Source organism: Babylonia areolata, chromosome 5 (assembly GCF_041734735.1).
Source record: "Babylonia areolata isolate BAREFJ2019XMU chromosome 5, ASM4173473v1, whole genome shotgun sequence".
Classification (NCBI taxonomy): Eukaryota; Metazoa; Mollusca; class Gastropoda; order Neogastropoda; family Buccinidae; genus Babylonia; species Babylonia areolata.
Genome location: NC_134880.1, coordinates 55,727,906 through 55,791,760, shown reverse-complemented (window position 1 = coordinate 55,791,760; position 63,855 = coordinate 55,727,906). Strand labels below are relative to the sequence as shown.

The following is a 63,855-nucleotide window of genomic DNA, read 5'->3' as shown; positions in this document are numbered from 1 at the left end:
TTTTAGGCCCAGTGCTCTTCACACTGTACACTGCTCCTCTCGCTGAAATTATCAACCGCCATAATGTCAGTCATCAGTCTTATGCTGATGACACTCAACTCCAGATGAGTGATACACCTGAAAAACTGTTGTCGCTCTTGCAAGAAACATCTAACTGCTTCCTGGATATTCAAAATTGGTTACAATTGAACGTGGACAAAACTGAAGCAATGATCATAGGAACTAAACAAAAACCCTCTTCCATTACAACTAATACAATCAAACTTGGCAGTACATCCATCCCTCTGTCCAGTTCAGTCAGGAACCTCGGCGTTGTCCTTGACAACACACTGTCCATGCAAACATTTATCAATCAGACATGTCAATCCTGCTACTGTCAACTGCGGCGCATCAGTTCCATCCGGAAATATCTGTCTATTGACGCAACATCTAGACTTGTCGTTTCTCTCATTCTCTCTCGCCTTGACTACTGTAACTCTCTATTGTCTGGTTTACCTGCTTCATCCATTCAGTCCCTTCAGCGCATACAAAATTCTGCTGCCCGACTCGTCCTCAGAAAGAAAAGATCTGAGCACACCACTCCTCTTTTGCAACATCTCCACTGGCTCCCTGTCTCACACCAAATAAAGTACAAGATCAGCACTCTATGCTACAAATGTATTCACAAATCAGCCCCTTCCTATCTCTGTGGCTGCCTTCACCTCTACACTCCATCTCGCTCAGTACGATCAGCTTTGGATCCACTCCACTTACGCATACCCAGATTCAAACTCTCGACTGTTGGCCGCCGTTCTTTCTCTGTCTCTGGACCTTGCAATTGGAATGAACTTCCTCTTTCGCTTCGTCAAGTCTCCACACTCAGCTCTTTCAAGTCTGGCCTTAAAACCCACCTCTTCCCAAAATAGCCTCCCTTCCCTGCCTCTTCCTTGTCTTTAATTTCTCCAGTTTTAGAGTTATGCGTGCGTGGGAATGACTGGTGCGAAAGCGCTTAGATTTGTTTATGCAAAAGATTCAGCGCTATATAAGTACCATTATTATTATTATTTCAAGATACCCGGACACTCAGCACACAACTTTCATTGTTAAACACTAGTGCATTACTGTGTACTGCGCGTGTGTGTATCTTCAGCACTGAGCTCTTTCTGACGAACAGTATTTGGGAGCGACTTGCACGTGCATACGAACCTGACGTGTGTATCACATGTTCAGTACAGTACTGTGTGTGTGTGTGTGTGTGTGTGTGTGTGTGTGCTGTTCATCTGATGGCTTGGTTTTCTTGGGGTGGAATAGGGTGGGGTGGGGAGTGGTTTTCGCTGTGAACGAAGCAAAGGGGTATCCAAACACTGACAGAGAAGTGAATACACGCCCGCATTGGAGTGGATCCTGGGTGGAGGGTGGGGAGAGTGATTTTAGTCCTTTGCCAAAACTTTCTTTCCTCCTTCTAACACACATATCCAGGACAGTTAGTGACTTTGTCTGGTGTCTTTTTTTCCTCTCTATTTCTCATTTTAAATCTTTATCTATATTTGTTTCTTTATTCTTATCCTATCTTATTTCTAGATTTATTCACTTATTCATTCTAATTCATCTGTTCTTTTCTGGTCAGGTATCTGCTTTGCAGATGTGGTGTAGCATTTATGGATTTGTCCGAATGCTGTGACACCTCCTTGAGTAACTGAACTGAATTTTCTCTCTCTCTCCCCTCTCTGTCAGACTCTCTCTCATTTTCTGTCTCTCTCTCATGTATGTATGTATGTATGTATGAATGTATGTTTGTATTGTACATACAAATTTGTTTGTGCATATATATATGTTTATAGGGTATGACTGTGAGTTGAGGACTGAGTGTGTTTCATATGCATGTCTGCGTGGATTGTAAAGCGCTTTGTGCAATGAGGAAGCGCTGATAAATGTCTAGTTATTATTATTATTACTATTATTATTATTATCATTATTATTAATATATTATCATTATTATCATAATTATCATGACAAATATAAAGCAATCTGAGTGAGTAAGGAAACATAAAAAATGAGAGGGTTGACTGTTCCTTAACTGCTTAATTGTTATAATTATCATGACAAATATAAATTATCTTAAACTGATTTATTCAGCAACTAATATCATTTACTTGTATTTCAGTAAATTTTTCAATAAATCAAGGAACCAAGCAGTTATATCAAGAGGACTGTAAAATGTTAAAGTTGAATATCATCTCTCTCTCACTCTCTCTTTATATATATATATATATATATATATATATATATATATATAAGGGGGGGGGGGGGGGGGGGTCTGAGGGGGGAGGGGAGAGATATGTGAAAAACTTAGTGCTATGAAAGTTTGTTTCTGGAGTGTGTGTGAGAGTTGAGGGGTTGGGTGTGAAAGGTACTTCTAGGTTTCTACACAAGTGTTGTCCAGCTTATAGATGCCAGTGTATGTGAGTTTATGCACGTTTGTGAGTGGATGAGAGAGCGAGTGTGTGTGCGAGTGTGAGCGTGTGTGTGTGCTGTGTGTGTGTGTGTGTGTGTGTGCGTTGATTAGTCAGCTAACTTTGGTCCATATACATGTGTATTTGACAGCCTGATGAAGCCCCCAAATACAGGGCGATAGCTTGAGAGAAAGAATCAAACTCTGTGGGAGCACGACCTGACTTATTGTACTAAAAAAAACGAAAAAAAAAAAAAAAAAACAAAAAAAAACACCACCCTCTCTCTCTCTCTCTCTATGTATATATATATATATATATATATATATAGTGTGTGTGTGTGTGTGTGTGTGTGTGTGTGTGTGTGTGTAACTATTCATATATATAAATGCTGAGAATATGCTTGAAACCCATGGATTTTTCATAAGCCACACACATTGGAACATCTTTCTCTTTTTAAGGGGAGATTAGTAATGACCCACTTAATTGCAGTCTAATCATCTTTTCTTTTTATTGCACAAGGCCCTAACACTATAACAGGGCTGAAATATTTCCTGTTCGAAACAACAAGCTCTGGCAGCTATCATGACAAATGCCTAACAGACCTTAAGAATTAATCCTGCAAAAGAAAAATTGGCAAGTACAAATTACTCTTGCATGAAATGGTTAAAACATGTTCTTCACGTACCTGAACCCAGGACATGCCTCTTTGTTTCTCACCATAACAGATTTATGGCATATTACATATATGCAGACATTCATAACAAAAAACCGCCCATTCACAGACAGCCTAAATTCTTCCTGATCTCTGATAAAGGTACAAGTATGAAATAAAGTACCAATTCAGGGACCTAAATAAAGTTTTAAAGAAAAAAATACAAGTGAATGGAGTGGAACAGAATAAAAGACAAATGGAGTGACCACAGAATTGATCGAAAGGAATTAAAAGGCAGAAGCTAAGAAAACAAAAGAAAAGAGGAAACTTCCAGCACACAAGGTGGGAGATGCAGGTGAAAGAACCCTGTGGAGAGGATTAAGGACTGGGTGGGGGATGCATGCAGTCTGCAATGTATACAGTGCCTCTTCTTTGCTGTTCTGACCAAGAGTTGGACGGGCAGCGCTCACAAATCAGAGACTCATTTCCCCAACCAGTTGAAGTGACAGTCTGTGTAGGGCCACATATCTGTCATCACAGGTGATGAACAGACATTGAATGTCAGCAAGCATTAAAATGATGGAATTTTCTCATACAGAAGCTTAATTTCTGCTTATCAAGCTAATTCTGAGGGAAAAAAATGATGAGTTTCTTATCCATATAAAAGATCAGATTAGGAAAGAAAGAAATGCAGGTGAATAAGCCTGCCAGTATAATAATGAGTGTACAAAACCAATACAATATTCAAGAAATGGAGGGTTGGAGGTTCTAATCATTAACTTAAAAAAATAAATAAATAAAAAAATAAATAAAAAATTACATGTCCAACAGCCTATCCCCATTCATTCAAAATATTTCAGTCTTGCCACTCCTTTAATACCCATCCATATCAAAGTTTATGTCATACATCAGCTTATGTATATGAACTTTGTCTTGGCAAAATGATGATAAAACATTTCAAATGTCGAACATTTTCCAGTGTCTTTTTCATTTCATCTCGACCAGATTTCGGTGGTCGTAGACGGCCATGCGAGCAGTGGTGTACTTTTTTGCCATGCGTCAGTTGATTATCTTGCTTCTGAACTGTTTAAAACACAATAAAATATATAGTATGGTAGGGGTGAAATCATCACATCGTGCTGGAAATCTCTATTAAAACTAAAGAAAACTTCAGGTTATTTCGACTCGAAAGTTCAGTCGGGTTTATTTGTCAGGCTCTCGCTTTTCCGTTGGACACTCATTACTCTTTACAACTTGCGCGCTATCGTAGTCGTCTCCCTTCCACAGAAATAGCCATCAACAAAGGTGTGGTTTTTCATACTTTCCCTCAATGATTGTTCTCTTTTTCATTGCCATTATTCTAGATTAAATACGGATCACCATAAAATGTGTTTGATTATGCAACATTTTATTTGTTTTTTAAAAGTCGAAAGTTGCTGTCTTTACTCCCTGGGATCCTGGGAAGATTTGCTTCATAGGGATATTCATACGCCACCATGCAAAAAGTTGTCAGCAGCATGCAGTACTTGTGATGTTTATCATTTGCCTTTTTATTAATTTCAGGTACATTTACAAGAAGTTTACATTGTTTCCAAAGATGTATCATGCACCAACATATGAACAAACTGGTACAATAGTGAAAACAAGCACATGTTAGTAGCAGAGAAATGCACATTTCAGTAGCAGCTGAGCAGTTTTTCAGTGTTAATTTGGGTTTGCAGACAAAAGCTTATAATCCCAGTTATCAACAGTGTACATTTTTGTGCAAGTATGCCACTTATAATTGTGTGTATGTCTCAGTGTACATGAACAAGTACATGTATGCTTATGCATGCCTGTGCATGGATGTGGAATGATAACTTTTTCTTGCGACAAGAAAGGAACAATAAATAGTACATTGCAGTTTGCATTGATAGATTGTTATAATTATTTTGATACTGTATGTATGGCTCCTGATCCTGTCATTCAGAAAGAATCATGTAAACTTACAGAATTTTCTTTACTTTTCACAGTCTCATGTCTATTAGAGACAGAGGTAGCCTTCGATAACAAACTGAGCCGGCTCTTTCAGGCACGGATTCTCCATCTTCATTTATCATTTGAGATTTCCACATTAAAGTTATTGAGGTTGTATATCTATACAAGTCCATGTCAGGAAAGCGAAAGACCAAGACAAATGACAATAAAAGTCAATTGCAGGGTAGAGCTATACTAAACATGTGTGTGTTTTTTTGTTGGTTTTTTGTTGTTGTTTGTTTGTTTGTTTTGTTTTCGCTGGAAGGTTGGGTGATCCCAGGATGTTCTAATTCCCAACATGCAAGTTCTGCATTTTGTGTTTGTATGCATGTGTGTGTAAAAATGTTTTTAGTGAATCAAAGACAGTTCATGAATATAATATATAAAATCAGATAATATGGTTAATAGAAAAAAAGATATTCGGTTTTGGTTGTGAAATATTTTAAAACCTGCAGCTGGTTTGTGAGAAGAAAATGATATTTAAAAAAAAGTGACATTAGAAGTAACAAAGAGTGTGTGTAATGTGCTACAAACTCTTGAATCAGTCACAATATTCACACTGACTCAGTACAAAAAATGAAATTGCATAGTTCATGAATTATGTTTGTTTTGTCAGGACCCATGCATGTTAAAACTTGTGATGATATATTGTTTGTTGCTTTACATATACTATGATGTATTGAACAATTGGAAGTTTTCTGCGAGGTTACAGGCCTGGAAACAAATAGTGATTGTCACGTGCAGTGAAACAGAGAGGTCAAACTATTGAAATCTTGGTATTCAGTATGTTTGTATGTGTGTGGGTTGGAGAGTGGGCATGGGGGTGTATACATTGTGTGTGTGTGTGTGTGTGTGTGTGTGTGTGTGTGTGTGTTCTTTAACTTCTTGTGTGCTTTGTGTCTGACATGTTTTTGTAAAGCGTTTCAAGAGGTTTGAAAGCACTATTTGAATATTCTTAATGTATCTCACTGATTGAAAGCTCAGGAATAAACTGTTAAATGGCATACATTGATGTTACATTATTACATGCCTCACATACTATTCGGGGACATAATTATGTATTGCATTTGTTTTCTGTCTTTTGCTCTGTTTACTACTTTTCTAGACTGCTAAGTGCTATGCAGTTTCACATTTCTTTACAAATGAAGCTCAGATTCATCACACTGATCAGTTCCAGTTTTTTTCTTTCTTTTTTTTTTCTCAGGTATGATCAAAGTGTTATTTGGGAAAGGATGCAATCTTTTTCTGTTTTACTACTAATTAACTATTAAGGAGTGCCAGGTAAGTGAAATATTCAGGTGATGCAGCTATATTGTGTTTAAGGAAGCAAGCATTGGCATTTTTAAATATGTGGACTATTACTGGAGTTTGTGGGACTGAATCCACTCTTCCAAAATATGTGGACTATTACTGGAGTTTGTGGGACTGAATCCACTCTTCCAAAATATGTGGACTGTTACTGGAGTTTGTGGGACTGAACCCACTCTTCCAAAATATGTGGACTATTCCTGGAGTTTGTGGGACTGAATCCACTCTTCCAAAATATGTGTACTATTCCTGGAGTTTGTGGGACTGAATCCACTCTTCCAAAATATGTGGACTATTCCTGGAGTTTGTGGGACTGAATCCACTCTTCCAAAATATGTGGACTGTTCCTGGAGTTTGTGGGACTGAATCCACTCTCCCAGAATATGTGGACTGTTCCTGGAGTTTGTGGGACTGAATCCACTCTCCCAGAATATGTGGACTGTTCCTGGAGTTTGTGGGACTGAATCCACTCTTCCAAAATATGTGGAGTATTCCTGGAGTTTGTGGGACTGAACCCACTCTTCCAAACACTCTCATAAGGTAATTGTCTACAAGTGTAAATAAATGTTGCATTGAAATAACTAATAAACACACTTTTCTATGCAGTTTCTAAGTTAATTATTGCAGCATGGCAAACTGATCATTAATTTTCGTGCGGGTTATACTAGGCACTGGTGAACCAAATAGTGATGTCATTGCTGTGAAACAGAGAGGTCCAAACATTGAAATCAATTGGTATTCAGTATGTTTGATGATAATGTCCAAGGAATGTTATACATCTGGTCTTTTGACTTGTTTGATGTTGTACGTGTTGTTCATTTCTACCTCTGTTGCTTTGTGTATCTGACCAGTTTTGTAACTTTCAAAGAAGCACATTTCGAATATTCTGTACATGTTGAAGTTCATTTGAAACTGCTTAAATGCCTAATTGACGTCACATTATCATGCCGATCACCATAGGACATTGTATGTCTCTGGTTCTCTCTAGATTGCTCTGCTAACTCTCTTTTGTGCACGGCTTGCTTCCAAATTCTGTTAAAATGAACTCAGAATTCAGTACCTGAATCATTTCCAGGCTTTTTTACTTTCTTTCTTTTCCCTCTCAGGTTGCAGTGTTTTGACGAAAGACTAATCTTATCTTCTGTCTGGAGTTTGTGGGACTGAATCCACTCTTCCAAAATATGTGGAGTATTCCTGGAGTTTGTGGGACTGAACCCACTCTTCCAAACACTCTCATAAGGTAATTGTCTACAAGTGTAAATAAATGTTGCATTGAAATAACTAATAAACACACTTTTCTATGCAGTTTCTAAGTTAATTATTGCAGCATGGCAAACTGATCATTTTGTTATTATCACTGCATTTACAGTGAACGCTTGCTTTTTCTTTTTCTTTTCAACTGCAGAGCCATGGACTGCTTCAGCGCTGAATCAGAGATGGAAACAGATGTGAGGGTCAGAACTCTGACTTCAGCAGCTGACATTTCCACAACCATTTCAGTTTCTTCTTCATTGAAAAACATTTCTCCTGTGAATGTTCATTCCGTAGAACATATGATTCCTTCGAGGATGACCACACCAGGTAGTGAACAGGATAGCAGGACTTCAGTCACAAAGTTGGTCACACAGAGTGAAAGTGAAACACCGGACAGCAGTGAAACACAGCAGCCCAGTCTGAAAGCCCCATCTTCTGCACATCTGGAGGGAACTGTTTGTGTGCAGACAGTTACAGGTGAAATTGAAGAGCAGACAGATGAGTCTGTTACCACAGACAATAGGATAGAAGCATCAGAATCAACTCTTGACCACATTCACATCCATTCTGTTGTGTCAGAACATTTTCAAAATGATCCTGCAAAGGAGAAATCTGCAACACTTCACAGTGAAGATGCAAACTCAGGAGCAGAGGGTACCATCTGCAGCAGTGAATGTGATAACATCGAGTCACAGGGAATGGCAATAGCATCTGAATCAAGGCCGTATGATACAGCTGTTTCTGCTCCAAAGGAAACAGACAATGATGCTGTTGTGACTGGTAACAGAGAAGCTGAGACCAGCTTCAATGATGATGATGATGATGATGATGGTGGTGAGGATGTCATTACCTTAGCAGAAGAAGACTTAATGCCAGATTTGGTTATTACTAATGTGTTCTCAGTGAAAGATGATGGTACTTTTTTCTGTGATAATATTAAACATGACAAAGGGGGTGAAACATCAGGAACACGGGAACAGTCAGAATATCAGTCTGTGTCTTCTGATGAAAGGTTCGTGGATAATTCTGTAACAGAACAACAAACAAGAGATGTGCTGTCAGCTTCCAAACCACCAGAATCTTCCAGTGAAGTAACTGTGTCTGAAAAGAGAACAGACACAGAAGCAGATGTGCTGCCATCACCACCTGTCGGTTCTCCATCCACACCTGTCAGTTCTCCATCCACACCTGTCCAGCAGTCCGCCAGCCCTGGTGCTGAGGAGAGAGGTGCAGGCTGTAGAACTCCCATTCTGCATGATGAAGAGAGAGCAAGTGCACTGTCAACAGGCACTTCAGAAGGAACTGCTGGCAGGAGTGAAGCGAATATAACAAGATCTGAGTTGTTAACAGAAACAACAGGAAAGCAAGAAGATCACAATGCTCGGCAGAAACGTGGCTCTTGTTCCTCCACGAGTCAACAGAAAAAGAATTGTGAAGGTTCAGGGTCACTGGTGGTGAAATTAGAGCCGGAAGACAGTGGTTCTGAAACCAGACCAATAGCAATCCCTTCACCAGCTGAGAATATGGACATTGATGATAATCCTGATTCTTGTCTTAATATGGCATCCAAAAGCTCCACAAGAAAAAGACCATACTCTGAACTGGAAACTGAAGAGGAGAGGCAAGGGGGAAAATCTGTACCATCAAAAAAGCAAGTTATTGAGGTAACATGTAATGACGCTTCCACCTTTGCGTCAAACATTTCATTTCAGGAAAACCGAAATTCAGCGGAAGTGCCCAGTACTACAACTCAGCTCAGAGCAGAGAGTCTGCCATCTCAGCCTTCATCCTCTACACTGTATAGCGCACTGTGTAAACCACTGATACTACCATCCAACTTAACTGCAAAGAAGGGCATCACTCAATCACAAAATATTGCAAGGAAAAATGTCTTTCTTACCATTCCACCTAAGCTAGTTGGAAACAGGATTCGTGGCACAGAGCTGACAACACACAGACCACACCCTGCAACATCACAAAGCATCAGTTCACTTGTGCAGACTTCAGGTACTGCAGAGTCCACCTGCAGTGTCAGCAGTAAAAACATCAAAGTGCACAAGGAGGCAGAGACACAGAAAACTAAAGTGAAACCTAAGCCAGGGTTGGTTTTCGGTCAGACTGGAGCTGTTTCCATGCCCTGTGGTTCTTCAGAACAGGTTGCTCATACCTTGGCTGGTAGTCCTGATATACAGGAAGCAGTTTCAACAACATCCATTTCAACAAGTAGTGGCAATGCAGAGTCATGTAAGCTCAGCTATTCCTCGTCTGCAGCGTCTTCAAGCCCCTCCATGCCAGTCACAGTCCAAAACATAATGCAAAGACATGGCGCAGGACAGAAGACAGGAACTTCTGCTCATGGAGGTACAACACAGGCCGGTCAGAGTCTTGGTGGACAGGTTTCTTCCATCCAGTCCGGCCACACAGCAGCAGTGTGTAAAGGATCAGTGGTTTCAGTGGCTCCAACACCTCAGCCAGTCACTTTGACTTCAGTCAGCTCTGGCAGCCTGCAGGCTAAATCCTTGCAGACTATTCCTCAAGCATCACCAACCAGCACACAGAAGTCTGCTTCTGCTATCGTAAGAATTAAGCCACCAGAACACACTAGTGTGGGCCAGGTGGTGGTTGTAACTTCTCGGGTTCCTTCAGTTCAGGTTGTCTCCAAGCCTGTTCCCTCCCCTGCAGGTGCGGGAATCACATCACACCATATACCTCACACCACCTCACCCAGTGCAGTGTCTGAAACTAGCACCTTGGGTTCAGGTCAGCACATTCGAGTTGACCAGGTAAGCACTGAGGCCAAGCTGTCAGCCGGTGACATGGCAGCCTTGATTCAAGGAAAAAGCTTAGTGTCTTCACTGGAACCCCGGCCCCGACCTGGGAGGTTGTCTTCTGTCAACAATGTGTATCGCTGCGTGGAGTGTGGGATAATGTGTTCCACACTGGTGGGATACACGGCCCATGTGAAGCGCATGTCCATGGTGATTCGCTATGCCTGCATGGTTTGCAAAGCCGCATTGGTGTTCTTCAACAAGTGCACTTTCCTGGCTCACCTTCGCAAGCACACCACCTCCACAGCCTCAGGGGGACAGGTGCTCAGCTTGAAGAGCTACACCATGTCTGTGTCTTCTCTCTCCATGGAGCTACTTCCCTCCACCAGTGAGTACTATGTTGTGTTGAACATCTTTTGATATAATATATAGATAATCCCTTGATTAATGAGTACTAAGTTATATGTTGAAAGTATTGATTGTTATTTGGACATCTTTTATGATTATATGATGGGCGCAATAGCCAAATGGTTAAAGCGTTGGACTTTCAATCTGAGGGTCCCGGGATCGAATCTCAGTGACAGGCGCCTAGTGGGTAAAGGGTGGAGATTTTTCTGATCTCCCAGGCCAGCATATGTGCAGACCTGCTAGTGCCTGAACCCCCTTTGTGTGTATATGCACGCAGATCCTGTAATCGTTGTCAGCATTCGGTGGGTTATGGAAACAAGAATATACCCAGCATTCATACCCCCGAAAACAGAGTATGGCTGCTTACATGGTGGGGCAAATAAACAAAACGGTCATACTTGTAAAATATTACATGCCTGTCTGATTGTGTATGTGTGCTGTGCCTGAAATCTGATCGAATGACACAGGAAACGAATGATGAGCGCCCAGTGGCAGCCGTCAGTCGGCTTAACCCAGGTAGGCAGCCTGTTGTGCAAATGACCCTGTGTTTGTAAAGCGCTTAGAGCTTGGTCTCCAACCGAGGATAGATGCTACATAAGTATCCATATCAATCAATCAATCAATCAATCAGTCAATCAATATCTATCTATCTATCTATCTATATATATATAGACAATCCTTCAGTTAGTGAGCACTGAGTTATACGTCCACCCATCTGTCCATCCAAACATACAAAAATACATAGAGACAGATACAGAAAACTAGCAGATGACAGAAAAGCAAGGTGGGAAAAAAGGTAAGAAACCCAGCAGAACAAAACACATTAACTGGTATTCTCACAGAAGGTCAGTACAGCTGGTCACTGCTTTCAGCTTCATACTGTTGTAGAAGTCATTGAAAAACGAAACAAAAAAAACCAACCTGATTCCCTGTCTTGACCATATGTAGATGATCAAATTATTCTGTAGTATCATACAACTTATATAGATTACAAATGAAAAAAGAGCCTGATGAAAAAAGTTCTGTTTTTGTTATAGATGTACAGTCCAGCTACCTGCGGAGGCAATATTGATATATAGTATATATCTATATATCTGTAAATATATGAATCGCATATCAGGGCAGCAATCTGTTAAGATATTCTCAAATGAAAATGAAAGAAAAAAGACACAGACGTACTAACTTTTATGAGTCATATTGAGTAATGTACTGTATTTGATATATTTATACAATGATATATATAATACATAAAGAGTAAACAAAATCTGGAACGAAAGTCGGTTTACTTTCTGTCTTCAGAGACTCAGTTCATGGATCCCCTGAACATGAACCGCAATCGTCCAGCGTCTTGCACCGAATGTCATGAGGCCTTTTCAGACGCGTCCAAGCTGGCCCACCACTTCAGTGCCATGGAATTCTGTGCATTTGAGCACATCTGCGAGCACTGCAGGATGCCGCTGCCCAGTGCCTGCGCACTGAGGGCTCACCTCCGTCTCCATGATGCAAAGTTCCACGTGTTTCGTGCTCATCCTCCCTATGTGTGCCCTGAGTGCGGTGAGTCAGTGTCTTGTAAAATTTTTAAATTATATATTTGTTGTGTGTATTAATTCTTTTATACCGTACGTGTTTTCTTTTAATGATGTGGTTTACACAGATGGGTGTAGATTTTTATTATAGTTCAAGGCTCCCTTGGCTTTAAAGGTAAAAGTGTGCGAAACAAGTAAAATGTTTTGAATAGTTATATGACAAGTGCGATGGTCAAATGGTTACAGCGCTGGATTCACACCTGACTTTCCTGAGTTCAGTCCCTGTTGCACCTGGTGAGTTAAGGGTGGAGATCTTTCCATTCTCACCTGAATTTCCTGAGTTCAGTCCCTGTTGCACCTGGTGAGTTAAGGGTGGAGATCTTTCCATTCTCACCTGAATTTCCTGAGTTCAGTCCCTGTTGCACCTGGTGAGTTAAGGGTGGAGATCTTTCCAGTCTCAGCTGAATTTCCTGAGTTCAGTCCCTGTTGCACCTGGTGAGTTAAGGGTGGAGATCTTTCCATTCTCACCTGACTTTCCTGAGTTCAGTCCCTGTTGCACCTGGTGAGTTAAGGGTGGAGATCTTTCCAGTCTCACCTGACTTTCCTGAGTTCAGTCCCTGTTGCACCTGGTGAGTTAAGGGTGGAGATCTTTCCATTCTCACCTGACTTTCCTGAGTTCAGTCCATGTTGCACCTGGTGAGTTAAGGGTGGAGATCTTTCCATTCTCACCTGACTTTCCTGAGTTCAGTCCCTGTTGCACCTGGTGAGTTAAGGGTGGAGATCTTTCCATTCTCACCTGACTTTCCTGAGTTCAGTCCATGTTGCACCTGGTGAGTTAAGGGTGGAGATCTTTCCATTCTCACCTGACTTTCCTGAGTTCAGTCCATGTTGCACCTGGTGAGTTAAGGGTGGAGATCTTTCCATTCTCACCTGACTTTCCTGAGTTCAGTCCATGTTGCACCTGGTGAGTTAAGGGTGGAGATCTTTCCATTCTCACCTGACTTTCCTGAGTTCAGTCCATGTTGCACCTGGTGAGTTAAGGGTGGAGATCTTTCCATTCTCACCTGAATTTCCTGAGTTCAGTCCATGTTGCACCTGGTGAGTTAAGGGTGGAGATCTTTCCAGTCTCACAGGTCAACAGCTGTGCAGACCTGTTGGTGCCTGAACCCTCTTCATGTGTATACGCATGCAGAAGATCAAACATGCATGTTAAAGATCCTGTAATCCAAGTCAGCATTTGGTGGGTTATAGAAGTAAAAAAAACAAGAACATACCCAGCAACCCACCCGAAATAGGAGAATGGTTGCCGACATGGCGAGGTAAATGAACAAAATGGTCATACACCACTTTAAAAAAAACCACCCAAACCTTCCATCAAAAAATCTGATGGAATCGATTGCCGTAGGAGAGTGTGCAGAAGATAATGTTGTTTAGATGCCCGCTTCGCTTGTGATGGCCAAGCTTGTGATGTGAATATTGACTTATTTCCCAGGTGATGTGGTCTCTCATGTTAATGCAGTACATGAAGGTTACTTGTGGCATTTCATGCTGTTCATCTCACACTGCTGTTTGTCACACTGATTAATATGATGTTATACAACTTGGATGCTGATGATTATTTATTATTATTTAGCATGTTTGGCATCTGCAGCAGGTCTGCAACTCGTTAACTAATATTCATTGTACCAGCAGCTGTACACAACTCATTTAGCATGTTTGGCATCTGTCACAGGTCTGCGGTTTGTTAACCAACAGTCATTGTACCAACACATGTATGCAACCTGCATGCACTTCAACCGCTGCGTCGCCCTGCGCTGTTTCCAATGTAATGAGTGGTTCCCAACTGTGGAAACACTAGAGGATCATATCTACCTGACACACCCAGGGAACAAACGCTTCCGGTGCTTGCAGTGCAAACAAGTGTGCAACACTAAGGCAGCACTTGACAATCACTTTCTCCAAGCACATAAGCCCAGACAACAACAGGTGAGTGTTTGCTAACCTAAATAAATTGTAGGTATTGACTGACACTTGCGAAAAATTCAGTGGTTGCTGGGATAATTCAAATTCAAATAATTTTGTTTATAGCCCAGTGGACAGTAAACGGACCTGTCAGGTCTTTAAAATAATTTAGAGAACCCAAAGTAATGTTTAAAAAAAGTCACTCAAAACAACATTTAAAAGATCAGTTTGCCAATGTCTGGCCAGGTCCACTTTGAATTTAAATCAAGTAAACAAGAGAGGCAAGGCCTTCAAGACTCACTTGTGATACACGCTTTATTCAGTACCAAAAAAAAAAAAAAAAAAAAAAAAAAAAAAAAAATTGTTCTGTACTTAATGATATAAAGCTTCCAGGAAAAAAAAAGAAATAAGAAGAGCATGATAGCAGGTTTGAACCAAGCACATTTGGCTTGAGAATAAGTTGACTTCATTACAGCGCAAAAGCACGTCTACCAATGATGTTCAAAAATTAATATCTAAATGTGGTTTTTGTTTTGCATCATAAATCAATTACAGTATTTGAGGTGACAATGTGGTTTAAATCATATTATTTTGGTATATTTCGATTACTTAAGAAATTCTTTAATGTTTGCAGTATAGGAGATGTTGCCATAGCCTCAGGCACACCACAATACATAGGCCTAGCCATTTTCTCCTGATCTGCATGTTTGACAGGCTGACAGAAACACAATACATAGGCCTAGCCATTTTCTCCTGATCTGCATGTTTGACAGGCTGACAGAAACACAATACATAGGCCTAGCCATTTTCTCCTGATCTGCATGTTTGACAGGCTGACAGAAACACAATACATAGGCCTAGCCATTTTCTCCTGATCTGCATGTTTGACAGGCTGACAGAAACACAATACATAGGCCTAGCCATTTTCTCCTGATCTGCATGTTTGACAGGCTGACAGAAACACAATACATAGGCCTAGCCATTTTCTCCTGATCTGCATGTTTGACAGGCTGACAGAAACACAATACATAGGCCTAGCCATTTTCTCCTGATCTGCATGTTTGACAGGCTGACAGAAACTGCAAAGCGATCCATTCATGTGGTCTTTCATGCTCATTTTAGTTAATTCAGTTTCCACTTTATAATATTCATATGCAGTAAACATGTTGATGGTGTCATAAGTGTCACTGTATGTGTTCTGTCCAGAATTTGTATTTCATTTCCTTTTATTGTGAACCAAAAAAACTAGGTGAGGCCATCTTTAAACCAAACCATAAATTGTGATTTTTTGGATATGGATGCTCAAGGAAATAAATCATAGATGATCTGGAGATGTAGCTTAATCTGGAAGATTTACAACATATTATTGGTATGACTGAAGATTTTTTTCTCACTATGTTTATTCCAAATTTGGTATTGGCAGACAAAGTATTTCCAGAGAAAATGACAATGTTAATGTTAAGCACGGACACACTCACACACACACACACACACACACACACACACACACAGAGCCGAACATTGGGTTATTACATAGATTGTTTACACAAGTGAGTCAATTTTTTTTTTTTGTTTACCCAAGTGAGTCAAAAACTGATTTCCTCCAGGAACTGAAAAAGTGTCTGACAGGACATCACGGAACAAGATCTTCATTGGGCTAGCTGTAAACTGTTTGTCATGCATGATCATTCATTTATTAGTTTGACACACGAGAGTTCTGTTTTTGTTTGTTTTTTTACATGTTTTCAAGTGATGTTGGTCAGATTTGTCAAAATATTTCCTTTAAAAAACAAAGTTTATGGCAAGGACAATATTAATTCTAAATTCCACGTGCCAGGTCTGATCTGTTATGTATATACATACATACATACATACATACATACATACATACAGACAGACAGACAGACAGACAGAGAGAGAAAGAGAGAGAGAGAGAGAGATGTATATCACAATGAAAACATGTACTGAGAGAAGATAAAGTCATTACCTCAAAGAGAAAGAAAGATTTTTGACAGGAGAACTGAATTGTGAAACTTTACACTTTATGCCCTGGCTTAGCTTCTCTTATCAGACACCTTTGGTAGATATTCACTGCCAGTATTTCCACAGCCCAGTCTTGCCAGGCACAACATATTGGTCATTTCTTCTCCTTCTTAGTTCTCATTGGTTCACTACAAGGTGGTCTAGGCAATGGTCATTTCCTGGAGAGCGGAATCATTAGATTTACAGCCTGGGAGATGGGTAGTCTCGCTCACGTTTCCTTTTACCTATACAGGCAGAGATTGTTTCGCTGTCTGGTGCAGAGGGCTGCATGGAAGAGGACCCGCCTGAAGGAAGGGTGAGTCAGGTGTAGTCTTCAGTTTAAAACAACAGAGGCAAGGCCTTCAAGACTCACTTGTGATACACTTAAAAAAAAAAATCCAAGCTTTTTATGTATTGAGTATAATTTCAAAATGTAATGTTTAAGATGAGAAAGATCAGTTTAAAGCAAATTAACTCCCCAAGCATTAATTACAGAGTAATTTCCCTTTTTTTCTATCTGCACCAAAACGTTTGCAAAATAAGTAAAACTTCCATGCTTAGCAAAAGAAGTTCCTGTTTGAGCAAAAAATGATAATAATGACTGCTCTAGCTGTTGGGTCAGAATATCAGATCAAAGTGCCAAGTTTAGAGAATACAAAAAATATAAATATAGCAGTAAATGCAGTTTGCATATAATTAGGCTTCATTCTTTATTTTTTTGTGCCCATCCCAGAGGTGCAATATTGTTTTAAACAAGATGACTGGAAAGAACTGAATTTTTCCTATTTTTATATCCAAATGTGGTGTCAACTGACAAAGTAGTTGCAGAGAAAATGTCAATGTTAAAGTTTACCACGGACACACAGACGCACAGACACACACACACACACACACACACACACACACACACACAGACAACCGAACACCGGGTTAAAACATAGACTCACTTTGTTTACACAAGTGAGTCAAAAAAGGAGGATTGATGATAGCATGTTTGTATGGTTTTTGTTGTATTGGTAGTGTTAATTTTTGTTTTGTTGTTTGTTTGTTTTTTCAAGAAAGAAAGGTATTGACTTGATGAACATCAATTCATTACAGTAGAAAAAATTCCTATTTCTTCAGTACCCCTGTCTCTGTATATAAAGAATAAATTAAGATTTTATGAGTGCATCTCATTTAAAGTGTAAAACCATGTACATCCAGAAAGTGCATGCATAGTTATCTTAATTCTATGAATGACCGTCTGTGTGTGAATGTGTGCATGTATGTGTGTGTGTGTGTGTGTGGTGTGTGTGTGTGTGTGTGTCTGTGTGTGTGTGTGTGTGTGTGCTGTGTGTGTGTGTGTGTGTGTTGTATGTGTGTGTGTGTGTGTGTGTGTGTTGTGTGTGTGTGTGTGTGTGTGTGTGTGTGTTGTGTGTGTGTGTGTGTGTTGTGTGTGTGTGTGTGTGTGTGTGTGTTGTGTGTGTGTGTGTGTGTGTGTGTGTGTGTGCAGGCACATGAGGAGAAGCATGTGCACAGTGCAAAGACCATGGCCCGGTTTGCTTTCGCCTGTCTGTTTTGTAAAGACTTCTTTTCAGTGTCGCTGTCAGACCTTCTTCGTCATCTGAACCAGAGGCATGCTGCGTACAAGTGAGCTTCTGGTGTGCCGTGTGTGTAGAATGGAATAGACTGGAATAGAATACTTGTTATTGTCATAAAACCTTAAAGTTTGGAATAGAATAGATTGAAATAGAATACTTGTTATTGTCATAAAACCTTAAAGTTTGGAATAGAATAGATTGGAATAGAATACTTGTTATTGTCACAAAACCTTAAAGTTTAAGACACAATGAAACATTAACATGAGCATATTAAGAAGAGAAACATTTGTGAACAAATTTCACCATCCTTGGCTCTAATTCTGTTGGAAGGATCAATTCACTGGGCTTTGCATTTGGACGCCATATATTGATTAGGAGTCTGTGTCTGTAAGTGTTGTACTTTACACAATTGTCTTAAAGGTGAATCTTATCTTCTAAACTGTTACAAGTATCGCACAGTCTTTGTTCTTTCAGTGTATTTTTATATCTTCCCTGTTAGATTTGTAAGTCATGGGCGCTGATTCGTAACATGGTCAGTGCTTTCCTGTGTTGTGTATTTGCTGTATTCTTTAAATACGGTTCACTTTTATAATTTGTCACAGTGCTCTTGTAAAATTCTAATTTAGATGAACTGTTATGTTTCTGTTTCCAAAATTTTACATGTGAGTGTGTGTGTGTGTGTGTGTGTGTGTGTGTCTGTCTGTCTGTCTGTCTGTCTGTCTGTCTGTCTGTCTGTCTGTCTGTCTCTGTCTCTGTCTGTCCGTCTGCCTGTGTTTGTTAGTTTTTGTAGGTGCATGTGTGTGTGTTTATTGGTGTGTTGTGAGCGTGTATGTATGTGTGTGTGTGTGTGTGTGTGTGTGTGTCTGTCTGTCTGTCCGTCTGTCTGTGTTTGTGAGTTTTTGTAGGTGCATGTGTGTGTGTGTATTGGTGTGTTTGTGAGCGTGTATGTATGCATGTGTGTGTGTGTGTGTGTGTGAAAGTGTGAATTTGATGGTTTTGTGTCAGTGGACACGGTGTGTTTTGATCCTTTTATATTATCAGTTTGATATTTCCACCGCTGTTCCTGCTGCATACAGTGTCTTCTCACAACAGACAGGTATTTACATCTAGGTGTTGGTCAAGGAGTTATGATTAAGGAATTCAGACTGGGGTAAGCTCACTCAGTCTGGTTCTGTGACAAAGCTGAAAGCGATTATTGTCATCAGTAGGGGGCTCAGTAGGTGTCCTGAATACGTTAAAGCAGAAGTCAGTGCTGAACATCACCAAAGTGACTCAGCAGCAGTGCAGGGTCTCCTCTGGTGTGTGGCCGCCTGGTGACCTACCATCAGTTGTTTACTGTGGACTGCTGATGCTGGGATTTTAACAGATGAATATGTGTGTGGCTGTGTATGTTGGACTTGGAATGAGTGGTGTGTGAGTAATGTCACTAAAACAGTGCAGATAATAGGGCAGCAAAAAAAACCAAAAACAAAAAAAAAACCCACCTACGAAAAAAAAAACCCCAAAACAAATGAACAGCTGTTGTCTTAGTCTTACATCTTCTGCTTGTTTGCAGTCCTGGCTAGGATGCTGTCCTTGCCCGTGTAATCATCATCCCCAGTTCTTCCTGCCCTATACCTCTCTGTGTCCACTTCCCCAGTCCTCACAGTTCATATTGTTTCTCCCCACTACCCACCCCAGTTCTGTTGTTCTCCACCTTCTTCTTCTGCGTTCACTCGTATGCACACAAGTGGGCTTTTACGTGTATGACCGTTTTTACCCCGCCATGTTGGCAGCCATACTCCGTTTTCGGGGGTGTGCATGCTGGGTTATGTACTTGTTTCCATAACCCACCGAACGCTGACATGGATTACAGGATCTTTAACGTGCGTATTTGATCTTCTGCTTGCATATACACACGAAGGGGGTTCAGGCACTAGCAGGTCTGCACATATGTTGACCTGGCAGATCGTAAAAATCTCCACCCTTTATCCACCAGGCTCCGTCACCGTGATTTGAACCCGGGACCCTCAGATTGACAGTCCAACGCTTTAACCACTCGGCTATTGCGCCCGTCTGTTGTTCTCCACCAACTGTTAGTGTCTTCTACACTATTCCTGTGTGCTTCTCTTTTTTCAGTATCTTTTTCATCATGATATCCAAGTTCTGAGGTTCTCCTTCTTTTCCCTTAACTCTGTGAAGAGTCTTTGGGGCGCTGCACAGAACTGTTCACCAGATTCCTTGTAGTCTGTTGGTCATATGTTCCAGCATGGGTCTCTGCAGATGGTTTTCCTGTTCATTCTGCAGTTTTGGAAGTTCATCAGGTTTTTTTTCTCTTCCCCTCGGCCTCCCTCCCTTAACAGTTCCTTGGAAGATTGTTTTAGCAGGGCCATTAGACCTTGTCAGTTGGTCATATCAGCATGGCTGTCTTTTCTTAACTGATGTCAGCAGATCTTCATATCATCCAGTTTGCCACTTGTTGTTTTTTTTTTTGTTTTTTTTTTTGCTGCCCCATCATCTGCTCTGTTTCAGTGGCATTACTCCCACGCCGCTCATTTAGATTCCCCCATACATGGCCACACCCGGGTTCGTCCATCGCAGTTCCAGCGTCGGCAGTCCAGAGGGAACCATCAATGTTAGGTCGCCAGGAGGCCATACACCAGAGGAGACCCTGCACTGCTGCTGAGTCACTTCGGTGGTGTTCAGTGGTGCATGTTCTGATTTAACGTACTTAGGACACCACCTACTAAGCCCCCTACTTATGACAATAATGGTTTAGTCGTGGAGCCAGACTGAGTGAGCGTCCCTCCCAGAGTGGAGACCGCCACCACGTCCCTCAAACAACAGCCCCCCATGAATCTGCTGACACTGATGACATTGACAGGACTCACCCCAAGCACGGAAGTGGAGGGGTATCAAAACTGAGGTCACCATGAGAGCAGGGCATGAAAGGCCACAGACTTTGAGACTGTTTTGTTTATATTGATGATGATGATGGAGGAGGAGGATGATAATGACTATGACGATGTTGCTATTGGCACACTTGTTCATTGGTGATATTATCTAAGGTTTAGTACCTTTTGATAACATATTGGTGATATTATCTAAGGTTTAGTACCTTTTGATAACATATTGGTGACATTATCTAAGGTTTAGTACCTTTTGATAACATATTGGTGACATTATCTAAGGTTTAGTACCTTCTGAACATATTGGTGACATTATCTAAGGTTTAGTACCTTCTGATAACATATTGGTGACATTATCTAAGGTTTAGTACCTTCTGATAACATATTGGTGATATTATCTAAGGTTTAGTACCTTTTGATAACATCTCATTTCTGTGACTTGAATTCTTCTCTTCAAATCTGCCTTCCATGTCTCACATGCATACAGGAAGATAAAGAGTCCCACATTTTTTTAGGGAAGGTGTTAATCTTTCTTTGGTTAAGCCTTTTGGTGGTGAGGCATTAAAAAAAAAAAAAACAAAAAAAAAAACGTATTGTGAAGTTGTGGAACAGGCATTGGGAAAAATTGTTTCCACAGACAAATATATCACCATCATTTAGATTGTGGAACAGGCATTGTGAAAAATTGTTTCCACAGACAAATATATCACCATCATTTAGATTGTGGAACAGATATTGGGAAAAATTGTTTCCACAGACAAATACATTATCATCATTTAGATTGTGGAACAGATATTGGGAAAAATTGTTTCCACAGACAAATATATCATCATCATTTAAATTGTGGAACAGATATTGGGAAAAATTGTTTCCACAGACAAATATATCATCATCATTTAAATTGTGGAACAGATATTGGGAAAAATTGTTTCCACAGACAAATACATCTTCATCATTTAAATTGTGGAACAGGCATTGTGAAAAATTGTTTCCACAGACAAATACATCATCATCATTTAAATTGTGGAACAGGCATTGGGAAAAATTGTTTCCACAGACAAATACATCTTCATGTTTTTTTCACACAGGTTCACATGTTCCATCTGTCAGCAAGGCTTTGTGAAGCTCTCCTTGTTGCGTATCCATGTGTTGTCCAACCATGGAGCCAGCAGCGGCAGTGATAGGGGCAGGAAGGCGTACGCCAAGTACCACTGTTTGATGTGCCCCTCATCTCTGCTGAATGCGGAGTCCGCTCTGCCGCACATCATGTGGCACGTGGTGAAGAAGGTGGTGGACGCTGTTGTAGACACACCAGAGAGGTTCACCCTGCTTGTCAACAAACAGTCCATGGACATCCAGGTGCCCGTCTTGGATGTGAGTGAATTACACAACTGCTGTGCTTTAAGCTTGGGGTGTTTGTGTAAGATTAAAAAACACAAACAATCTGTGGATGTGAGTGAATTACACAACTGCTGTGCTTTAAGCTTGGGGTGTTTGTGTAAGATTAACAAACACAAACAATCTGTGGATGTGAGTGAATTACACAACTGCTGTGCTTTAAGCTTGGGGTGTCTGTGAAAGATTAAAAAACACAAACAATCTGTTGTTTCTTCACTGAATGTACGCAGGTTTGTAAGCATCGATCTCTGCCTGCATTTTGTGTGTTGGTAATAGTCAGGTTGAGGACAATGTATGATTGTTTTCCTTCTTTTTTTTTTCTTCTTTTTTTTTCTTGTAAAGTCCCCCTCCCATCCTGTCTCCCTACCCTAAAAAAATACAACCACCACCAAATATTGAAATAATGCATCCCTCCCTATATAAATAGTAATAGTTATTTATCCATTTGCAAGAACGGTAAGCACTTTTTGTAGAACATCAAGTGATGCCTTATGGGCATGGAATGGGTTAATGTGAATAAACATTCATATTTGTATGTTTATGACATGTGTTGACCACGGCACAGTGGTGCTTTGAACGCGTATCACAATATGAGCTGATTTTTGCTGCGCAAGAAAATGATATCAAAAAACAAAATCTTGTCAAAGTGAAAACTTGTGTGTGTGCAGGCAAATCAGAAGGCCTATTTCTGTCGATCGTGCGGTCATGTGTTTCCCACGATTTTGGAACTGCAGCGTCACCTGTTGAAGAGCGATCACCAGGTGTGTGGAAAGTTCCGCACCTGTCCTTACTGCCAGCGCTTTGACTTCAGCAGCGTGGACAGGTTTACTGAGCACAAAGAGAGGTGTGTGACCGAGTGTGAGTCCTGTGAGCAGACTGCTGCAGGGGCAGGGAACCCACAGCCTGTAACAAGGTGAGGGATGTGGACGGGTGGGTCCTGCTGTCGGAGTTGTCTTTCCTTATTTGTTTATTTGTTTATTATCATTATTGTCTTTGTACTTTGTTTTATTTCTGTTATTTTAATTTAATTCAATTATCATTAAAAAAAAAAAATTCTCTTGTTTTTAGCTGTGGTTTTTTTTCTTATTTGTTTTTTATTCATTTGTTTATTTTTAAACTAATTTATTTGTTTATTTTTTCCTGCATTTTGTTTTATTTACTTATCTCTCAGCTTACTTTTATGTTTATTTATTCATTTATTTGGTTTAAAAAAAAAAAAATTATTCATTGATTTAATGATGTATCCCTTTATTTGTGTATGCACTTTTTTTTTTCTTTCTTTTTCTCCTCAAGGCTTGACTAAGGGTGTTGCGTTACGCTGCTGGTCGGGCTCTGCTTAGCAGATGTGGTGTTTCATACATGGATTTGCCCGAATGCAGTGTTGCCTTCTTAAGTAACTGAACTGAACTGAGTTCTCTTTTTCTGAACAGCCAGTCGATTGATTACCAAGAAAGAAGCTTTGTGTTGTTAACGTGTGGTTTGTGTATGTGTATTTGTGTGCTTTCATTTTGTTCTTAAATTAACGGTTTTTTGACAGTGTTTGTGTTTAGAGACACAGGTTATTATTTCTTGCAGTTTACTCAGAGTGGCGCTGGGGTCAGCAAGTGTTAATCCATTCCTGTTCTGGTTTTTTCCATCAGCTCCAGACCTGAGGATGTTGATGCAGTTGTGAACAGTGGCAAGGCTGGAACCGAATCTGGTGAACAGATGGAGTTGGAACCTGGCAAGAACTTGGTCCACCCTGCTGCTCTTGATCACAGCGTGCACCGGCTTGCTGAAAATCCAACACATGTCACTGCTTCTGGGAACATGGAACGGCTAGAAACTATGAAACCATCGTCTTCTGGTGTTGGTGCACTCCTGACTGATGAAGGAAGTCAGAAAGAGAATTGTTCCAATATTCCTGGACCGTTGATAAGTTGTGATCCTTGTGGATCCACATGTCCAACGGGGAATGAGAAATCAGTGTGCTCTGTTGTCTCTGGACAGGTGATTCAAGATACAGCGGAGAAATCGCCATGTTCTGTCAGCCCTGAAAAGAGAACTGAGAAACAATGTGACACACCCCGAAATGTTTCTCAACCAAACACCCTTGTTATTTTCACGAAAAAGGGCAAAATTGTTGGACATAAACAAATGGTAATGATTTTTTTCTTTGTCTTTTTTCTTTTGTGTGTGTGTGTGTGTGTGAGTCTGTGTGTGTGTCTGTGTCTGTGTCTGTGTGTGTGTGTGTGTTTAAAAAGCTTATAATGTATATGTTATGTGGTGTTTTTTTTTAGGAATTTGCAATAAAGAGTGTTTTCATCACAGGAAAATACATAGTCAGTATTTTCAGTGCAATACATCACAAAGCATTTCAAAGCAGTGTATTGCAGTGCTGTGCATAATTTGCTTTTCTTGTGCTTGTGGCACTTATAAATAAGGTACTCCCTCACATATAGTAACAAGTATGCAGTACTGCACAATGAATAAAATGCTGTATTATGCATTACGATTGTAAGTTGCCACAAAGTAGCACCTGTCGTGTGACATGAAGATGCCAGGAAAAGTGGATCTTATGCCTCACATTTTGCACAGGTGCCTGTGATGAGTCTAACTGTAGTCACTTTCATGTGCCGGTGATGTGACTGACCGTATAGTTTTCACATAGGTGGACAGTTAATTTCTGTTACTTTCATTCTGTGTCAGATTGTAATATTATGTAAATAAGGAAATTATTGTTATTGTTTTGCCTGTCAAAGCATAAGTAGCAAACATGGTCATGTGTACACGTACGCACGCCTGCACGCACACGCACGTGCACGCACACACACACACATACACACACACACACACACTTATTGATATTGTGTCAGCTTATGCTTTTTGAATTTCAGAATATTGTCGATACTTTTGTGGATGGAAAAAAAATCATATGTTTGGGTTGTTGTTTTTTTAATCTTTTTTTTTTTCATTTCAGAGTCTTTTGTCTGAGAGTGAAATGGGGAAGCAAGTGACATTCAAACACAAACTGGTCAACCCACAGTCTGACAGAACTGCATCCACAGGCCATTTTCCCAAATCAGCCGTGTCCAGTGCACCTCCGACACCAGGTTCTTCAGGGCCTGTTTCAAGTGGGAGAGAGGTTCAGAAGTCTCCAGGTCTGCCTTTGTCAGGGAACAGTTCCTCGGTCAGCCAGATAAAGGAGGAAGATGATTCTTCACACTCTGAAGATGCAGAGGTTAGTTTGTGTGTTTTTGATACCCAAACTGGCAAGCATTGTGACATGTTTTGATGTTAGTTTGTGATCATTCCGGCTTTGCAGGCATACTAACTTAATCTGTATACTTGGGGATATGTCTAGAATGTGACTAGATATCATAGAGCACTAATTTCAGTTTGCCGAAATATTAACTTGATTTACTGAGTGAAACAATATAGTGGGGATTTCAACCTTATGACCAATTACAATCAGCACTATTGAAAATTTTGAAATGTTTCCTGCTTGACTTTGTGCATTGTCACTCCAGCAATTCCAGCTGTAGTTTGTTCATTATTTGCCAAATCAGTTTCCTGAATTTTACTCCATTTGTTCAGTGTTGGGACCAAACTAGAATGTAGTTCAGAGGAAAAGGAGAGGTCAGATTTTCACATTTTAATGTATTTTCTGGATTTACTTTGCTGGTGAGAGTTTCCTTAAAAAGCAGGATTTTTCCTGTCATAGCACTGGGAAGTGGGGGAGCAGTGGCCTTGTGGTAATATGCTTGAGTAAGAAGCGTGTGTCTGTGGGTTTGATTCCCATATGAACCACGCTTTTTGCCCCCTCCTCCTACTGTGTGCTAGTCTTTCAGATGAGATGATAAATTGAGGTCCATGTGTTACTAAGTGTACAGGAAACAAAACCCTTAGCGGCAAAGAGGTAAATTGAGGTCCATGTGTTACTAAGTGTACAGGAAAAAAACCCTTAGCGGCAAAGAGGTAAATTGAGGTCCATGTGTTGCTAAGTGTACAGGGAAAAAACCCTTAGCGGCAAAGAGGTAAATTGAGGTCCATGTGTTGCTAAGTGTACAGGAAACAAAACCCTTAGCAGCAAAGAGGTAAATTGAGGTCCATGTGCTGCTAAGTGTACAGGAAAAAAACCCTTAGCGGCAAAGAGGTAAATTGAGGTCCATGTGCTGCTAAGTGTACAGGAAACAAAACCCTTAGCGGCAAAGAGGTAAATTGAGGTCCATGTGTTGCTAAGTGTACAGGAAACAAAACCCTTAGCGGCAAAGAGGTAGACAAATGTACTGTTTTGGTAAAATTGATACACTAGGAGACAGAAAAAATAAAATAGAAATAATGGTGGCACTGCACTGTGGTGAGGAACTCTCTGTGGGGAGAGCAAACTGATTTCCACACAGAAAAAAATGTTCTGACAAAAAAGTAATACAATTCAAAAGTAGTCCACTACACTACAATACAGTGCATTACAATACTGCGCAATGCAGCACAATGCTATACAATACAGCACAATACACCACAGAACAGTACAATGCAGCACAATGCTATACAATACAGTACAATACACCACAGAACAGTACAATGCAGCACAATGCTATACAATACAGTACAATACACCACAGAACAGTACAATGCAGCACAATGCTATACAATACAGTACAATACACCACAGAACAGTACAATGCAGCACAATGCTATACAATACAGTACAATACACCACAGAACAGTACAATGCAGCACAATGCTATACAATACAGCACAATACACCACAGAACAGTACAATGCAGCACAATGCTATACAATACAGTACAATACACCACAGAACAGTACAATGCAGCACAATGCTATACAATACAGCACAATACACCACAGAACAGTACAATGCAGCACAATGCTATACAATACAGCACAATACAGCACAGAACAGTACAATGCAGCACAATGCTATACAATACAGCACAATACAGCACAGAACAGTACAATGCAGCACAATGCTATACAATACAGTACAATACACCACAGAACAGTACAATGCAGCACAATGCTATACAATACAGCACAATACACCACAGAACAGTACAATGCAGCACAATGCTATACAATACAGTACAATACACCACAGAACAGTACAATGCAGCACAATGCTATACAATACAGTACAATACAGCACAGAACAGTACAATGCAGCACAATGCTATACAATACAGTACAATACACCACAGAACAGTACAATGCAGCACAATGCTATACAATACAGTACAATACACCACAGAACAGTACAATGCAGCACAATGCTATACAATACAGCACAATACACCACAGAACAGTACAATGCAGCACAATGCTATACAATACAGTACAATACACCACAGAACAGTACAATGCAGCACAATGCTATACAATACAGTACAATACACCACAGAACAGTACAATGCAGCACAATGCTATACAATACAGTACAATACACCACAGAACAGTACAATGCAGCACAATGCTATACAATACAGTACAATACACCACAGAACAGTACAATGCAGCACAATGCTATACAATACAGTACAATACACCACAGAACAGTACAATGCAGCACAATGCTATACAATACAGTACAATACACCACAGAACAGTACAATGCAGCACAATGCTATACAATACAGTACAATACACCACAGAACAGTACAATGCAGCACAATGCTATACAATACAGTACAATACACCACAGAACAGTACAATGCAGCACAATGCTATACAATACAGTACAATACACCACAGAACAGTACAATGCAGCACAATGCTATACAATACAGTACAATACACCACAGAACAGTACAATGCAGCACAATGCTATACAATACAGTACAATACACCACAGAACAGTACAATGCAGCACAATGCTATACAATACAGTACAATACACCACAGAACAGTACAATACAGCACAATACAACGTGATATAGTTCAATACAACGCAATACAGTGCAGTACAGTTCAACAGAACACAACACATCACAGCACCACACCATGCAACACAATACAGTTTGATATGATACGATACACCGGCCCGGTCAACAGGAGCTGGTGACGGCAACACCAGCCTTGGCCATGGCAGAACCGGACACACAGCTGTATCACACTTGTCACCTGTGTGGACTGACCTACACTTCAGCTGACCAGCTGGCTACTCACCGCTTCACTGAACACAGAGCACAGAAAACCGTTCTAGCCTGTCAGGTGATGAAAAAAAAATTTTTATTTTTATTTTAATCTATCATTGAAGATTGTCAGATTCTTCTGTTATCAAACTGCCTCTGTGGTGATATGGCTGGGATGATGATGATGAAATGTTGACTATTATGCAGTTTGCAATGTGTGTGTGTTTTATCTTCAGTTTAATGTCTGTTCACTATAAGTGTTTTTGGACATGTGTGTGTGTGTGTGTGTGTGTGTGTGTGTGTGTGTGTGTGCGTGCAGAGTGTGAAGTGTTGTCTGGTGATTTATTTTCATTTTTACATTGAATGAAGGGTACAGAAGGAAGTTCTGAAAGCAGACACAATTTTTAAAGCTGAGATGATTATTTGTTATGACTGCTGTTGTTGCTGTGTTTAGCTGATGCTGAGATCCAACAACCCAGGGTAAAAAACAGCAAAAGGTTTGTGGCGCAGTTTCACAGTGTCCTGCATATCCATGAATTTTGAAGTCGTCGTTCTACTGCTTGTGAATACGCATTCGTAGTATGTGGTGTGGAGGCCTTGTGGTAACATGTCTGCCTAGGAAGCGAGAGAATCTAAGCGCAGAGGATCGAACCCCACACTCAGTATTTTCTCCCCCTCTGCTAAACCTTGAGTGATGGTCTGAACACAAGTCAGTTGGATGAGATGATAAACCAAGGTCCCGTGTGTTACATGCACTGAGCTCACACATGGAAGAAACCACAGTTACAAAGGGTAGTCCATGGCAAAATTATGTAGAAAAATCCACTTTGATAGGAAAACAAAATACACCTGCAGACAGATAAAGGGGGTTCTGACAAAGGAGAAATACACTACGCTACACTGCACTATACACTACACTACACTACACTTACACTACACTACAAGGCAAGGCAAGGCAATGCAACGCAATGCAACAATACAATGCAAAACAATACAATGCAATACAATACAATACAATACAATACAATACAATACAGAAAGAGTTCAAGACTTCTTCTTCATTCATGGTTTGCAACTCCCATGTTCACTCTTATGTACACGAGTGTACATGTTTGACCATTTTTACTCCACCTTGTAGGCAGCCATACTCCGTTTTCTGGGTTGTGCATGCTGGGTATGTTCTTATGTTCTTGTTTCCATGACCCACCAAACGTTGACGTGGATCACAGGATCTTTAACGTGTGTATTTGATTTTCTACTTGCGTATACAAAAGAAGGGGGTTCAGGTACTAGCAGGTCTGTACATATATGACCTGGGAGATCAGAAAAATCTCCACCCTTTATGCACCAGGCGCCATTACTGGGTCGAACCCGGGACCCTCAGATTGAAAGTCTAACGCTTTAACCACTTGGCTATTACACCCGTCAGAGCTAAGACAAAACAGGAAGAATACTGCACAATGTACCGTTGTTGCTTTTTGTGTGGGTGTATGTCTGAATGTGTCTTCATGTTTTACATTTATTTGCTTATTTATCATCATTGTTGTCTTATTTATTTATTTATTTATTATTATTATTATTCTATTATTATTATTTTTATTACTATCTTTTTTATATTATAATTATTATTTATTTATTTATTTATTTATGTAAGCTTATCTATTATTTATTCACCTTTTAAAAAAAATTTTTTTTTTTATCAAGGCCTGACTAAGCGCGTTGGGTTAAGCATATATGGATTTGTCTGAACACAGTGACTACTGAAACTGAAACTGAAACTGTTGCTTTTGCAGCTGTGCCAGAAGAAAGGGAAGACAATGATGCTGTCCAGGCCCAACCTGAAAAAACACCTGGTGCGCAGACACAACCTGGCCAAACCTGTGGCAGACACCATGGTGTCGCAGAGTGAGGCGTTATCGTCCTCTGAGGTGATTGGACTTTGGAGTTAGGGAACACTGCGGAGCATGTTGCCCTTGATGTTTTCTCTGTGTGCTGTATGGAACACATGTTGCCCTTGATGTTTTCTCTGTGTGCTGTATGGAACGCAATTGTCCTTGATGTTTCTGTGTGCGTGTGCTGTATAGAACACATGTTGTCCTTGATGTTTCTGTGTGCGTGTGCTGTATAGAACACATGTTGTCCTTGATGTTTCTGTGTGCGTGTGCTGTATAGAACACATGTTGTCCATGATGTTTCTGTGTGCGTGTGCTGTATAGAACACATGTTGTCCTTGATGTTTCTGTGTGCGTGTGCTGTATAGAACACATGTTGTCCATGATGTTTCTGTGTGCGTGTGCTGTATAGAACACATGTTGTCCTTGATGTTTCTGTGTGCGTGTGCTGTATAGAACACATGTTGTCCTTGATGTTTCTGTGTGCGTGTGCTGTATAGAACACATGTTGTCCTTGATGTTTCTGTGTGCGTGTGCTGTATAGAACACATGTTGTCCATGATGTTTCTGTGTGCGTGTGCTGTATAGAACACATGTTGTCCATGTGTGGAGTGTTGGCCTGGTGGTAAAGTGTCCGCCAAGGAAGGGAGAGAATCTAAGCTCAATGGTTCAAATTCCACTGTCGCCATTACTTTCTCCCCTTCCACTAGACCTTCAGTAGTGGTCTGGATGCTAGACATTCGGATGAGACAATAAACTGAGGTGCTGCATGCAGCATGCATCTTGTGCACGCACTAAAAGAACCCACGGAAACAAAAGGGTTGTCCCTGGCAAAATGCTGCAGGAAAATCCTCTTCAATACAAAACAAATAAAATAGCAGACAGAAAAAGAAAAAAAAAGGGTGGTGCTCTCAGTGTAATGACATGCTCTCCCTTGGGAGAGCAGCCCAGTCTTCACTTGGTGAAATCTGTTGTGACAAAAGAGTAATACAATTCAATATGATGTTTTCTGTGTGTGTACTGTATGGAACACAAACTGTCCATGATGTTTTCTGTGTGTGTACTGTATGGAACACAAACTGTCCATGATGTTTTCTGTGTGTGTACTGTATGGAACACATACTGTCCATGATGTTTTCTGTGTGTGTACTGTGTGGAACACATACTGTCCATGATGTTTTCTCTGTGTGTGTGTGCTGTATGGAACACATACTGTCCATGATGTATTCTCTGTGTGTGCTGTGTGGAACACATGCTGTCCATGATGTTTTCTGTGTGTGTGTGCTGTGTGGAACACATACTGTCCATGATGTTTTCTGTGTGTGTGTGCTGTGTGGAACACATACTGTCCATGATGTCTTCTCTGTGTGTGCTGTATGGAACACTGTTGTGCACAATGTTTCTCTGGTTTTGTCTTTCACACAAGGCAAGTGAGGGGAATTTGGTTTGCAACTCCCACGTTCACTCTTGAATTTGGGTGAAACATATTATTTGTTGCACCAAAATGACGGATGTATTTATTTCACTATTCTGTTTTTCTCAAGATATCCTGAAGTATCCAACTTTATATCACCTCTCTAAAACTGTAGTCTTCAGAATCCAGGTCTCTTTCTTTCCCCGAGTGCCTGCATGTTGGGTTCACTTGATAATCATGACCCTAATGACACAGGATTTTAGTGTCTGTTTTGTCTTTAAGGTTCAGGATCCCACATCACCGACCTTCAGACGGCGATCAACCACCGACTCTGAGCAGTCCACGCCGTCCACCCACAGCACAGACTCTGTCAAGCGGCTCCGCGTTGCCGAGGACGACCAGCAAGAGTACGTGTGTGCCAAGTGCAAGTTCAGTTGTCCCAGCCGTGAGGATTTCCAGGGTCACATCGGAGAGCACAGCATGGAGGACTCTGTTCAGTGCCTGGAGTGTGGCCTGTGTTTCAGTGCCGTCTCCTCCCTCAGCAAGCACCTGTTCATGGTACACCGTGTCAAACAGCCCCACACCTACATCACACAACACAACATCATACTTGAGGCGCTCCCCACAGACCTCCCGGCTCGCATGGAATTGCCGCTACCTCCTGGTAAGCCAGAGGTGTTCCACGAGGGTCTTCTGCAACCATCACCGCTCAGCCAGGTCCCAGCCTACACAGAGGGAGAGGAGGTGGACAGCAGCAGGCTGGAGTGCAACGTCTGTTACAAGGAGTTTGAGCATGAGTGGGCCCTGAAGTCCCACATGAGGACGCACGGCATGGCGTTCATCCGCTCTCGCAGGGCCATGCTGCGACATGTGTGCAGTCAGAAAGGGGCTGAGGAGAAAAGGGAGAGAGATGAAGCAGAGGACCAGAGGCCTTTGCAGCAGCTGCAGAGTGAATCGTCAGATGTCACAGTGTGTGAAAAGATGTCCAGTGTCAGTAAGACAGCTGCAGAGTGAATCGTCAGATGTCACAGTGTGTGAAAAGATGTCCAGTGTCAGTACTACTACTGCAGAGTGAATCGTCTGATGTCACAGTGTGTGAAAAGATGTCCAGTGTCAGTACTGCAGAGTGAATCGTCAGATGTCACAGTGTGTGAAAAGATGTCCAGTGTCAGTACTGCAGAGTGAATCGTCAGATGTCACAGTGTGTGAAAAGATGTCCAGTGTCAGTACTGCAGAGTGAATCGTCAGATGTCACAGTGTGTGAAAAGATGTCCAGTGTTAGTAAGACTACTGCAGAGTGAATCGTCAGATGTCACAGTGTGTGAAAAGATGTCCAGTGTTAGTAAGACTACTGCAGAGTGAATCGTCAGATGTCACAGTGTGTGAAAAGATGTCCAGTGACAGTACTGCAGAGTGAATCGTCAGATGTCACAGTGTGTGAAAAGATGTCCAGTGTCAGTACTGCAGAGTGAATCGTCAGATGTCACAGTGTGTGAAAAGATGTCCAGTGACAGTACTGCAGAGTGAATCGTCAGATGTCACAGTGTGTGAAAAGATGTCCAGTGTCAGTACTGCAGAGTGAATCGTCAGATGTCACAGTGTGTGAAAAGATGTCCAGTGACAGTACTGCAGAGTGAATCGTCAGATGTCACAGTGTGTGAAAAGATGTCCAGTGACAGTACTGCAGAGTGAATCGTCAGATGTCACAGTGTGTGAAAAGATGTCCAGTGTCAGTACTGCAGAGTGAATCGTCAGATGTCACAGTGTGTGAAAAGATGTCCAGTGTCAGTACTGCAGAGTGAATCGTCAGATGTCACAGTGTGTGAAAAGATGTCCAGTGTCAGTACTGCAGAGTGAATCGTCAGATGTCACAGTGTGTGAAAAGATGTCCAGTGTCAGTACTGCAGAGTGAATCGTCAGATGTCACAGTGTGTGAAAAGATGTCCAGTGTCAGTACTGCAGAGTGAATCGTCAGATGTCACAGTGTGTGAAAAGATGTCCAGTGTCAGTACTGCAGAGTGAATCGTCAGATGTCACAGTGTGTGAAAAGATGTCCAGTGTTAGTAAGACTACTGCAGAGTGAATCGTCAGATGTCACAGTGTGTGAAAAGATGTCCAGTGACAGTACTGCAGAGTGAATCGTCAGATGTCACAGTGTGTGAAAAGATGTCCAGTGTCAGTACTGCAGAGTGAATCGTCAGATGTCACAGTGTGTGAAAAGATGTCCAGTGTCAGTACTGCAGAGTGAATCGTCAGATGTCACAGTGTGTGAAAAGATGTCCAGTGTCAGTACTACTACTGCAGAGTGAATCGTCAGATGTCACAGTGTGTGAAAAGATGTCCAGTGTCAGTACTGCAGAGTGAATCGTCAGATGTCACAGTGTGTGAAAAGAATTCCAGTGACAGTAAGACAACTGCAGAGTGAATCGTCAGATGTCACAGTGTGTGAAAAGATGTCCAGTGTCAGTACTATAGAGTGAATCGTCAGATGTCACAGTGTGTGAAAAGATGTCCAGTGTCAGTACTGCAGAGTGAATCGTCAGATGTCACAGTGTGTGAAAAGAATTCCAGTGTCAGTACTGCAGAGTGAATCGTCAGATGTCACAGTGTGTGAAAAGAATTCCAGTGTCAGTACTGCAGAGTGAATCGTCAGATGTCACAGTGTGTGAAAAGATGTCCAGTGTCAGTACTACTACTGCAGAGTGAATCGTCAGATGTCACATTGTGTGAAAAGATGTCCAGTGTCAGTACTGCAGAGTGAATCGTCAGATGTCACAGTGTGTGAAAAGATGTCCAGTGTCAGTACTACTACTGCAGAGTGAATCGTCAGATGTCACAGTGTGTGAAAAGATGTCCAGTGACAGTACTGCAGAGTGAATCGTCAGATGTCACAGTGTGTGAAAAGATGTCCAGTGTCAGTACTGCAGAGTGAATCGTCAGATGTCACAGTGTGTGAAAAGATGTCCAGTGTCAGTACTGCAGAGTGAATCGTCAGATGTCACAGTGTGTGAAAAGATGTCCAGTGTCAGTACTACTACTGCAGAGTGAATCGTCAGATGTCACAGTGTGTGAAAAGATGTCCAGTGACAGTACTGCAGAGTGAATCGTCAGATGTCACAGTGTGTGAAAAGATGTCCAGTGTCAGTACTGCAGAGTGAATCGTCAGATGTCACAGTGTGTGAAAAGATGTCCAGTGTCAGTACTGCTACTGCAGAGTGAATCGTCTGATGTCACAGTGTGTGAAAAGATGTCCAGTGTCAGTACTGCAGAGTGAATCGTCAGATGTCACAGTGTGTGAAAAGATGTCCAGTGTCAGTACTGCAGAGTGAATCGTCAGATGTCACAGTGTGTGAAAAGATGTCCAGTGTCAGTACTGCAGAGTGAATCGTCAGATGTCACAGTGTGTGAAAAGATGTCCAGTGTCAGTACTGCAGAGTGAATCGTCAGATGTCACAGTGTGTGAAAAGATGTCCAGTGTCAGTACTGCTACTGCAGAGTGAATCGTCAGATGTCACAGTGTGTGAAAAGATGTCCAGTGTCAGTACTACTACTGCAGAGTAAATCTTTGGAAGTCACATTGTTCAAGACATTCAGTAACGGTACTACAGCTGCAGAGTGAGGCGATAAATGATGTGAGAAATCACATTTGTAACAGTGTGGACACCAACCCTGCGGAATAACTGCCTTGTTTATTCAAAATGTCTATGATTGACAAACCATAATTTTCCGCCAACAGGCGTTGCAGCGCATAAGGTGCACCCCCTGAATTAAAAGAAGAAAGTTATTTTGAACATGTATGAGGCATGCACATCGGATAAGCTGCATCTACCGTAAAGTGAAAGTCTTTGGTTATGGCTCTGTTATCAGTGGATGTAGTTTTCTGAGCGGTGACTTCGGAAAACTGCATCAAAATCTGGACTAGATTTTGTCTGCTTGTTGACTTGGCTCTGTTACTCTGTTCGTCTACTTGGTTATCTGTTGTTTTTTAAACACCTTTTTTTTTTCTCACAGTTCAACTGCCTTCAGTTGACTGTACACTGTTGTAAAGCCCCAGTTCGTCAGCTTGTTCAATCAGAACCCAGTCTGCTACTCCTGCTTCCAGTCCCATCCACCTTTTTGCTTTGCATTCTGTTTTTGAATAACAATCAGTTCACTTCTGATATCTCTACTTTCACACCATAAATTTATCCCCAACTCAGACACTGCTCTTTTTTCATGGTCTAAGGGCGAACTACAATCACGTTCTGTTGAAATTTGGTGTAATATGCGATTTAATTTCAATTTAATACAATGATGAACATGAACCATGTTGAATTGAACAGCAGTAAAACTGAAGTGTTGCTGTTCAGTGTGATCATGAGCGTTTATTCTGATCAACTAGTTTAGTGTGATTGACAGCATTTGTTCTGATCAACGATGTTGTCATATACAGAGTTTGTTATGACAGGCGGCACAAGGTGGCAATCAGAATTTAGTTTTCACACAGGGCGCATACAGCTGATAAGATGCAGGGGTCAGATTTGAGTAAAAAAAAAAAGTAGCACCTTATACTGTTTTAGGCTCAAAAGTATGGTAATCATTGTTTCCAGTTTGTGCATGATACATAGTGGAGTGAGGAAAATATTAGTAAAGTGCCTTCCCCAAGGTCATTTACCGTGCTAAAATAGGGCCTTGAACTCTGATCATTGATCCCATTGTTGCTTTTGCTTTATTACGATTTTCTGTGAGGTCTGTCAATCTTTTCAGGTAAATCTGAAGACAATACAAAACAATGTTTCTTTGATATAATTCAAAGTGTTGGAGTTGGGAACACTGCCAGTGCAATGTTATATCAATCAGAAAAAAAGATCACGTTTGCTATTTCTCTTTGAACTTTATTGAGTTTTATCATTGTGCATGATGTAAAAATGTAAAATTCAAATGTTGGTGTAATTTAGGTGTAATATTATTCCTGAATGACGTTTCTATAGGGAAGGGGTGGTGGGCAAAGAGATAGTTACACATTGCTTTGGGAATAAAGGCCGTTATTTTATGGAGTGTATCTACCTGGTCACAGCTTTGTATAATATTGTGGGAAAAGTAAGAGGGAACAAATCAGGGACTCAAATTTCCCATCAATCACAAGATATTTTTTACTTCAATTTTTCACTATTTTGTCTTCAAAACCAAACTATTCAGCCTAAGTATGTGATTTTGTGAACTTTCAACCTGAAAAAGGGACTTTCTGTATCAGTGTATGTGTTTTAGACTTGCTGAAGTTCACATATACCTGAGGGAGTGGGAAATCTTTTCATTAGACAAAATAAGATGTATTAAGTATATAACTTCAACAACATAAATATGTATGAGTGCAGTAAACTACTTCAATTACAATGTCTTCAGTATAGTATACATACTATAAATGTGCTTAATTTCACTCTTGTGTTCAGTTCTGTGGTGTTGGTGGCCGTTTTTGTGTTGTTTGCCCCCTCTTCTTTTCAACCAAGCTTGCAAGTGTGGAGTGATTTGGTTCAGAGCTTTTGTCAGGTGCACATTCATGATTTTTACTTTCTGGTCAGTCATGGAGGATGTGATTTTATCAGGCCACTTTCATTGTGCAATTGATCTGATGTGTGCTAAAGCTAGATGTTTGAAAAAAAAATTTTGCATTATGACTTTTTTCCTGTTACCATCACTTATGTGCATGTTTTATATTTCCCATTTATTTTTTTTTTTTTTAGAGCAGAGGTTGCTCATAAGTAAAAGGGTAGTGTTGGTATGTTGGGAAGTCCACAGCGGTCTTGGAAACTGAACAGAAAAAAAAAAGTTTCTGACAACCGGTAATATAAGCATATGAATGGTATGCATGATTCAGTTTTTACTTTTCACACCTGCAACGAATGGAAATAATAAAGACAATGACACATTTTCTTTCGTCATTTATTGTTACTGAGTACATGATCACTGTACAAAATAAATTTAAGATTTGTTCTTTTTCATACATTAAAATACAAGAATACTAAAAGTCAACAACTTTAGTTGTATGGGCAGTTTTGCAGTATTTCGTAACAATGGTTGTTCAGTTGCAATATTTGTATCATGTATTTAAAAAAAAAAAAAAAAAAATCTGAACAAAATAAAAACTGACATCTTACTAATTGTTTTCCTGTGAAAATATTAAAAGTCCTTTTATGAGTGATTAAAGTGATAAAATTAACGACAAATGTGATTATTATAGAAATTGGCATCTACTCTCCATCAGAAAATGATCTGATTATTCACATTACCTGACAGAGGGCTGGGTCAATGGATTTATTGTGGGAACTGGTAAAACTGTCAGTCAACAGTGGATATATTGATTTAGCCATGCATTTATGAAAGTCATCAAAGTGCTTGCACTTCTGGCAAGCATGTGATGTTCACCACAATCTGACTGGGGAAAACATCTGAACAATAGTCCTTTGATAAAGCTATAATAGGTAGTTTTTGGATACTTTATTTCTTACTTTGTGACTTAGCTGTAGAAGCTGATATTGATGAAGATGTGGTTTGACTTTGAAGTGTGACAGGCCCTATCAAAGCAGCACACACAGAATAATGGTCAACTTTTACTGTGGAGCCTCTGTCACCAAATAGTGTGAAACTACCCATATCTGTACACAACAAAATTGCATCCAGGCTTTTTTATTTAATTTTCAAGTTCACTTAAACTTTCAATTCATCATTCACTGGGAAGTATTCCTGGGAAGCTGAACACTGTTTCCCGCCATGGGTGGTTTGGTTCAGTGACCACTTTTACTCTCACTGAGATAAACCCAACATTCCACCGTCTTGTTCAGGACTCAAATATTTGTTGAGACAACAAATGTGACCATTCGAATGAAGACAAAACATAAGAACTGGTAAAACCCAGCATTTTGGAAACTCAAAATGTCACATACAACAAAATCCCCAACTCTTTTCTCCTTCTTAAGTAAAAAAGAGTAGTTTTTAAAACAAAATAAATTATTATTTAGAAAAACAAAACCAACCAACCTCTTCAATGTTAGGTAAATGTTGTGGGGGAAAGTTGGGGTGGTGTGGGAAAGTGAGGGGGGTGGGGGAAGTCACACAGCTGGTTGGTCCACTTCAGTAGTACAGACTGCTGACATGCACTTTCTTTCCATGCACAGGTCACACACCAGGAGTGCAACACACACATAGAACCACAGCCTTCTCCCAGCTGGACACACACTGAGTCATTCTTCCCTTTGACAAAGGGAAAAAAACTGAAGATGTTCCTTCAGTGGAATGAAATGCCTTGCAAAATACAAAATGATCCTGCATCTGCAATGTAGGCAGAAAGAACCAGTTCAGGTGCATTAACACTAATGGGTCACAAACTTCATTCATGCATGAACATGTATCAAATATGTCCAATGCTATTTTGACAAGTAGCATGCAAGGACGATAGAAAAAAAAAAAGAAAAAAAAAGAAAAAAAAAAAAAAAAAATTCCCCTCTGGAGGTTCAGATATGACATGTACACTTACAACTACCGTATTCATGCAGAAGAAAAGGAAAACACATGATTAAAAAAATTTGTTTTTACTTCTCAGGCTGTGGCATACCTTGACCACCCCCCCCCCCCCCCCCCCGGCCCCACTTTTCTATCTTTGTCCTTGACTTCATTTCAACATCCCTGAGTGTACACAGTGAATTATATATACACACACACACACACACATATATATATATATGTATGTGTGTGTGTGTGTGTGTATGTAACACAGTGCACATTCTCTGTGCCTGTGTGTTGGTACGACTCCCTGAAGAACATGTCAAAACTCAAGGGAATTCTGACTACTCTGGATTCCTTCTGTCCACCAGTAACGACAACATGATACACAGTGGAGGAAAACAAGTGCAGGTAAACAATTCATTATTAATATCATGAAAAGGACTAAATTACAAGGCTGTATTAAAAAAGAAAATTACAAAGTTTTTACAACATATAAACACTGAGATGGAAGAGAATCCGAATCCTTCAAAGACAATAACAAGGGTCATTTGAAATCTAAGAGAAAGAGCCATTTGTTTATATATATATTTGTATTTCTCTTTTTCTCTGTGTGAAATTCGGGCTGCTCTCCCCAGGGAGAGCGTGACACTACACTACAGTGCCACCCATTTTTTGTTATTTTTTCCTGTGTGCAGTTTTATTTGTTTTTCCTATCAAAGTGTATTTTTCTACAGAATTTTGCCAGAAACAACCCTTTTGTTGCCGTGGGTTTTTTTTATGTGTGCTATGTGCATGCTGCACACGGGAACTCAGTTTATCGTCTTATCCGAATGACTAGCGTCCAGACCACCACTCAAGGTCTAGTGGAGGGGGAGAAAATACCGGCGGCTGAGCCGTGATTCGAACCAGCGCGCACAAATTCTCTTGCTTCCTAGGCGGACGCGTTACCTCTAGGTCATCACTCCACTTTATATATATATACACACACACACAACACACACACATATACACACATTGAGGGTATAAGTTTCATGTTGGTCATTGGTCATTGATGCATACAATTTTAAAATGACCCATCGATGTTTCATCCAGTCAGTCACTTGACACTATTTTGTTGTGAAATTGGTCATGCTAAAAGGGCTTTTGTAGATTTATTCTCCTGCAAAACAATCACGATTCCAGTTTCTGACTCCGAAAAATCTAAATTGATTTATTGCTGTTGTTTCTCTGCTGTTTGACATCTAGCAGACTGTTATTTTTTCTTGCCCATTAATGTTCAAAATGACCAACTGATTTTGTGGTAAATCTGTCAAATGACACATGGTGTCCAGAACCAAGCCTAAACTATATATATATATATATATTATATATATATATATATATATATATATACACACACACACACACACATTTAAGAAATAGAACCCCTACATTGGAGATGTGCTCTTTGCAATGTAAATTCTGGCATTTTTGGATCTGCTACTTTTTGGAATTCAAGGATGTGCCACATCGATAACAGCCCAATGAATGACACCTGCTATATTCTTCACATTCATAATCATAGAACTCACACACAGTGAAGGATTCTCACTTGGATTTCAGTTTAAAAGGTCATTTTTCACACACACACAGAGTAGAGAAAAATGAATGTTGAATGTAGATTGATACAAATGCTTTCATAGAAAAACAATGGGTTTGGATCATTCAACAAAATGGAATGTCCCAAAAAATAAGTCACCGCAAAAACTGGCATGTGGAACGTTTGCTGACTGGCTGAAACAGTGAAAGGAGAAAATACATATTTTCTACCTCAAAATAAAAAGACTGGAATTAGGACATGGACATTTAATTCTTAATGTTAAAATAGCGGATTCCAATGTTGTGAAGTTCTTCAGATAATATACACCCCAGTACATACATTGAAATAAGATGGGCAAGCAATACAACTTTCTAAGTATCACAAAAGCTGCAATTGGTTGAATTTCATTTTGACATGAAAAACAAAGTTCTGCATGTTAGTTATACGGCAGTTATCAGAATGGAAATATGGAGGAGAGGGGTGACAACGAACTGGAATCTTTTGACATACAGTTTCTGGACAATTTATTTGTTGACCATTGACACTGTTAACAAAGATAAAGAATATTAAAATCAACATCTTTATGTAACATTACAAAATGTAATCTTGGATTTGGATCACATTAAAATCAACATCTTAATGTAACATTACAAAATGTAATCTTGGATTTGGTTCCACTTATGTTAAATGTTCAAAATATTACTTGCACCAGCTGCTGAATATGGCATGGGCATTTTAAAAGCAAAGTTATAAGTGTTCATTCATAACATGGTGATATGTGTGTGCCCGTACACACCTGTGCATGCCTTTTGTGTGCAAACATTTGAAAAATAGTATAAAAGTCAACATCTGTGTTCTTTTGCCCATAAAAAATTCCAGAATTTCATCCAGAACAAGGTCATTTTTATACAAAACCACATAAATTCAACCAACCAAAGCAAATAATTTACTATTGTAGCGTCTTGAAAGACATGAGGAGACAAGCAGGAAAACAAGCATAACCACCGTGTCCTGAAGAGAGAAATTTCAATAAACCGTTAGACCTCTCATGAAGTATAACTCCATGTAAATTGTCTCCCTTGGATGAAAAAAAAAAGTAAAACTGGCTGCAACTCCGTTTAAATTCTCTACATTTTTATAATCAGAGGCATAACTGGGATTTTTCAGACCCATCAGAATAAAACCTCAGTGCTGGCTAAATTAACAGTCATCCAAGGATGGGTGGCACACCACAACTACGTGTGTGAAAAATACTGAAGAGCTATGATGGACGCATGCTGAAAAATGGTAACTCGTTGAACAATAGTGCAACAAAACAGCAGCACAAGGAACAATGTCTAACAGCAACAAGGACACAAAGCTGATTCATTGTTAACAGCTGCTTCAAGTGCTAGCTCCATATTTACTGTCAGTTCTTGTGATTACTACCATGGCATTAAGAGTTTCAAAAAATATACTAAACAATCAAGTATTAGAGTGCCACACACAAAAAAAAGCTGCCAAGTGAGCGCTGATGCTGACCTTTCAATACACAAGCTGCAGAAATACTATTGTTAGTGATGCAGATCACACTTCCACAAATCTTAATTTCCATCTAGCTCAGTGCGCGTTTTGAATGTTAACACCTGAAAGGCAAGTGTACAAACTATTCAAAATGTATGGTGGTGACAGTCCAGCTTTATTAAAACAAATGCAGATGCAAAACTTGACAGTTGCTCGCAAAAAAAATGTGCAGGAGATAAATATGGAACTGGTATTAAATGACTAATATATATATATTTTTTTTAATTCATGAAGTGCAGTTAGCACATGCAATTCATCATCAAATGGAACCCTGAATGCCCAGCATGGCTTCATCTGTGACATCTATGTCATCTTTTCTACGGTTTTGTGTATGAAAATGATGGAATAATGTGTATCTGTGTCAATATGAGGAAGCTGGGATAACTCTCAAGCACTGTGTACCTGGGTTAAATGACAACTCTGTATCCAAGCTGTCAAATGGACACTTCAGTACTGGTATCAAAGCTCAAACATCTCTCGTCTATCAACTTCCAGTGGAGATGAATTCACAAGAGATACCCTGCTTCTGAAATAACCTGATCAATGCAAGGCAGCAGAAAGATCTCTTCATTAGCAAAAAATGTAAAATAATCATGAACTTACACATTAAACAAAAAAATATCTGTAAATGTTTATTCCTGATCAGAATGGACCTGCAAGGCATTATCATGGTCAACTTCATTCGTTAAGAAAACAGACACAATGAATAATTAAAACCCAACCACAAATAACAATAATGATAACAATACAAAAATATGGAAAATAACATTTTCTTAAAACCAAAAGAAAATAAAACCGAAGATTCTCTGTCCCTTCATGATGATTCTGCTTTGTTGGTAAGCTGAGTGTCGCCTATTCAGTTTCCACAGCTGTGTGAGATCTTAGTTCAAGACTGGTGTTGCCAGTACAGTGAAGCAGCTACTGGAATACAATCTGTCAGAGGAAAATATGGATGGGAGAAACAATCTAAGTACTGTTATGGTTATAACCATTTTTGGTAACCATATCACCATCCTTTGTGACCTTACTGCCATCTCTGGTAACCATGTTACCATCTTTGGTGAGGTAACGATACTGCCATCTCTGGTAACCATGTTACCATCTTTGGTGAGGTAACGATACTGCCATCTCTGGTAACTGTATCACCATCCTTGGTTATTGGTAACTTTATCGTCATCTTTGGTAACCATATCGCCATTTTTGATAACTATATCGCCAGTTCTGGTATCCATATTGCCATCTTTAGTAAGGTAACCGTATCGTCATCTCTGGTAACAATATTGCCATCTTTGGTGAGGTAACTATATCACCGTCTCTGGTAACCATAAAATTATTGCCATCTTTGGTGAGGTAACCATACCGCCATCTCCGGTAACCATATTGCCATTTTTGGTGATGTAACCATACCACCATCTCTGGTAACAATATTGCCATCTCTGGTGAGGTAACCATACCACCATCTCTGGCAACAATATTGCCATCCTTGGTGAGGTAACCACACTGCCATCTCTGGTAACAATAGTGCCATCTCTGGTGAGGTAACCATATTGCCATCTCTGGTAACAATAGTGCCATCTCTGGTGAGGTAACCATATTGCCATCTCTGGTAACAATATTGCCATCCTTGGTGAGGTAACCATACCACCATCTCTGGTAACAATATTGCCATCCTTGGTGAGGTAACCATACCACCATCTCTGGCAACAATATTGCCATCTTTAGTAACCGTATCGCAATCTCTGGTAAGGTTTCGATATCGCCATCTTTGGTGACCATATTGCAATCTCTGGTAACCACACTGCCATATTTGGTCAGGTAACCATATTGCCATCTCTAGCTACAATATCACCATCTCTTGGCTTGTCTGCTTTCAGCCTGTCTCCATGTCAATGGGCGACACAAGTCACTTAGAAATCACCACCACACTTGTATCAAAGTGATATCAGTGCAACAGGAGCTTCTACGAAGTGACTTGCCCACAATGCTGGATCTCTTCTGGTAGGTGAGTGCTTTTCATAAGCTGGTTGCTCTCTGGCTTGAAGACAATGGATCTGATGTTGTGGCACAGGGCTGATGTTCTAAAGATGCGGGTAAGCTATACAATAAATATTCATAACAAAAAAAGATACATGTAAAAATACACCACACACACAAACTTTGTGTTCAGAAGATACTGATAAACTGACATTGATATTTTTAATAAAAACGGACACACAATAAAATACACCACATTTTCTGTTCAAAAGATACAGATAAACTATGAAATAAATACTTACAACAAAAACAAATGCACATAATAATACACCACACAAACACATTCTTTTTCTTTTTTTCTAAAGAAAAAAATTTGGACAGATTCTTAAAACTCAAACCATAAAAGCCCACATCGAAACATTCGTATCATCACCATTCTTCCTAACTTCCTTGCCCCAAGACACACAATAAAAACGTGATGCATAGTTAACTATAATAGCACCCTATTTTGCAGATTCCAGACACCTCATTGTGCTTGGACGTAACAAACTGGTGAGTGACAGAGAAACAGGAAGGCAGTGAACACAACAGACATGCTTTAACATCATCACTCCGTCCATTCCATCTGTACGGCAGTGGCTGTTATGTGTATCACAACATCATCAGAAATCCTTGTGCCATCAAATAACAACGATTACATACAAACAATTCCATTGTAAGCGTGTTCAAACATCAACAAAAATCTCATGGATTTCACCCACAAGTCATGCCCAAACCAAGCTGGGATCAGTTCATTTATTGTAACAGGGGCGTATTCTGCTGAAAGTAACTTTTAAGTCATCCAGTGTGAATAACACTGTTAGGATAGTCTTTCACAACTTTTCACAAGATTTTAATTTGTCAGAACAAACAAGTGTTTTGCACCTGTCTTTTCTAGACTTGCACTGAACCATAAACTCTCCCACCTGACATCTGTTACCCCTGTCAGTGTTGTACACATCCTGACAGGTGTTAGACATCACCCACACCACATCTAAACCATCACTGCTGTAAAACAGGTTAACCTCACAGGTGATAGCAACAGACATCACTCACACCACACATCTAAACCATCACTGTTGTAAAACAGGTTAACCTCACAGGTGATAGCAACAGACATCACCCACACCACACATCTAAACCATCACTGTTGTAAAACAACCCTACGCAAAGGTGAGACTGAGGGCTTTAGTTTGAGTCCAACACCATCTCTTACATCTGGGATCTACTGTTACATGTAAAACGTTTACTTCTTTCCAAATCATCAGTCCGATTTCAGACAATAGTCTGAAGAATATCAGTCCCTCATCGCCTCCTCCAAAGCTATACATCACACAAGTCACAGGTGTAGAAGTGAAAACAACAAAGGTAAGGAAAGAGAAGAATGCAGCAGCATGGCCACCTGAATGGTATTCCCAGCAACAGCAGCACAGCCACCTGAATGGTATTCCCACCAACAGCAGCACAGCCACCTGAATGGTATTCCCACCAACAGTAACAGCAGCACAGCCACCTGAATGGTATTCCCACCAACAGCAGCACAGCCACCTGAATGGTATTCCCACCAACAGCAGCAGCAGCACAGCCACCTGAATGGTATTCCCACCAACAGCAGCACAGCCACCTGAATGGTATTCCCAGCAACAGCAGCAGCAGCACAGCCACCTGAATGGTATTCCCACCAACAGTAACAGCAGCACAGCCACCTGAATGGTATTCCCACCAACAGTAACAGCAGCACAGCCACCTGAATGGTATTCCCACCAACAGCAGCACAGCCACCTGAATGGTATTCCCACCAACAGTAACAGCAGCACAGCCACCTGAATGGTATTCCCACCAACAGCAACAGCAGCACAGCCGGTCATCAGACTGCAGACAGGCCAGTACAGGCTTGGGGACATTCTGTCCACCTCAGTGCACACTGTGTTCACCTGACTCTACAGCCATGTACAGGAAGCACTCTTTTATGGCACTGCCAGCATAGTGTGGAGCACCTCTTGCAGCAGTTCCGGCACAACAACACAGCACACAGTTCCCATGTGACCAAACAACATTCCAGATTTTTCCAGACTAGACAGAAAATTTTCCAAGTAAAACACAAAGCCAACCTGAATAATAAAAAACAACAACATTGTCTGCTACATCGCTGCCGAAAGTGATTGGCGGATGTAATTTTTTTACCACCTTTTCTTTATTGTTTTTTGAGTGGATCTAACTTTTTGTTGAACAGTACTGGTCAAGGGTTTTATCAAAATTCCAAGACTTTACCAGAGCCTGAAGAACAGGGCATTTCTTCCCAAGACTTTACCAGAGCCTGAAGAACAGGGCATTTCTTCCCAAGACTTTATCAGAGCCTGAAGAACAGGGCATTTCCTCCCAAGACTTTACCAGAGCCTGAAGAACAGGGCATTTCTTCCCAAGACTTTATCAGAGCCTGAAGAACAGGGCATTTCCTCCCAAGACTTTACCAGAGCCTGAAGAACAGGGCATTTCTTCCCAAGACTTTTCCAGAGCCTGAAGAACAGGGCATTTCTTCCCAAGACTTTTCCAGAACCTGAAGAACAGGGCCTTTCTTCCCAAGACTTTTCCAGCCCCAGAAATGGTTCTCTCATTTTTCAACGACTTTACTGGACTTCCCTGACTCTGGATGAATCCTGAAGGCAGAAACTTAGCCTGCTGAAATCTAAAAGAAGGAAACTCTTCAGCCCACTAACAGTCTACATAGAACATTTGCCAAAATCCAGGAACATCCGCCCGATCAGTGATAAAGAAATCCAGACCCTAGCAATGCCTTAGAAGGATTCAACTCATGCAAGAATGTTCTCAGCTGTTGATTAAAGAAATACTGATTCTGTATCATGCAGCAACAATACTGTTCCAATCTGACAATAGGCAAATGTTAAAAACACATTACATACTCAGGGCAATGACTATTATCTTGAACACTAATATATCTTTTTTTTTGTACTATTATAGTTTCACTTTCAAGGAGGTGTCAAAGTGAGCCAGGCTGATCCATATATACACTACACCACATCTCCTTAAAAAAGAAAAGAGCAGATGCCTGACCTATGCATATACCCAATGCAATGGTCAGGCCTTGAGCGACTACCCTATGTTCAAACTGGACTACTTGTATGAAAAAATCCCTTAAACCAGATAAAAGAATACAATCTAATCATTTATGGACATCTTTCATAATGTCGTACACACTACTGTTCATGAATTATGCATACATATGTACCCACTTCCTACATTTACAATAAAATAGAAACAAGTGAATTAAAATATGTCAAAAATCTGACCAGATTAAAAACAATAATGCTTGTTCTTCTGCTCAAAAATATTTTTCACATAATAAAACACTTCTTCTCTTTAAAAACCTTTAATGTCAAACCAGTTATCATGTAAGTCTATTGTGGACTAAAAAAAAAAACAACCTAAAAAACCACTCACACACATAAAAAAAACCCTCAAAAATAAAAAAGCACATCCTCTAAAAGATGATTGTTTACAGCAAACACACATGAACAGATGAAACAGACAGCTGCTGACTGATCGTGTCCCAATAACGCTGACCCATACATCCAGGCACAGCTACACACAACTATCAACACATTTAAACAGCTGCTGACTGATCGTGTCCCAATAATGCTGACCCATACATCCAGGCACAGCCGCACACAACTATCAACACATTCAAACAGCTGCTGACTGATCGTGTCCCAATAACGCTGACCCATGCATCCAGGCACAGCTGCTCACAACCATCAACACATTCAAACAGCTGCTGACTGATCGTGTCCCAATAACGCTGACCCATACATCCAGGCACAGCTACACACAACTATCAACACATTCAAACAGCTGCTGACTGATCGTGTCCCAATAACGCTGACCCATGCATCCAGGCACAGCTGCTCACAACCATCAACACATTCAAACAGCTGCTGACTGATCGTGTCCCAATAATGCTGACCCATACATCCAGGCACAGCTGCTCACAACCATCAACACATTCAAACAGCTGCTGACTGATCGTGTCCCAATAACGCTGACCCATACATCCAGGCACAGCTGCTCACAACCATCAACACATTCAAACAGCTGCTGGGCAAACACCTCACACCAAACACCGCCCACTTATTTCAAACCTCTTTCCTTTTTCACTCAATACAGTTTCACATGACTGCAGCTGCTTTTGTGTCTTGCTTTCTTCACAACATGAAATAAAACACAAAGGAATCAGCAGCAGTTCAACAGGCTTTGCAAGTATCACTGTAGTCAGGTAGAATAATACGCCTCACAAAAGATGACAAGGATCTGTATTCTTCAGTGCAAAACATGTCCTTCAGTGCAATGTCTCTTCCTGTAGTGTGATTTTAGACAAGCAGCTACAAATGTAAATGCGTATTTTTTTTATACATTTAGCAAATTCTGTCCCTCCTCTGTTTCGCTAGTGTTGGGACTACTGTTGTAGGAGGGGGACTACTGAAAGATACTTTCTCCGCAAAAGTCAAAATATAAATACTAGATTACCTTTCAAAGAACGGAAAAAAAAATCAAAAAAAATCACAAGATCTGCTACCTCTCTTGTGTCCGTGGAATGCTGTAGTTTTATCCTCAAGTGTCCATCCCCACAGTCGCTACAGAAGTACTCACTTTCACACACCGGGCCAGCCTTCACCACAACTCCCATCAGACAAAACACACCTGTTGCACACCAAGCCGTCGCTATTCCACAAAGGCAGTTCCACCACACACCCAGCAGACCACAACTGCCGTCACAGTTCTGTACACAAGTCAGGGTTGTAACTGGAGGACTTCAGGAGCTGCCGCGCCTGCTCCGGAGTCAGACTGTTGCCCATGCTGCGATGCTCCGACCTCAAGGAGCCGACAGCACCCTGGGAGGGACGGGCTGACCTGTGGAAGTTACCTGCCCCTCGTGCTGACGCTTGACTGCTGCCACCTTCCGACTGTAAGCAGAAAAAAAAAAATGCATCACATTACCATTCAAAGCACATCAGTGTCATTCTGAGGGTGAGGACAACTGGATACACAATTTGGTTTTTACCATAAACTATCTCCCTGTTTAACAGCAGCAGAAAAAGAGAATCACCTGAATAATAATAATAGTGGTATTTATATGCGCTGAATCTTGTGCAGAGACAAATCAAAGTGCTTTCGCACCAGTCATTCACATGTATGCATAACTCTAAAACTGTAGAAACTAAAGACAAGGAAGGGCAGGCAAGGGAGGCTGTTTTGGGAAGAGGTGGGTTTTAAGGCCAGACTTGAAAGAGCTGAGAGTGGAGACTTGACGAAGCGAAAGAGGAAGTTCATTCCAATCGCAAGGTCCAGAGACAGAGAAAGAATGGTGACCAACAGTCGAGTGTTTGAATCTAGGTATGCGTAAACAGAGTGGATCTGAAGCCGATCGTAGTGAGCGAGATGGAGTGTAGAGATGAAGGCAGCCACAGAGATAGGAAGGGGCAGTTTTGTGAATGAGCAACATGAAACAGTGAGAGGGTATTGTTTATATTTTCTTGTATGTTTTTTGCATTGGTCTGTATGTACAAAGTTGCAGAATCAGAAACTGTTGGGATTTTTCTGTGCTACCCCACATTACTTTGTCAATTATTTTCTCAGCTTTTCAATACCAAATATCTTACATGTCCCCTCCCACCCACCCACCCCCTGCATCCACACACACATGGAATGGACATGAATCTATACAGACTTGCACTCGTAATGTGAGTGTTTGCAAGATATCTGTTTGGTATTTGTATTTGTATTTCTTTTTATCACAACAGATTTCTCTGTGTGAAATTCGGGCTGCTCTCCCCAGGAAGAGCGTGTCGCTATACTACAGTGCCACCTTTTTTTTCCTGCGTGTAGTTTTATTTGTTTTTCCTATCCAAGTGGATTTTTCTACAGAATTTTGCCAGGAACAACCCTTTGTTGCCGTGGGTTCTTTTACGTGCACTAAGTGCATACTGCACACGGGACCTCATTTTATCATCTCATCTGAATGACTAGCGTCCACACCACCACTCAAGGTCTAGTGGAGGGGGAGAAAATATCGGCAGCTGAGCCGTGACTCGAACCAGCATGCTCAGATTCTCTGGTATCTGGCTTGTGTGCGTGAGCATGCGTGTGTATGTATGTGAGCACAGATATTTGTTGAACGCATGCCAATACTGATTAAAAATTGTGTTGTGTTGTGTTGTGTTGTATTGTATTGTATTGTATTGTGTTCTATTACTTTTTGTAAACAAAAGATTTCTCTGTGTGAAATTGGAGCTACTTTTCCCCGGGCAGCACATCACACTGAAACAACTCCCCTTTTCCCCGGACAGCACATCACATTGAAACACCTCCCCTTTTCCCCGGACAGCACATCACACTGAAACACCTCCCCTTTTCCCCGGAGAGCACATCACATTGAAACACCTCCCCTTTTCCCCGGAGAGCACATCACATTGAAACACCTCCCCTTTTCCCCGGACAGCACATCACATTGAAACACCTCCCCTTTTCCCCGGAGAGCACATCACACTGAAACACCTCCCCTTTTCCCCGGAGAGCACATCACATTGAAACACCTCCCCTTTTCCCCGGAGAGCACATCACGTTGAAACACGTCCCCTTTTCCCCGGACAGCACATCACATTGAAACACCTCACCTTTTCCCTGGAGAGCACATCACACTGAAACAACTCCCCTTTTCTTTCCCCGGAGAGCACATCACATTGAAACACCTCCCCTTTTCCCCGGAGAGCACATCACACTGAAACACCTCCCCTTTTCCCCGGAGAGCACATCACATTGAAACACCTCCCCTTTTCCCCGGAGAGCACATCACACTGAAACACCTCCCCTTTCCCCCGGAGAGCACATCACACTGAAACACCTCCCCTTTTCCCCGGAGAGCACATCACATTGAAACACCTCCCCTTTTCCCCGGACAGCACATCACACTGAAACACCTCCCCTTTTCCCCGGAGAGCACATCACATTGAAACACCTCCCCTTTTCCCCGGAGAGCACATCACATTGAAACACCTCCCCTTTTCCCCGGACAGCACATCACATTGAAACACCTCCCCTTTTCCCCGGAGAGCACATCACACTGAAACACCTCCCCTTTTCCCCGGAGAGCACATCACATTGAAACACCTCCCCTTTTCCCCGGAGAGCACATCACGTTGAAACACGTCCCCTTTTCCCCGGACAGCACATCACATTGAAACACCTCCCCTTTTCCCCGGAGAGCACATCACACTGAAACACCTCCCCTTTTCCCCGGAGAGCACATCATGTTGAAACACCTCCCCTTTTCCCCGGAGAGCACATCACAGTGAAACACCTCCCCTTTCCCCCTTTTTTCTGTCTGCAAGTGTACTTGTTTTTCAATCAAAGTGGATTTTTCTGCAGAATTTAGTCGGGGACAACTATTTTGTTACTGTGGGTTATTTTTTGTGTGCGCTAAGAGCATTAATGTTACACACGACACCTGGCTTTTGTGTGCGCTTAGAGCATGAATGCTACACACGACACCTGGCTTTTGTGTGCGCTAAGAGGATGAATGCTACACACAACACCTCGCTTTAGTGTGCGCTAAGAGCATTAATGCTACACACAACACCTCGCTTTACCATCTCAACCAAATGACTGATGCACACACAAAGCAAGAATTGAGAACCTGGACCAGTACACAGACTTGGATGTAGTAATTAGCACTGTGGTAACCACGGCCTCCCTCCCCAACCCACCTCCCTTAAATTGAAAATCAAAAGCTTTAAACATCTGACAGCATTGCCATCAATGGTTGGTTTTTTTTTCTTTACTCTAACAAAATACAAACATAGAAATAATACACAGCACTAAATCATTACCAAACATTCTTCTCGATAGCAGCCTTTGTGGGTTCTACTGTCTTTCCTCTACCAGTTCTATAAAACTCTCTCTCTAGCAATGAGTACGTAGGCAAGATAGTCTCTAGTGATAAACAGGAAGATAGTCTGTAGTGATAAACAGATACCAAAGTCTCCATCAAGAAGAAAGATAAGTAAGGCTTTATCTAGTAATAAGCACATGCACAAGTATCCGTCTAATAAATAAGGAATTGAGTACCTGTCTAGTTTTTTAGTAGATGTGTAGTTTTCATCCAGTAGACAAATAAGCAAGTCTCTGTTTACTAATAAGTAAATACCCAAGTCCCTGTCTAGTACCTTTATATAGTAGAAAGTCAATCTCTGTCAAGTGAATACGCAAGGTTTTATTTAGTCAAGCCACAGCAACAAAAGGGCTGTCCTATGCCAGAATTCTGGAGATACAATCTGCTCTGATAGATAGTCAAATATACATGCTGTCAAGGACTGAATCAGTGCACTGGGTTATGCTGCTGGTCAGGCATCTGCCTAGGAGATATGGTGTAGTGTACATGGATCTGTCAAAACATGGTGACCACGTCCTTGATAAACTCAAACTAGTCAAAACTTAGATAAACAAGTCTCAATCTGGTACATAGGTTAGTCTCTTGTCTAGTGATAAGTAGATTAAAACGTCTCTATCTCAGGGGGTGTGCAAAATACAAAAATCCCTTGCCACAAATGAATGACATAACTTCTGTGAAGAGATCTTGTCAGTGTTTATGTATACTCTTTGAAGAAAATACTATCATATAGTGTTTTTAAAAAAAAAAAAAAAAAAAAAAAAATATATATATATATATATATATATATCTCATAAATAGGTAAATAGGTAAGTCTCTATCTAGTTATAATGAGATGTGTAAGTCTCCATCTAGAAGACAGGTAACAAGTCTTTATCTAGTAATAAGCAGACAACCAAGTCTCCCTCCCCCGATAGGTGATAATTCTCTATCTGATTAATGGGTGAAGCCAACAGGTAAAGAATGAAGCTCACATGCTCCCTGGCATGGACAGACAGACGGCCCTGGGAGTATCTGGGGTCCACATTCTGGCGAGGGGGCGTGCTGGAGACCGACTGCTTGGACGGTGTTCCCTGGTATCTGGGAGGTGTACCCGGGTACTGGGGTGGTGGCCCCTGATGCCTGGGTGGTGTCCCTTGTGACCTTGGTGGGGTGCCATGTGTTCTGGAGTTGTGCGGTTGGGGGGAGGGGTGTCTGTACTGGTGGGTGGAGTTCTGGTATGGTGCGGCCTGTTGGTATCTGAACAAGGTGAACAGTACGTGTTTTAACCCCTTGGGTTAAGAACCTTGATCGAAAGGAATAGCGTGGTATGTTATTTTGAAGTGCAAGAACTACTTCTTGCTTACTTTTAAAAGCTGTAATCTATTTTGCCAACAACAACAAAAAGCAGTCCCAAGAAGAAGTTGTCCAACTAAAGAAATGTGACCAACATCCTGACCTGTATCTTCAATCATATCTCAGGCAACAGCCCTTCACAGACAAGCTGATTCATCGCTATCAGTCAAAGGGTTAAATCATCAAAAACAAACAAAATCCACTATACACAATAAAAACAACAACAAATAGCCAACAATACTCACAGTGGTACAGCACTTAGTGTCATGTGCTGAGAACTGAATTCAAATTATTCAAGACGTATGTCAACAGTGTGGGACTGTGGTGAATGTGCAATATGTAGGAAGAATAATGTGCAATATGTAGGAGGAATAATGTGCAATATGTAGGAGGAATAATGTGCAATATGCAGGATGAATGTACAATGGAATATGTCTCATGCTAACGTCCATATTCTAAATATATTTCTGTTTAATAATTACGATGTAATAATTAATTGCAATGTTTTTAAAAGCGAATATGTGAAATGCTTTTATTTGAGAACATATGTTTATTACTCTTGTTTAATCAAGTAATCCGTGTGTGTGGGGTGGGTGGGGGTGGGGGTGTGGGGGGTGTGGGGGGTGTGGGTGCGGGTGTGTGCTGATTGTCTGGTTGCGGTTTTCTGCAATTTATCTTTATTCTTATCTTATCTGTCTGTTATAATCAATGTGCAGTATAGTAGGTTATGTTTATAATTATATTCAAATAATGTTTCTTAATTCTTTCTGTTTTTACAGTAAGAATACTAGTTATTTCCTGCAGTGTGTGGATGTATGCATGAAACGGTGTATGTGATATTTTTTACATTTGTATCTTTGTAATATTCGTAAAAAGCTGTTGTTGACTTTTACAGTTATGGTCCCCATGTTGTTTACTTGTCTATGTTGTGATAATGCACCTGACCAAATTTCTCCAGTTGGAGATAATAAAGTTATTCTTATCTTATCTTATCTTATTCATGCCTTGCTGACTGCTGCAGAGAGTGCAGTGTGGCAGGCTGGGATCACACAGACCACAGGTATCCACTCTACTACAGATCAGTTTGTGAAAGTGTTGTTCAGACACCCTGACCAGGCTGGCATCACACAGACCACAGGTATCCACTCTACTACAGATCAGTTTGTGAAAGTGTTGTTCAAACACCCTGACCAGGCTGGCATCACACAGACCACAGGTATCCACTCTACTACAGATCAGTTTGTGAAAGTGTTGTTCAGACACCCTGACCAGGCTGGCATCACACAGACCACAGGTATCCACTCTACTACAGATCAGTTTGTGAAAGTGTTGTTCAAACACCCTGACCAGGCTGGGATCACACAGACCACAGGTATCCACTCTACTACAGATCGGTTTGTGAAAGTGTTGTTCAGACACCCTGACCAGGCTGGGATCACACAGACCACAGGTATCCACTCTACTACAGATCAGTTTGTGAAAGTGTTGTTCAAACACCCTGACCAGGCTGGCATCACACAGACCACAGGTATCCACTCTACTACAGATCAGTTTGTGAAAGTGTTGTTCAGACACCCTGACCAGGCTGGGATCACACAGACCACAGGTATCCACTCTACTACAGATCAGTTTGTGAAAGTGTTGTTCAAACACCCTGACCAGGCTGGCATCACACAGACCACAGGTATCCACTCTACTACAGATCAGTTTGTGAAAGTGTTGTTCAGACACCCTGACCAGGCTGGGATCACACAGACCACAGGTATCCACTCTACTACAGATCAGTTTGTGAAAGTGTTGTTCAGACACCCTGACCAGGCTGGCATCACACAGACCACAGGTATCCACTCTACTACAGATCAGTTTGTGAAAGTGTTGTTCAAACACCCTGACCAGGCTGGGATCACACAGACCACAGGTATCCACTCTACTACAGATCAGTTTGTGAAAGTGTTGTTCAAACACCCTGACCAGGCTGGCATCACACAGACCACAGGTATCCACTCTATGGTGGTGGTGGTGGTGTGTCCATCGAGATCGATGATGACCATCGTTGTCATCCAGATGGGGGATGGGGGATGGGGGGAGGGTGGTGGTGGGGTGGGGGGAAGGATGCTCATGAATCTATCTGTGAGTGCGCAGATGGCTGAATAGTCCAATCTGCGCACGAAATGTTCGCTGACAGTTGGGGCAGACAAAGACAGGCATGTCATTGTCAGGGAGCTTGTTTGCCCGTGACTTTCTGGCCTGCCTCTTCTCAACAGCTGCAGCAGTCCTGTTGGCCTCGCACAACCTGGCGCCTTTGTGCACAGCAGCGCGCCATTTGTCACGGTCCACTGCAGATTCCTCCCAGGAGTCAGGGTTGATATCAAACGCTTTCAGAGAGACTTTCAGAGTATCTCTGAAGCGCTTCTTCTGACCTCCATGTGATCTCTTCCCTTGTTGCAGCTCGCCATAGAAGAGCCTTTTGGGCAGCCGATGGTCTGGCATGCGCGCCACGTGTCCAGCCCAGCGAAGCTGGGACTGCATCAGGATGGTGAAGATGCTGGGAAGGGTGGCTTTTGCGAGCACCTCTGTGTCTGGGGTCTTGTCTTGCCACTTGATGTTCAGTAGCTTCCTTAGGCATGTTGTGTGGAAGTGGTTCAGCTTCTTGGCATGTCGTTGGTACACTGTCCAAGTTTCGCAGGCGTACAGTAGTGTGGGGAGAACTACTGCTCTGTAGACCTTTAGCTTGGTCTCAAGACTAATGCCTCTTCTGTTCCAGACATTTGCATTGAGTCTACCAAAAGTTGCGCTTGCTCTTGCAATCCTGACGTTCACTTCATCGTCGATGGTCGCATTTCGTGACAGTGTGCTGCCAAGGTATGTGAACCGCTCCACCGCACTGAGTCTCTGACCGTTGACTGTGATGTTGGGCTCAACGTAGGGTTTCCCTGGGGCTGGCTGATGGAGAACTTCAGTTTTCCTCGTGCTGATGGTAAGGCCGAAGTTCCTGCTGGCAGTGGCAAACTTGTCGACGCTGAGTTGCATGTCAGCTTCAGATCCAGCGTTGAGGGCACAATCATCAGCAAACAAAAAGTCTCTGATGATGTCTGTCATGACCTTCGTTTTTGCTTGAAGCCTTCTGAGGTTAAACAGCTTGCCATCTGTTCGGTACTTTAGGCCGATTCCAACATCGCCATCTCTGAAGGCATCAGTAAGCATTGCAGAGAACATGAGGCTGAACAGCGTTGGAGCCAGGACGCAGCCTTGCTTGACACCATTTGTGACAGCAAAAGGAGCAGATGTTTCACCACTGTCCTGGACTCGAGCCTGCATGCCTTCATGGAATTGGCTGACCAAGGAAATAAATTTCCGAGGGCATCCGTACTTGGCCATGATCTTCCACAGTCCCTCTCTACTCACGGTGTCGAAGGCCTTAGTGAGGTCGACATAGGTGGAGAACAGATCAGCATTTTGCTCCTGACATTTCTCTTGCAGCTGCCTTGCAGCAAACACCATGTCAGTGGTTCCGCGCTCTTTCCGGAATCCACATTGGCTCTCAGGCAAATGACCTTGGTCAAGGTGTGCTGTGAGGCGGTTAAGTAGGATCCTGGCAAGTATCTTGCCTGCGATGGAGAGCAAGGAAATGCCCCGATGGTTATCACAGGCTTGCCGGTTCCCCTTTCGCTTGTACAAGTGAATGATAGATGCATCTTTGAAATCCTGGGGGATCGTCTCTTCTTTCCACATGAGTGAGTACAGCTGATGAAGCTTCTCAGTCAGCACAGTGCCTCCATCCTTGTAGACCTCTGCTGGTATGGAGTCTGAGCCAGGTGCTTTGCCACTGGATAGCAGACGGATTGCTTTCTGGGTCTCAAGAAGTGTTGGCGGATCGTCCAGTGCTTCGTTGGTGGGGACTTGTGGGAGACGGTCTATGGCTTCATCATTTATGGAGGAAGGGCGATTTAAGACACTGTTGAAGTGCTCAGCCCACCGTTCGAGAATGTTCTCCTTCTCGGTGATCAAGGTATTCCCATCTGCACTGAGGAGGGGGGATGATCCTGAGGATGTGGGGCCGTAGACTTCTTTTAAGGCATCATAGAACCTCTTCATATCGTGCCTGTCAGCATATCCCTGGATCTCATCAGCTTTGTCACTCAGCCACTTATCCTGCATCTGGCGTAACTTTTGCTGTACAGTCCTGCGGATGGCATTGTATGCATCCTTTTTTGATGTGGACTTTGGGTTGCTCAGGTGGGCTTGATGCAGACGGCGTTTCTCATCCAGAAGCTGCTTGATTTCATCACAGTTTTCATCAAACCAGTCTTTGTGCTTTCTGGTCATGGGTCCCAGGGTCTCTGAAGCTGTACTATAGATCAGCTCACGCAGGGTCCTCCAGTCAGACTCCACATTCTGGTTGTCCAGAGAGGCGGATTCCAGACGATCTTCCAGCAGCTCCACAAAGGACTGTTTGATGGTGTTGCTTTTCAGCTTAGCGATGTTGAGCCGTTTTGGAGCCTTCTGGCCTTGGGGGCGTCTCTTGGGTTGGATTCGAATATTCAGCTTCGAGACTACAAGGCGATGGTCTGTCCAGCACTCGGCGCCGCACATGGTCTTTGTTACACGTACGTCTTGCCTATCCCTTTTCCTGACGATGACATAATCGATGAGATGCCAATGCTTTGAGCGAGGGTGCATCCATGACGTCCTGTTACGGGTAGGGAGGCAGAAAACTGTGTTGGTTATCAGCAGTTCGTGCTCTGCACAGGTCTGAAGCAAAAGCAATCCATTTGGGTTGCAGTGGCCCACACCGTGCTTTCCAATCACTCCATCCCAGGAGATGTAGTCAGAGCCAACTCTAGCATTGAAGTCCCCAAGAATGATGAGCTTGTCTGCTTTAGGGATGGCAGCAATGACAGAGTGAAGGTCCTCGTAGAACTTCGCCTTCACTTCATCCGGGTTGGTCATGGTTGGGGCGTAGGCACTGACAATGGTGAGGTGCTTCTGGCCAGATGCCAGTGGGAGTTTCATGGTCATAAGCCTATCGTTGACTCCCTTTGGGATTCCAGCTAGCTTGCTGACAAGTGCTGTTTTTACTGCAAAACCAACGCCAGCCTCACGTCGCTCTTTGCTTCCTCGTCCACTCCAGAAGAAGGTGTAACCAGATCCCCGTTCACAGAGCTCGCCTTCGCCTGCAAGCCGAGTCTCACTCAAGGCTGCGATGTCGATGTTGTATCTGGCGAGTTCGGATGCAACTAGTGCTGTTCTCCTTTGGGGTCTGTCTGCGTTATCTCTGTCCAGGAGAGTCCTTATGTTCCAAGCACCAATGGTGAGAGGAACGATCCTTGTTTTTTTCTTTTCTTTCTTGTTGTTTCGACCGCTGATGTAGGGTCCCCGCCAGCCGCGGTATGCTGGCCAGGGTGATATGGAGCAGGCAATTTTTAGGGCACCTTTTCTAGCCCCTTCCTCATGCCAGGGAGGTGAGCAGTGCATTCCTAAAGAGGGCTGCTCAGACGCTCAGACGGCTGCCGAGCTCCATCGCTGCTCCTGTCGACGAAGAACGACCCTATGGCCTGAGCCGCCTGCGTGCAGGTCTGCGGCTGCGACTGCCAGTGTACCCACACCTGTCGTTTCGTCGCTCGCCTGTCGCCACAGGACTTGGGGGTGATGAAATGATGAAGGATGAAAGGTCATTTTGGATGACTGATGACTTGCGCGATGAGTTTGTTTAAAGTGAAGAGGAGTTGCGCAACGTCGACCTCACTCTCTCGTCCGGGTCCACCAATTTCCAGTGGCAAGACTAAGTCGAGACGACTGGAGGATGAGCACGGATGCAGTGGATGACCAAGATATCCTTTCGGTGTCTCATCTTGCTCTCTGCACTCCACAGTGCGTTGCTGTAACCGCCTTCCTCTCCGTTGAACCGGTAGGTTTCTTCCGCAGATTCTGCCGGATCCAGACTTCGCATACATGGGTAGACACACCCCGGGGGCCAACTGCGTGTGGCATGTACACAGCACAGTGGAGCTAGATGGCCGTCGGTGGCTCTCCTGAGCCGACGCCCTTTTATGGATCTCCATAAGGGTGTCTAGCCACCCGCCTCACCAGTCCCAGAAGGGAGCGGTGGAAGTGCCGGTTTAGTCGTCGGCAACCCGACCCTGAACAGGTTGTACTGGATTACAGGTTACCAGTAGCAGATCTAATGACCTGACCTGACACACTTTCACAAACCGATCTACTACAGATCGGTTTGTGAAAGTGTTGTTCAGACACCCTGACCAGGCTGGGATCACACAGACCACAGGTATCCACTCTACTACAGATCAGTTTGTGAAAGTGTTGTTCAAACACCCTGACCAGGCTGGCATCACACAGACCACAGGTATCCACTCTACTACAGATCAGTTTGTGAAAGTGTTGTTCAGACACCCTGACCAGGCTGGGATCACACAGACCACAGGTATCCACTCTACTACAGATCAGTTTGTGAAAGTGTTGTTCAAACACCCTGACCAGGCTGGCATCACACAGACCACAGGTATCCACTCTACTACAGATCAGTTTGTGAAAGTGTTGTTCAAACACCCTGACCAGGCTGGCATCACACAGACCACAGGTATCCACTCTACTACAGATCAGTTTGTGAAAGTGTTGTTCAGACACCCTGACCAGGCTGGCATCACACAGACCACAGGTATCCACTCTACTACAGATCAGTTTGTGAAAGTGTTGTTCAAACACCCTGACCAGGCTGGGATCACACAGACCACAGGTATCCACTCTACTACAGATCAGTTTGTGAAAGTGTTGTTCAAACACCCTGACCAGGCTGGGATCACACAGACCACAGGTATCCACTCTACTACAGATCGGTTTGTGAAAGTGTTGTTCAGACACCCTGACCAGGCTGGCATCACACAGACCACAGGTATCCACTCTACTACAGATCAGTTTGTGAAAGTGTTGTTCAAACACCCTGACCAGGCTGGGATCACACAGACCACAGGTATCCACTCTACTACAGATCGGTTTGTGAAAGTGTTGTTCAGACACCCTGACCAGGCTGGCATCACACAGACCACAGGTATCCACTCTACTACAGATCAGTTTGTGAAAGTGTTGTTCAAACACCCTGACCAGGCTGGCATCACACAGACCACAGGTATCCACTCTACTACAGATCAGTTTGTGAAAGTGTTGTTCAGACACCCTGACCAGGCTGGGATCACACAGACCACAGGTATCCACTCTACTACAGATCAGTTTGTGAAAGTGTTGTTCAAACACCCTGACCAGGCTGGCATCACACAGACCACAGGTATCCACTCTACTACAGATCAGTTTGTGAAAGTGTTGTTCAAACACCCTGACCAGGCTGGGATCACACAGACCACAGGTATCCACTCTACTACAGATCAGTTTGTGAAAGTGTTGTTCAGACACCCTGACCAGGCTGGCATCACACAGACCACAGGTATCCACTCTACTACAGATCAGTTTGTGAAAGTGTTGTTCAAACACCCTGACCAGGCTGGCATCACACAGACCACAGGTATCCACTCTACTACAGATCAGTTTGTGAAAGTGTTGTTCAAACACCCTGACCAGGCTGGGATCACACAGACCACAGGTATCCACTCTACTACAGATCGGTTTGTGAAAGTGTTGTTCAGACACCCTGACCAGGCTGGCATCACACAGACCACAGGTATCCACTCTACTACAGATCAGTTTGTGAAAGTGTTGTTCAGACACCCTGACCAGGCTGGCATCACACAGACCACAGGTATCCACTCTACTACAGATCAGTTTGTGAAAGTGTTGTTCAGACACCCTGACCAGGCTGGCATCACACAGACCACAGGTATCCACTCTACTACAGATCAGTTTGTGAAAGTGTTGTTCAGACACCCTGACCAGGCTGGCATCACACAGACCACAGGTATCCACTCTACTACAGATCAGTTTGTGAAAGTGTTGTTCAAACACCCTGACCAACACTGCTAGGCAGGCAGAGACAGACAGTTGCCAGCTGAATGAACAAACAAGAATGCAAAACAGTATTTCTGTTAAAAGGTCAGATATTTGTGTATATCTAGTTATGTATCAATAGTTTATATATATATATATACATTCATACATACATGCATGCATGTGTACATTAATACATATATATATGTTTCAGTGTCAAAGAGGCATCAAAAGTTGTGCAAAGCTACACGACACCTGCTTAAGAAAATGTACCTCATCCATATGTCCTACTGATAATACTTGTTATTGGGCTTTTTTGGTTTTTGTTTTAGGTTTGACGGGTGCAACAGCCGAGTGGTTAAAGCACTGGACTTTCAATCTGAGGGTTCCGGGTTTGAATCACTGTGGGTAAAGGGTGGAGATTTTTATGATCTCCCAGGTCAACATATGTGCAGACCTGCTAATGCCTGAAGACTCTTCGTGTGTATATGCAAGCAGAAGATCAAATGCGCACGTTAAAGATCCTGTAATCCATGTCAGTGTTCGGTGGATTATGGAAACAAGAACACACCCAGCTTACACACCCCTGAAAGCAGAGTATAGCTGCCTACATGGCGGGGTAAAAGCGGTCATACACGTAAAAGTCCACTCGTATACATACGAGTGAACGTGGGAGTTGCAGCTCACGAACACAGAAGTAGTAGTAGTTTAGGTTTGTTTTTTGTTTGGGGTTATCTATTTTTTTTCATTTCACTTGTGTATCAGATTGTTATATTTTTTTTACATGATTGTCTTCTGATCATTGATATTACACAGTAATCAAGGAAGGGTGTACAGGTTATTCATATATGAATTCATTTCACTTGTGCCTTATATAGTTACACTTTCCTCACCTAAAATTTCTTCTTTTACCTGATGACTGGTGTGGGCAAGATGATAAGAGGACGGTGTAGTTTATTTGATGCTTGTTTCTGTGTCACTTACTCATCTGCTGATGAGCATTTTAGTGAGCTGTAAGAAAAGTTTGTTTTAACTGTTTAAAGCAGACAATAAATTGATTCGAAATGAACAGAATTGAACTGAATTTTCTGGCCGTTTGGAAGCAGACAGTTGCAGAAAGGCAGAGCCAGCCACTCACCCTGTCTGCCGTTGGTAATCGTAGTGCTGCTGTGGCGTCTCTTCTGGGTAAGGGGACCTTGGGTGGCGAGGTCGCACGTCACGAAACGACGATCTGGACCTGTCACCTTCACCTTGGTACCTCGTCACCTGACCTTCCTCTGAACCATACGACTTTGACCTGTCTTGCTCCTCCCGCACTCTGTACTCTTCATACTGGTGCAATGCTGACCTTGGCCTTTCGTCCTGCTGCTGTCCGTATGACCTGGGCCTCTGACCCTGGTCGTGGTGGCTGTTGGAGAGTGGCGAAGAATAACTAGGTGCGTAGTTGTACGACTGAGTGCTGGCATATGACGACACAGGTGGGGGGTGAAGGTGCTGATGGTGGTGGTGGTGGTGATGGTACGACTGGGGGGGTGACGTGACACTGCTGTAGCTGGTGTTGCCTGGGCGACGATCCTCGTACAAGGGCGCCCCCTGGGAGGTGTGCGGTGGACCCGCATAGTGCGACTGCTGTGAGGAATCCTCTCTGAAAGTCACATCACACACTGGGGTGACCGGTGTTAACAGGGCAAGCCACAGTGCACAGGTGTGTTGCCAATGAAATTTGATATATCTGCCATATATATCTGTGTGTGTGTGTGTGTGTGTGTGTGTGTGTGTGTGTGTGCATGTGCGAGTGTGTGTGACTGCATGCATTTTATAGGTGCATGCTAAAATCAAAAAGAACAATGTTTCACTATTATGATAACCATTGATACATAGAACAGTATTTCACTATCATGATAACCATTGATAAATAGAACAGTATTTCATTATCATGATAACCATTGATAAATAGAACAGTATTTCATTATCATGATAACCATTGATAAACAGAACAGTATTTCACTATCATGATAACCATTGATAAATAGAACAGTATTTCACTATCATGATAACCATTGATAAACACAACAATGTTTCACTATCATGATAACCACTGATAAATAGAACAGTATTTCACTATCATGATAACCATTGATAAATAGAACAGTATTTCACTACCATGATAACCATTGATAAATAGAACAGTATTTCACTATCATGATAACCATTGATAAATAGAACAGTATTTCACTATCATGGTAACCATTCACAAACACAACAACGTTTCACTATCATGGTAACCATTCACAAACACAACAATGTTTCACTATCATG

At 41.9% G+C, this 63,855-nt stretch overlaps 2 protein-coding genes across 2 annotated transcripts in view; one reads left to right on the top strand and one right to left on the bottom strand.

Annotated features, from left to right (window-relative positions):
- The first annotated feature begins 4,343 nt into the window (after nucleotides 1-4,343).
- On the top strand, nucleotides 4,344-32,669 carry LOC143282193 (uncharacterized). Its single transcript, XM_076587777.1, has 13 exons — nucleotides 4,344-4,389; nucleotides 7,814-10,818; nucleotides 12,138-12,392; nucleotides 14,097-14,350; nucleotides 16,602-16,664; nucleotides 17,841-17,977; nucleotides 21,905-22,190; nucleotides 22,883-23,127; nucleotides 23,855-24,353; nucleotides 25,174-25,434; nucleotides 28,269-28,427; nucleotides 30,142-30,276; nucleotides 31,937-32,669. Exons 2-13 carry the CDS (start codon nucleotides 7,818-7,820, stop codon nucleotides 32,666-32,668), a joined length of 6,027 nt encoding a protein of 2,008 aa, XP_076443892.1. The 5' UTR covers nucleotides 4,344-4,389; nucleotides 7,814-7,817; the 3' UTR covers nucleotide 32,669.
- A 6,634-nt stretch (nucleotides 32,670-39,303) lies between these two features.
- LOC143282312 (uncharacterized) overlaps nucleotides 39,304-63,855 on the bottom strand; it is a 43,262-nt gene continuing 18,710 nt past the window's right edge. The window contains exons 10-12 of the mRNA XM_076587913.1: nucleotides 62,675-63,181; nucleotides 53,223-53,487; nucleotides 39,304-49,267 (exon numbers count right to left, since the gene is read on the bottom strand). Of these exons, the coding sequence (XP_076444028.1) occupies nucleotides 49,076-49,267; nucleotides 53,223-53,487; nucleotides 62,675-63,181 (964 nt within the window). The 3' untranslated portion in view covers nucleotides 39,304-49,075. The remainder of the gene's footprint in view (nucleotides 49,268-53,222; nucleotides 53,488-62,674; nucleotides 63,182-63,855) is intronic.

Excerpts from the sequence above, each read along its gene's own strand:
- LOC143282193 (XM_076587777.1), top strand. The coding sequence starts at position 7,818 with ATGGACTGCTTCAGCGCTGAATCAGAGATGGAAACAGATGTGAGGGTC. Across the intron at positions 23,128-23,854 it reads AACCCACAGCCTGTAACAAG|CTCCAGACCTGAGGATGTTG; the intron begins GTGAGGGATGTG and ends TTTTTCCATCAG. Across the intron at positions 30,277-31,936 it reads AGGCGTTATCGTCCTCTGAG|GTTCAGGATCCCACATCACC; the intron begins GTGATTGGACTT and ends TTTGTCTTTAAG.